This window comes from Carya illinoinensis, chromosome 13, assembly GCF_018687715.1.
Source record: "Carya illinoinensis cultivar Pawnee chromosome 13, C.illinoinensisPawnee_v1, whole genome shotgun sequence".
Taxonomy (NCBI): domain Eukaryota; kingdom Viridiplantae; phylum Streptophyta; class Magnoliopsida; order Fagales; family Juglandaceae; genus Carya; species Carya illinoinensis.
In genome coordinates, this window is record NC_056764.1 from 10042762 (window position 1) to 10114850 (window position 72089).

At 35.9% G+C, this 72089-nt stretch overlaps 6 protein-coding genes and 1 long non-coding RNA gene across 12 annotated transcripts in view; 2 read left to right on the forward strand and 5 right to left on the reverse strand.

The window, feature by feature from the left end:
* Positions 1–4710: 4710 nt before the first annotated feature.
* Positions 4711–7695, reverse strand: LOC122291559 (scarecrow-like protein 34). Its single transcript, XM_043099342.1, has one exon. It carries the CDS (start codon positions 7204–7206, stop codon positions 4975–4977), a length of 2232 nt encoding a protein of 743 aa, XP_042955276.1. The 5' UTR covers positions 7207–7695; the 3' UTR covers positions 4711–4974.
* A 3675-nt stretch (positions 7696–11370) lies between these two features.
* On the reverse strand, positions 11371–14409 carry LOC122292089 (scarecrow-like protein 33). The gene is made up of 2 exons (XM_043100302.1): positions 14112–14409; positions 11371–13964 (listed from the first exon to the last, which is right to left on the reverse strand). Exon 2 carries the CDS (start codon positions 13902–13904, stop codon positions 11628–11630), a length of 2277 nt encoding a protein of 758 aa, XP_042956236.1. The 5' UTR covers positions 13905–13964; positions 14112–14409; the 3' UTR covers positions 11371–11627.
* Positions 14410–27458: 13049 nt separating this feature from the next.
* On the reverse strand, positions 27459–30478 carry LOC122292902 (scarecrow-like protein 33). Its single transcript, XM_043101452.1, has one exon. The coding sequence runs from the start codon at positions 29907–29909 to the stop codon at positions 27585–27587; it is 2325 nt and encodes a 774-aa protein (XP_042957386.1). The 5' UTR covers positions 29910–30478; the 3' UTR covers positions 27459–27584.
* Positions 30479–38065: 7587 nt separating this feature from the next.
* On the forward strand, positions 38066–38915 carry LOC122291947. Its single transcript, XR_006236811.1, has 2 exons — positions 38066–38206; positions 38309–38915. It is a non-coding gene; the product is annotated as an uncharacterized LOC122291947 (long non-coding RNA).
* A 190-nt stretch (positions 38916–39105) lies between these two features.
* On the reverse strand, positions 39106–45454 carry LOC122291946 (telomere repeat-binding protein 5-like). Of its 3 annotated transcripts, XM_043100011.1 has the most exons (10): positions 45184–45454; positions 43529–43729; positions 42571–43414; positions 42264–42473; positions 42094–42156; positions 41913–41992; positions 41418–41659; positions 40560–40877; positions 40245–40308; positions 39106–39561 (listed from the first exon to the last, which is right to left on the reverse strand). In XM_043100011.1, exons 2-10 carry the CDS (start codon positions 43607–43609, stop codon positions 39391–39393), a joined length of 2073 nt encoding a protein of 690 aa, XP_042955945.1. In that variant the 5' UTR covers positions 43610–43729; positions 45184–45454; the 3' UTR covers positions 39106–39390. The 3 variants fall into 3 exon arrangements, with proteins under 3 accessions (XP_042955945.1, XP_042955947.1, XP_042955946.1); XM_043100013.1 differs by lacking the exon at positions 43529–43729; XM_043100012.1 differs by lacking the exon at positions 45184–45454 and having other exon boundaries at positions 43546–43723.
* A 14015-nt stretch (positions 45455–59469) lies between these two features.
* LOC122292589 (oxysterol-binding protein-related protein 3C-like) lies at positions 59470–66525 on the reverse strand. Of its 4 annotated transcripts, none has more exons than XM_043101014.1 (10): positions 66285–66525; positions 65469–65562; positions 64466–64582; positions 64300–64372; positions 64097–64215; positions 63709–63830; positions 62224–62400; positions 61229–61373; positions 60282–60460; positions 59470–59911 (listed from the first exon to the last, which is right to left on the reverse strand). In XM_043101014.1, exons 1-10 carry the CDS (start codon positions 66380–66382, stop codon positions 59665–59667), a joined length of 1371 nt encoding a protein of 456 aa, XP_042956948.1. In that variant the 5' UTR covers positions 66383–66525; the 3' UTR covers positions 59470–59664. The 4 variants fall into 4 exon arrangements, with proteins under 4 accessions (XP_042956948.1, XP_042956950.1, XP_042956949.1 ...); XM_043101016.1 differs by having other exon boundaries at positions 64466–64577; positions 65426–65562; positions 66285–66512; XM_043101015.1 differs by having other exon boundaries at positions 65426–65562; positions 66285–66512.
* Positions 66526–67828: 1303 nt separating this feature from the next.
* LOC122292064 (respirasome Complex Assembly Factor 1-like) overlaps positions 67829–72089 on the forward strand; it is a 7767-nt gene continuing 3506 nt past the window's right edge. The window contains exons 1-2 of the mRNA XM_043100260.1: positions 67829–68255; positions 68679–68782. Coding sequence (XP_042956194.1) covers positions 68145–68255; positions 68679–68782 — 215 coding nt within the window. The 5' untranslated portion in view covers positions 67829–68144. The remainder of the gene's footprint in view (positions 68256–68678; positions 68783–72089) is intronic.

Genomic DNA, 72089 nt, shown 5'->3' on the forward strand with positions numbered 1-72089 from the left:
TCCTCACCACCAAAAACCACCAACTGTTTCTTTCAAAAATGATTCCTTTTGTTATGTATTGTCACTTTTGTCCAAATTGATGTCATTCTCTTTCAGATGCTCTTAACTCGGTTGTTCAACAGTGACACCCACCTCTTTACTATTTCCAGCCTCTCCATCCACTTTTTTATCCTTCCTACTCCAGCCCGTTCACATTTTACCATCCCCTCCTTCAGTTTTCTTTTTGTCCCTAGTAGACGTTTTTAAATTGTACCCTTGCATGCAACAGTGCGTACAAAATGTAGGAAGCATTTCAAACACCATAGTCTATAACTAGCTTGATGGTTGGTTAGGAATACCATTCCAAAACTCTTCCATAGGCGGTTTAGAAATATCCATTTCAATGCAAACCCGTACACCATTCATCTTCATAGCACAACATGTACAATTATCCCTTCGAATAAACTGCCCCAGTGGAAACATAATATTCCTCAAGAAAGATTCATGATAATAATTTGGAGGAAGTCCAGGTAAAAAAATCTATACCGGAACCACAGACGGTTCCTGATCTTCAACATAGTCAAGAGACCAATGGAACACCATTAATTTCAGAAGCCTCACATGAGAAACCTTTGATAAAGTCATCTTCATTCGAACCTTACAAAAACTGATCTAGAACTAGCCATTGCCAAAATCACCGGTTGAACTGTCATCCCCCAACGCTGCCTACAAAAGGCTCTAAAAGTGTCCAGTGATCGCCTTCTGCGCAGGAACTTCAAGACTAACGAAAACTTGAAAGATTGAGTACAACGCTCAATCTCCTCCTTCGTAAAGGAGACATAAGGCACTCCTTCAAATACCTTCAAGGGACGTAGAGACACCTCCACCTTAGAGATGGGTTGAGGTGTTTGCTCCACCAAGTCAGTGTATGATCAAGGATGAGCTGGGGCACCCACAATAGCCCCTACTGCATCCATGCAGCGGAACCTCAAAGAGGAAAAAACCCTAGCAGGGCTTAGGGGACACGTCAACACCAAAATAAGTATATTTCTATCCTATAAAAGACCTTCCAGATAAGTCTGTAACATTTAGGATCATAACATTTTCACAAATTGAAGAGAATGAGACACGCATTAGGTGTTTAGTGAGAAGTCATTGAAAGGATTGTTAGGAAAAATTTTAGAATTTTTCATTTTTCTTTTTATAAGTGAAAGAAAAAGGGGCAAGTCAAATGTTGGTAAAGTAAATAGGCAAGAAGGGGAGGAGGAGAAGCCCCCCAAGTCACTGTTTGCGAAGTTGCAAACTTGACTCAGTCTATTTTGCAAACAATGGCAGAACCACTTGAAGCTCCTTTAAGATTTTTTTTTTTTTTCTAAATTCAAAATACCTCCCAAATTTTTTTCATAATTCTATATATATAGAAAATGGCCCCCATACCACAAGCCCCAAAAATTCATGATTCTCATATGCTCTTCAAAATTTTCTAAAACTCAAATATACATATAAATGTCTCTACCTCTCCAATTTTATTTTATTTTTCTATAGCCCCCAAAACTTTTTATAATTTTCTATATATTATGTATTATCTGTTATGTGGCCCCTCTTGAATTATATTAAAGTTAAGTTTACAAGAAATAACAAACTTATTAATTTGTATCCCAAAGTCTTTTATTATACAATATTAGGCTCATTTATTCCTATTGATACCTTTTCAGTCCTCAACCTTCCCAAAAAAATCATTGATTCCAATCACAAATCTTTTGTTAATTTCTTCTCAGGTGATATTAATGGTAACAATAAAAAACATTGGATTTCTTGGAATCACATCTAATGTCCTTAATCGGAAGGTGGTCTTGGTATTAGAAACTTACATGACATTGTCGATACTCTTTACTGTAAATTAGCTTGGACATTCGTTAACTCGAACTCTCATTGGGCTAACTTTCTTTACCAAGAATATATGAATGATAGCCCCACCTTGGATCTTATTTCTGCCAAAGCCTATGTCTCTCATTCCTGGAAAACCATTTGCAAATTTCTTCCCATCATTCACAACGAGAGTCAATGGAATATTCGTGATGGCTCTATTAATTTCTGGCATGACAATTGGGCAGACAATGGTTCCCTTTATCCAAAAAGGTTTCATTATTTCTAACCCATGTTTACAAATCAAAGATGTTTGTCCTCAAATGGTTGGAATCTTAATTTGATCCACAACCTCGGTGGCCAACCCCTCGTCATTGAGGTCAATCTCTTCCCTTTAAAAAAAAAAAAAGGCCCTGATATCCATATTTGGAAGCACAAAAAAGATGGTATCTTCTTCTCCAAATTTGCCTAAAGTTTTCTTAGGGAGTACTATTCTACCTTTTCTTTAGCGCCATTCATTTGAAATAAAACCATCTCTATTAAGATTTTTGTTTTTCTTTGGAAGTTATGGTTTAATGGCATTCCTTTTCATGACAAGATCCAACATTGTGGGATCCTTATGGCTTCCAAATGCAATAACTGCAAGGATAGGAATGGTGATACCTCTGATCATGTCTTCTCCAATTGTAAGCTTTCCAAAGAGCTATGGCAACATTTCTCAACTATCTTTAGCTACACAAACACAATCTATCACAATTGAAAACTTAATGCCACTTATTGGTGATCCTCCTTTAGAGATACAGATCAACTCCATTTACTCGCTCACTTTCTTCCTCTCCTTATCTTTTGGGAACTTAGGCTTGTTAGAGATAAATCTCGTTTTGAGAACTCTTATACCCTTTCTGCCACTATCATTCATAAAATCAATAAGTGGTTAAGAGACCTTAATTCTCTCATTAAGCATTGTTCTCTTGTATCCTCTACTAATATTTCTGCCATCCTCTACTAATATCTCTGTCCTTCATCATCTACACACTCCCCCAACCTCCATCCAGATAAAAGAAACCCCATCCTTATTCATTGGTTAGCCCATCCTCAAGGATCTCTCAAGCTTAATATCGATGGTGCCTCTAAAGACAATCCACGATCTGGTGGTTGTGAAGGGGGTTCTTCAGTCGCATGATTGCTCTTTTGTTTCTGGTTTTTCTTGCTATCTTGATATAGGTACTAACATTTTTGCAGAGTTGCCTGCTTTAAAAGTTGGGCTTGCTTTGTGCTATGAATTGAGTGTTCATGACCTTCTTGTGGAAATTGATTCTCTACTTGTGGTGAATTGGTTTAATAAGAATTCTCACCCCCTTGGAAATATGCTAATCTTTGAAATAGTATCTTACATTTCAATCATTTCTTTTCTTTTAGCGTTACTCATGTTTTACAAAGAAGGGAACTAGCATATAGTCTTGCTAATCATGGAGCTTTGGGCAGCACTATAAGCTTCTCTTCTATTTTTGAACTTCCCAAACATATGGTTGGACTTTTTGCTTTGGACCACGTAGGTATTACCAACTTTCAGCATTAATTCTGGAATTCTTAGCTTCTTCTTGTATCTTCATTCTTGTTTCGTTCCTAAGAATGGTTTTCTTTTTTCTTAAGAGCCTGATTTTGGGATTTCAGATGTTGTAACCATCTTTCTCTTTTTGTATAAAGTATTCCTCCACCATAAGTGAAAGTTTATCAATAAAATTAGGGTCTCATCCTCTTCCTTAAAAAAAAAGGCTTCTTAATATGAAATTCAAAGTGAAATAAACTCAAGAAATTATTTAATTTTGATGATCTATATGAAAAATAATTGACAATTTTTGTCCCCTATACTTCATTGACCAAGAAAAAAATTATTTAAGATCTCAATTATAGCATTATATACTTAATGTAACACCAAAATATCTAAATTTTATATTAAACTTAATAAATTAACTTACATACTAGAATAAAATATAAGCTTCTAAAAGACCACTTAATAGTGTTTATGAAGAAAACGAATTCTAGATATTTTGTTGCAAAAATTATTATGGACAAATATATATCCACGAAACATTGTCGTCATAAATTTGAAACAGAAGTTATATTTTTAGAATGTTATCTCTTCATATATCTAGCAAATTATCGAGAGATCTATCTTTATATATATAGTTATATTTTTATGATTTTTCATGAAATTAAAGATTAAGATTTGTCTCTTGTTATTTTACATAAACGTGTCATACTTTTCTAAAGTTGGCACCCTTTTAGAAAAATTTATAGTTCTGCCACTGTCTACAAAGATTGGGTTGACTAGCTGTAGGGTCAACTATATCAGATTTTATACCGTGTAGACACTTGGTGAATTAACCAAAGAGACTTGGCGAGCAAATGTTGCGACACAAGGGGCGTAGACACTTCAACTCAGATTTGAAATGAGACCATGACTGAAAGGCTAAATCACAAAGGAGAAGGAAAGTTGGGAAATGGTGATTATATTTCTAATTGGTGGTGGCAGAGTTGGAGGTAGTTATGTGGCAATATATAATACAGGTGACTGGTGAGCAGGCTGCATGATGCAGCACTTCAAAATCTCTTCATTCTATAAAGAATTCCAGCGTGCTCGATCTCCTTTGCCAATGCACCAAGTTACTAACTTATGAATCTAAATAGTTTCTACAAAAATCAGAGAGGCAATCCCCAACGCAGATGCATCCCATAACCAAAAAATAGGCATTAGGCAAGCATTCGTTTGTATCATCACTGCCAACATATGCATTTTCCAGAGATATTAAGCAAACATATATAGAACTACTTTATAGTCGAGTACTGAAATAATTTTGGAAATATAAAATTTTTCTAAGATCATTCATAACCAAGTTGAGGTTCTCTGTAGTCTGTATAACATCTATGCAATAACTTCAAATAATAATTTTTAAATTATAAAAGTATACATATTTTTTAAAACTGCGCGCAATTGTTGATATGGTTGCATGGTAGACTTGCAAGAGAGGAAGACATTGAAAATTGTACGAGAATTATCATTTGTTACTTAAAAGTATGATCACCAGCTCAGCACTTGATTTTTCACAAACACCCATTGCAAGATCCCTAAGCTGGCACCCAGCAAGAGGAAGCATAGACAATCCGACCCTTCCATCCCTGAAGCATCCAGTGGTTGTCTTCATTAAGTACAAAATCCTCGTGGTGCCATTCCTTCAACTTAGACCTTAATATGTTCACAATGTCCTTGTCCAACGGAAGTTGCCTGAAGCCAGCCCTCTTCGTCCGGACTTGCCACTGCCTGTATGTCTCTGGCCGCTCAACCCTCTCCAAGCCCTCAGATGCTATGACATTCATTGCCTCCCTCCCATAGAACTCTCTCTCAAACAACAACCTCTCTTTGTTTTCCCGGGGTAGTGTAACATCAAATATGTCATACAGCGCAGAGAAGTGGAAGAGTGCCTCTCGGAACCTTGTGACAAAGAAGGGAGCATTGTAGGCTCCATTACAGATTGAATATACAAAAATATTGGGATTCATCCTCCTGATTAAGTTCAAAACTGCATCCCGAGGACTGGTCTCTATTTCAAATGTCTCATCAAGCAAGTTTTTAAACCGGTACAAACAGTTCACAGCAAGCATCTCATTCCTGTCAATCTTGAGGTCCTCAATCTGGATAGTCTCCCAGTTCTGTGATGCAATGACATGGTACTCGAAAGGAACATTAAACCGCTCACAATACTTTCCCAAGCGACTACCAGTCTCCTCGAGTGCCTCTGTTGGACGGAATCCAGGTTGGGGAAGCTCTATGCCTGTAATACGTAGTTTGGGAGGTCCACCAGATCTTTTAGAGAGTTTCTGTATCAGAATTGGCCACTGGAAACCATATTGGATACCAAAGTCTATTATATGAAGACTTGTTGCTTTCTCTGCTACTTTATAAATCATCTGGTCGGCAAAGAATACTGACATCCTCTTGAAAGGGCAGACAGAAAGATGAACTTTATAAGAGTTCACTATTTCATAAGTTGAGATCTTCTTAGAGACTAAAGCTGTGTAAAAAATTTGAGTTCCAGTGCCAGTACCAGCCAAGCGTGCCTCAAGGCCATTAGCAAAGAAATGGGCCAACCTCTGAGACCCATCACCGAAAGGGGATGAGTGCTTCCTAATCTGCTTTAGTAACTCATTAGCAGTTCTATTGTCACCTGCTGAAACAGCTTGTGCACATAGATTCAAAAGAGTCCTCAAATCAACTGTATCCTTCTTCTTTCTCTGTTTCTTTGCGCGATTCTTACCACCATTAGCTTGTTGTGGCTGTTGATATGTATGTGAGGCACTGTTTGCTTCATTCTGCTCGACCTTATTGTCACTCCCCAATGTAGAAAGTGCATCAGTAGAAAGCAGAACCTTATCGAACAAGTCGGATAATTCATTCTCTTCTGCAGAAACCGCGGGCTGCTTATTAATCCTCCCTTCTTCTAAATCTACATCTTCCCTCTCATGATTCTTCTTTCTAGACCCAATCAGCAAATTTTCCCTCTCACTCTTCTCCACCTTTTGATCCTCTCCCTCCCACTGTTGTGACACCTTGCTGAAACTTCCAGGGTTGTATCTATGTCTTATATTGCTTCTCTCCAAATCAATAACCATCTGATTACTCCTAGGAAGGAACTTACTAGCTTCTTCTAACCCTCTCCTAAATTGCAACATAGATTCAGTATCAAGTAAAAAGTTCCTAGTCAAAAGCTCTAGCCCATCAGCAATGGTAGACACACCATTCGACGGATTGGCGAAAGGCTGTGACTCCCTATTGGACTGCAAATCGGGCTGAGAAACATAGTGACCAGGGAGAGTAGCTTGTGAAAAAGAGGAGTTGTACTCCCCAAGATGACCAAGCAACTGAGGATCAGTGTTTGTAAAATTACTTTTGGGACCATTGTGACTCCTGTTTTTAGTATCAGGATTGTGATTGATATAAGAGGGCGGCTTGTATTGATTGGGAGAAGGAGGATATTTCTTACCGAGAGCATCATAGAACGATTTCTCGGTGATTTGCAGACCCAAAGGATCGAAAAACATGCAGGGCTTGTCCTCTATGTTATCTTCCAGAAGTATCTGGGTCATGAACTTGAGAACCGTTTCCGAGTACTCGCTTTCGTCCGAGGACGAGTCCGAGGGAGGACTCGCACCCATAGACGTCGGTCTCAAGCTACCAGCAGCAGCGGACGGAGCATATGGCTCTGCCGCCGGGGGAAGAGCAGGTGGAGGAAATGCATTTCCGAGGAAACAAATGTCCCGGGAGTAATTGGAATTGGGTAAGGCTGTATGGTCAGGGACCATGATAACTTTACGAAGTCGGGTAATCCAGAAAAGCTTGGATCCACAACCATATGCAGAGAAGAAATTAAACGGTAAAGTTGGTAAACTACCTAAACCAGATAATGTACTAGGATGTGTTTATCTAAAGCATGAATAAAAGGATCAGTAGGTGAAGCTAGAGAAGAACGAAAGGAAATAAAAAATAAAGAAGGGGGTGAAAATCAAGAACCTTTATAGATATCCATCTCTGCAGTGTGACTGACTAAGAGTAGCAGAGAAGGGTCAGATATGGAAGAGAAAGGGAAGAACTGAAACTGAAGAGAATAGCTCAAACTCAGAGGGACACTCAGCTGTTTGTCATAATATTGAGAGGAAAAGCTTAAAAGGTGGCTGTTGTAACGCTCACGAGTTTCTAAGAAAACTCAGGTTGGAGTCCAAACTCCTGTGGTCCGACTAGTCTTCTGAAACAGATTATGCGAATCCGGAGGGTTTGACTTCATTCTGGGAAGCCTATTCCTTCACTCAATAATAACGTTTCAGAAATTATAGTCTGCCGCCAAATGTTACCGTTCCAAACTTCCAAATAAAAATGCTATTTCACCCGAACAGTGCTTCCGATGATTTCTCCCGAATCCAAAAAATAATTTTTTTTATTAAGTATTTTTTAATGATATTACCAAAAACACAACCGTTGAAAAATTAGTGAGACTTTTTTGGACTCTGCTATAACATGGTCAGACTTGTATCACTACCGATTCATCGAGATATGCTTGGCAGCCAAGCCACTCCTTTCGGTCTGAAAATAAACAGTTTATAATTATGTTGAACAAGTGTGTATAATATTTGAATGAGGGTTTTTTCTACGTGTTAGCTAGGGAGTGCAAGGCAGCATTATACGAGGCTCAAGATCCTTTCTTTTGTTTTTTTGTGTTATGCTATGAATCACAAAGCTCAGAAGCACTCACCACTGAGCACTATCCTTGAAGCTATGGGAAGATGACTCGAGTAAAAATGTTACTGGCTTAGGATGAACTCGTTCCACACTATCTGGGATTTCCAATTTTGCCCACAAAAATTAGTAAAGTTGCAAGCTTGATTTGGAAGAAACCAAAAGAGGGAAACTAAAGTTAAATGTAGATACAAGTAGCTTAGAAAACCTGGAGCAATGTGGTGGAGGCACAGGACAATTTTGATTGACAATTTAACACCCAGCTTCCTAGGTTTAAGAACAATCTAATTTAAATAGTTTTGTATTAAAATATTAAAATCATTTATGAGAGAGTACATGGAAGCACATATTAAAATTTCTCAAAATTCGTGCTATAAAAATCATAATTTAAAATCTTTATATATGATTTAAGTCATTGTCACACCTCTCTGAATTAAATTTAATCCCGCAATTCTACCTTCATAAATATTCTAACTTGTGGTGGTATAAAAACATAAAAATAAACTAAAATAAGTCGATAACTCAATAAAAAATCTATCATAACATAAACATACTTAACATAAGGTTTTACATAAAATATTTCATTCTGAGAACTTAAAATCATGATTGTTCATACGTATGTTATGACATTGATGACTTATCTTGACTTATCTGAGTTATCTTACTTATCATACCGGCCCACACACTTAATCTTATGTGCAAGGTCGTACACTGGCCCCATATCCCACGACTGCAAGAGGAGCCGCTAATAGTATACTAGCATATTAAGGTGAACCACGCTTAGGTTCGTGGCTTGTACGTCCACCCATAAATTTGTATTGGTACCATACATCTGAATGATTATCTAATTAACTGTTCTGAACTTATCCTATACTTGATCTTCTAAAAACTTATATATCTTATGCAACGTGAGATACATGAAATGCATACATATATAAATATAATATGCAGAATGAAACATGATGAATGGCGTGCTTGTAAATATTATGACATGCGTAGTATGTAAACACTGGCTTCTAAAGAAATGACTTTAATAATAATATATATAACTAGATAACATAGGTTAATCCTAATTTATAATCAAGTTACTTACTTTTTAGTGTTACTTCTTAAAATTTCTGACACAAAATCAATCATAGCGTTGACTCAATGGACTATGAAATTTATTATTTTTTTCAAATAACACGCAGGATGGAGATATTTATAGAAAGATTTGGGAGAGGACGATGAACAGTTTAAGTTGGATTTGGTTAATACATATCCTGACACTAATCTGCTAACTCAATCATGATTATCTAAGAAGAGAGTTTAAATTTAAAAATATGATCTAGTAGTTCATTCAATATAAGATTGGCAGTGAATGAGATTCAATATAGGATTGGTAGTGATTGAGACTACATAGGAGACTTTAATCAGTGATGATTTTAAATTGAAATAAATTTCTAAATGCTAATTTTTAAATTCTAAAAAAAGTCTAACTCATTTAATAAATAATAAATGAGATTTAACCTAATTATTAAGCTTAATTAAATATCAACTTTAATAATTTATCACTCGTGTACTTATTCAATATGGCCTATTAAATATATGATATGATAATAGATAGGATTTGGCTTGTGTCCAGTGTAAAAATAACAGGACATCTCCTGTTACAAAGATCAATGGCAAATATTACATGTTGATCTGACTTTCTCCAAACACATTTCATCAACTATGACGTTTTCAATAAAAAAGAAAGTAAATTTGTTTATTTATCCATTAAACACGCCAGTAATTAAAAAAATGGTCTATTTATTCATTATTAAAGATATTTAAATTTATTTTTTTAATATTTATAATAAATAATATATTACATACCATCACATAGATAATATAACAAATGCAAGGACATTCTTGTTGATCTCTTTAAATTTATTTTTAATAAAATTTTGACAAAAAATTATATAAGTATTGCTAAATATAATTTTAGAATACTCAAATCTCGCTTATTCTTAAAAAATAAAAATAAAAAGTAGATTTTACTATTGTAAAAATAATATTTGATAATGAATCCTAAATTTACCTATTTTTTGAAAAGAAAATTACTTAAAATTTATGCACTTTATAACTAAGATTGTAAATATCATTTTTGAAGTTATATAGAGTGGATGAAATATTTTAGGCACGTGAGAAAGTAAGATCGTTTGGATTCAGAAAATGTTTCATTTATCTCATTTTATCATTATAATTTTTTAAAATTTTTACATAAAATATAATAAATAATTTAATTTTTTTAATTTTAAAATAATAATAATATTTTATTCAACTTTCATCTAAAATCATCTCATTCTATCTTTCAATTCAAACCAACCATAATTATCGTGAGTGGCAGCGTGAAAGAATTTGATTGAAATGAGTGCAATGTTACACCACTGTTGAGAAAAATTGAAAAGATAAAAAATGGAAAAAATTAGATCCTGATCTACGGTTATTGCTCGTCAATAAGCAATACTGACTATTAAATTTTATAATAAGAGATGTACAGTTACTTTTGTACAGGAGGCAAGCCAGAATCTGATGATATGTTTCATCTCTCTCTCATGAAATGTTTCATCTGATCTTATTTGAAATTCCAATAAGATAAGAAACATAAATGTAAACAGGTAGGCCAACTCTAGACGGGACCAACTAACTGCACAAGGACAAGTCTTTGAAGTACCCGCACGGGCATGTCGTCAATTGCCGCCGTAGATAAGTACACATCATGGAATGAGGTTTCGTATCATTTAGAGATACGAAAGCATTTCGATTTTCATTTCAAGTTATTCATGTAAGGGTAATCATTTCCCAGGAAGCGTCAATTCCTGCTGTAGTGCAACTTTTCATGGATCTTATTTTTCCAATATCTGCACATAGATTAGGGGCGTTAGGAATGTGGACCGAAGACCGATCCTATTTCATTTGGTTAACGGCGACCGGGAAAGATAGGCATCTATAACACGTAACCATGTTCTGCAGATCTGATTTCTGCATCTTTATCATCTATATGCATTTATGACACCCTTTAGATAACCTCTTTGCGAAAAGCTGGTCCACGTGAGATTTTTGCAATAGGTAGGAGCTGTGTATTATGGTTTATTGTTTGAAATTTCTCAGTTTTTTTTCATTACGTCTGAACTGTGTTTCATGGTCCACATTATCCTTTTTTTTGGAAGAAAATGAGTCGAGTTCATGTTATCTGTTCAATGCATATGAAATTTTGAACTGTCAAACTGAGAAAAGTTCTATTATTTTACCGCTGCTATTAGTAAGTATCCAACATATTATACAAACAACTGTAAATGGTAGAAGAATTTAAGCATACATGGATACTTTGGTACATAAGTGAAGTTACAACACAAGGAGAGGATAACACTAAAACTAGAACGAAGATGATCCCTTTCACACTACCTAATGTTTCATAGCCGGCTGAGCCCACGAGTATGAGCTTTCAAAAACATCCAGCGCAAGATTCCTAAGCCGGCACCCAACAAGAACAAGCATAGACAATCCGGCCCTTCCATCCCAGAAGCAACCAGCGGTTGTCTTCATCAAGTACAAAATCCTTGTGGTACCATTCCATAGTTATAGACTTGAACATGTTCACGAGCTCTTGGTTCAACGGGAGCGGCTTGAAACCAGCCCTCGTAGTACGGCCGTGCCACTGCTTGTATGTCTCCGGCCTCTCAACCCTCTGTGAGCCCTCACATGCTATAGCATTCATAGCCTCTCTCCCATAGAACTCTCTCTCAAACATCAACCTCTCCTCGCTTGCATGTTTCATATTAACCTCCAATACATCATACAATGCAGAGAAGTGGAAGAGTGCCTCTCGGAACCTTGTGACAAAGAAGGGGGCATTGTATGCCCCATTAACAATTGAATGGACAAAAACATCAGGATTCATCCTCCTGATTAAGTTCAAAACCGCATTCCGCGGACTGATCTCTTCATCCGTCTCATCAAGCAAGTTCTTAAACCGGTAGAGACAGTTCACAGCAAGCATCTCATTCCTATCAATCCTGAGGTCCTCAATTTGGATAGTCTCCCAGTTCTGTGAGGCTATGGCATGGTACTCAAAAGGAACATTGAACCGCTCACAATACTTTGCCAAGCGACGACCGGTCTCCTCAATTCTCTCTGTTGGCCGGAATCCAGGTAGGGGGCAATCAATCCCGGTAATACGTAGCTTGGGAGGTCCACCAGGTCTTTTAGAGAGTTTGTGGATGAGAATTGGCCACTGGAAACCATATCCAACACCAAAGTCTATAATATGAATGCTTGTTGCTTTCTCTGATAACCTATAAATCATTTTGTTAGAAAAGTATAGACAGACCCTCTTGAAAGGGCAGGCTGAAAGGAGCACGTTGTAAGCTTTCAACATTTCATAAGCTGAGATCTTGGAGGTTAAAGAACTATAAAACATCTGAGTTCCAGTGCCAGTACCAGCCAGGCGTGCCTCAAGGCCATTAGCCATGAAATGGGCCAACCTCTGACCCCCATCACCATAAGGGGAAGAGTTCTGCCTAATCTGCTTCAGTAATTCGTTAGCAGTTCTATTGTCACCTGTCGAAACAGCTTGTGCACATAAAATCAAGAGACTCCTCAAATCAACTGTATCCTTCGTCTTTCCCTGTTTCTTTGCACGACTCTTACCACCACCATTCCCTCCTTGTGGCAGCTCTTTTCTCAGTGAGGGCTTCATTGCTTCATTTTTCAGGGATTCACCATTACAACATAGCAAAGAAAGTCCATCAGTAGAAAGCAACACCCTATCGAATATCTCCGAAAGTTCATCATCATCCACATAAATCGCAGATTGCTTATTACTCCTCCCTTCTTCCATATCTATAGCTTCCCTATCAGGATTCTTCCTTCCCCTAGACCCATCCGGGGAATTCTTCATCTGACCCTTCTCCACCTTATGATCATCTCCCTTCCACTGTGGTTGCACCATGCTACTATTCATGTCCATACCCAACTGATTACCGCTAGGAAGGAACTTACTAGCTTCCTCTAACCCTCTCCTAAATTGCAACATAGTTTCAGTGTCGGTAAAAATGTTCTCAGCCAAAAGCTCCACCCCATCACCAGTATTAGACAGAATGTTCGAAGAATTGACCAAAAACTGTGATCCGTCATTGGACTGCGAATTGGGTTGGAAAACATACTCACCAGGAAGAGTAGCTTGGGGAAAAGATGACTTGTACTCCACAATATCACCAAGCCAGTGAGGATCTGTGCCGATACTGCTATTAGTACCGTAATCACTACTACCACCAGAAAAAACATCATCAGGACTCTCGACGAGTTGGTGCTGATTGGGAGGAGGATATTCCTGACCGAGAGCATCATAGAACGATTTCTCGGTACTTTGGAGACCCAAGGGGTCGTAAAACATGGAGGGTTTTTCCTCTATGTTCTCCTCCATAAGTATCTGGCTCATGAACTTCAGAACCGTTTCCGAGAACTCACTGTCATCGGAGGAGGATGGACTCGTAATCGCAGACGCTGGGCTCAAACTTCCAGCAGCAGCGGACGGAGCATATGCCTCCGCCGCAGAGCCTGATGACATCGGTGGAGCGAAACCAGTGGAGTCCGCGTCAGGTATAATAAAAGGACTTTCGAGGAAGGTAAGGTCCGGAGAGGGTACATTGAAAGCGTGGTCGTTTAGAAGATTTGGGTGCTGATTGAAATCAGTAAGGTCATCGACATGTATGAAATTGGGCGAGCCATGAAAGCTTTGATCCATAGCGACTTAGCGGGTCACGACTAATAAGGCGAATCCCGGACTAATTAAGCATTAGACTACCTAAATCAGATAGAAAAAACAAGAATTTATCAGAACCGTAAACATCCAACAAAATAAAAATAAAATTTACCCAAAAAAAAAAAAAGACAAAGCTCAAAGGAAGAAAAAGGGGATGACAAAAGAGAAAATGAAGCAAAATTCAAGAACCTTAGATAAACATCAAGTTTTTTGTTTTTCCCGCCGGAATCCATAGACGAGCAGATAACGATCAGATGGGACCGAGACTGAAAAGATAATAGCTTTACTCAGAGCAGAGACGCAATCCCTGTGTTGGAGTCTAATCGATTTCGCGAGATCTGGTTCCTCTTATATATACACGCACAAAGCAAGCAGTAAGCCTTTCGGAAATTTCGAAGAACGCTCGGGAGGTGGCACAGGAATCAGATGATGGGGAGTTTGCTGAGACCCCATTGGGTAATGTCACCGGCAACAAGCAGTCTGCCAGGTTAGATTCCCTTATTGATCTGGGAGCCACTCACTTTCAACATCGAGTGTTCGCATTTGACTCGTCAACGGGCTCAGCTAATCTTCCGTGACTCCGAACCTTTTTTTTTTTTTTTTTTAAATTGCTGTAGTGATGAAATTTGCAGCCAAGCTTTAAGTCGGTCTATATTTGAATATGTAAAAGATAAATATATTTTGAGAAAATAAACGTTCTTAATCAACAATTGTTAGCTCCTTTTTTTCATATATTTAAACTCTTCTCTACGTTAATTTAACGGTGTTGATCATAAACATCTAAGAGTAATATTAATTCAATTTTAAAATATATAAATCTCGCATTATCTTTTTTTTTAAATAGAGTTTACTAAAAAATATATGAATTCTAAATTTATACATTTTTATGAAAAAAATATATGAAATTTGTACAACCTATAACTGTAAATATCATTTTTTTAAATTTAAATGACACCTCACACCTCAACTTAGAAAGTAGAATTCCTCCCTAATTAATTTGATAAAAGATTTATTTTTTGTATAACCAAATCATCTGAATTTATTAAAATAGTCTCAATGGTAATTTGAGATGAGAATTATACATTTCCTCTAAAAAGAAACAGTTAATATCACATGCATTAGTGGATATGTTATAAAACGAGATCAAAAAACATATTTTATGATTATGACAGACCAGAATTAGAGATAAGAAACCACCGTTCTAAATTTATAGGCATGATTATTCAAAAGTCAATACTCGTGTCCGTAGAAAATGGTTCGTGTCATCTGAGACCGACTCGTGACAATCGGCCTAGGTAAGGAGAATCACAACGTGGTAGGCCCACAAAAACATCGTGGGCCCGGATGCTCTAGTAGACATGACACAAAGCGTGCGGTGCGTCTCGAAACGTGGAGAGGAACACAACGACACCTGTACTTTTTCGATTTGTGGCTTTCAGATGGTCAAACCATATGACGCACGCCGTCGGTGACCTTTGAAGGTTGCCTATTCATGGAGATGCTTGGGAGCCAAGCCACTCCTTTGGGTCCCTGTAATGCCCGTACATCTTGGGGAACAAGTCTCCATAGATTAGCTTATATTTTAATCGGTCTTACTATCATTTATATTATCTTATCATAATTAAGGCTACACTTATATCACATGACTGTCCTGAGTTGGATTGGTCTTATTGTACTTCCTTTTCGTTTTTGTTTCTTTTTCCCATTTCTGTTTCTGTTTTTTCCGGTGTAATGGGTCAACATCTTGGCGTTATCAAGATATATTTTCTCTGGGAAAATATTATTTATATTTATAATTTTTATTCACATAATAAGTTAGCTATTGATATGCAAAGAATATAAAATTTAAAATTTGAATTAAAAAAAATTGATCAAGTAAGTCTAGTTTATAAGTAAAATTATAAATAAAATTATAAATACATATAACACTATTCTTTCCTCAACGCGGTTAGATGTGAAGGAAAAATTTGAGAGACGAATAAGTACTTGGCAAATAAATGCAGTGTTACCGTATATTCTAATTCCAATAGCCAAAGTCATTTTTCGTATAATAAAAGGAAAATACTTTAGCCACAAAGATGTTACACACAAGAAATTCACAAATTGATGTGGCTTAATTCGATACGTCAGATTGTAAAGTTACTTTTATTACAAAATAAATCTAATGAATTCCATGAAACATTAGTTTGTGGTTTTATTTTATATAATCTTTTTGTGTCTGTAGTAGTTCTTTAATAAAAACAGCAATTGATCAGTCATGTTTGGATACAAAAAGTGTTGTATTTCTTCATATCTCATCATAATAAATTTTTTAAATTCACACACAAAATATAATAAACAATTCAACATTTTCAAATCTCATCATTAAAATATAATATTCAAATAATATTTTATTCAACTCTCGACTTTTATCTCAACTCATCTCATTTCATCTCAACCCACATTCTAAACTGCACCTAAATGTTTTGTTGTTGTAAACAAAAAAAAGTTGGAAGTGAAAATGTTTTTCTTGGTGTCTATGATAATGTCGGATCAAGATTTCAAAGAGTATTTGTATGAACTTAAAGAGTATAAAGTTTACAATAAGTTTTAATAGATTATTTAATTTTTCTTAGTTTGAATATCCAAACTTTCTTTCTTTCTTTCTTTCTTTTTTAATAGAAAAAACTTTCTTTTACATAAGGTAAAAAGTATGAAGTTTATTTTTTTTTTAATTTTATCTCAATTCAAACATTTATTTTAATTAAATAAAAAGTTGAGCACATGATAAGTAATGAGAAAATGACCATATAAACATCTCCTGATAGGAAGATGATCATACACTGTTAATTAATTTATGATATGTGTTAACTTCGTGTTTCGCACATCTTTAAATCATACTCTCAGCAATTCGAGTCTTTGATTTTGAGCTTGCAAGCATTGAAAAAATGCAAAGAGATGGGAGGCCCTGGTGGAGGCTGGGGAGTCTCTAATGCTAAAATCAGTATATTCCTTGTTTGGATTCAGAAACCTTCTCAACTCGTCTCATCATTACAACATTCACAAATTTTTACATAAAATATAATAAATAATTCAATATTTTCAAATCTCAAAACAATAATAACAATATTTTATTCAACTCATCTAAAACCATCGCTTCTCACCTCATATCATTCCTGAATCCAAACCGATTTGTGTGAATGAATAGAGAGTTCTTCATACCTGAAGATTCCCTTTTTATATTAGGTTTCTGGGGGTCAACTACTTATACTTTGCGTCAGGAGAAGTGTCCCCTCACTAGTTCTTTCGGTTAGATTCCATTAATGCAGTGTGGCTTTTGGGATAACGCAATTAATGCGGCGTGGTTCCCTGTCCTTTCTACCTAGCAAGTGCACACCTTCAGGCTCCTCCTTCTTGGTCTATCAGTAGATCAAGGGCTCCTCACGTTTTCCGTCCGCCTACATGTATAGTGCTATCTAAAGCTAAATAACGTAAGAGGATGCCGAGGTGAGATGTCCCCTCATTTCTTGTGTTTTGGGAGGGCCTCCCATGTTTGGGCTTACGTTCTGGGCTATTGACCAATTTGGCCTGAAGAAAAAATCCCCTTACAGTTATCCTAATTCTCATCGGACTGGTCCGATGAGAATTTATTCTTGCCTTTGCCTTTGTTTCTTCATGCAGCCACCATTATTTGATATCTTCTCTTTTTATGAGAATGAGTGTTCTTTTTGTTTCTCAATTCTTCCATGTGTCAGACCCCCAAGGCACCCTTATTGGGTCTTTCCGTCATTTGATGCAACGTGCAATTTTTCCCTTCTCGACTTTATTGGCACGTTTCTGATGATTGGGTTCTATCACTTGATTGCGCCTATTTTCTCCCTTCCTAATTAATGGTTGTTAGGCGACTCTCTCCACATCGCTTTGTGCCGCATATTCTACATTATTCGAATTGTTCCATATCGCATGCCCAATTCGTTGGGCAGAGGAAGGCCAACCATTGCTTCCCTATATAAGTTTCGTCTTGCCCTTCCCGTTCCTCCTTTACCACATTTGCCTTCTCCTTGCAACCTAGTTTCCTTATTCTTCTTTCCTCAACTTCTCATTCTCTTTATCACATTTCTTGCTCTCAATTCCAATGGCTTCTAAGAAGACCTTTGAACCCAAGATCCCTGGTGAGCTAGATGGGTCTGAGGTCTGTACTATGAAGAAAATCTACCACTAGCGCTTGGAGACTACCAACGAGTTCTTGTTACCGCTGATTTCCACCTACCACGTCCCGAAGACTGTGGTTTTAATAGATTCCTAGGCCGCAGGAAGGAGCTATCGATGCCAAGGGTTTTGCTTGGCGCATTGATCTTTTCCCCAGTATGTTCTATTGCGAGTTAAGGTTGCCCTTTCCTCACATGTTTAGTCTTACTCTTTTTATAGGCTTGTTTAGTTTATTTACTTACTTTAAGGTTATTGGTTTGTACTTGGGAGGGTTTTATTTGCTCATTTATAATCTTTCAGATACTTCACTTGTAACCACGATATTCCTTCACCATAAATGAGGGCATATTAATAAACTTGGGCTGGCTGCAAGCGGGAGGATACCTCTATGTTGGCCGATCTGCCTGGTCCCTTCCTCCTCTCAAGGAGTGGCAATCTTTTGTATTGTAGGAGGTGGACTGGTGGTAGGTACAATAATGATAGGCTACCTAGCCGTCATTTTGGGTGGGCTGGCGATCGTCTTTTTAGATGGCCAACATTGACTGGTCATGCCAAAATCTCAAGTCCTTTGAGGGGGCTTCTTCCCTCATTCAGTCCCACGGTCTTTTTTTCGCCTTTTCGCGAGCTTGGTCGTTGGCTGGGACCTTCCCTTTCTTGTCTGCTCGCTCCAAATCTTTCCTCCTCAGCTCAGTTAGGGTGCAGAGCATGTCTTTGGCTTTGATGAATTATCAGTTTGATCTATGAACTCTCGTAGTGTAGCGGGAGTCCTTATTTCTAGTTCTGCTATGAACTTGGACAAGGGCCATACTCCTTCTCAACTCATCTCATCATTACAACATTCTCAAATTTTCACACAAAATATAATAAATAATTCAACTTTTTCAAATCTCAAAACAATAATAACAATATTTTATTCAACTCATCTAAAAACATCTCATCTAACTCCTAAATCCAAACCGATTTGTGCGAATGAATAGAGAGTTCTTCGTACCTGAGAATTGCCTTTTTATATTAGGTTTCCGGGGGTCAACTGCTCATACTTTACATCAGGAGATGTGTCCCCTTACCAGTTCTTTCGGTCAGATTCCATTAATGCGATGTGGCTTTTGGGGTAATGCAATTAATGTGGCGTGGTTCCCTGTCCTTTCTACCCAACAAGTGCACACCTTCAGGCTCCTCCTTCTTGGTTTGTCAGTAGATCAAGAGCTCCCCACATTTTCCATCCACCTGCATGTATAGTGCTATCTAGAGCTAAGCATCGTAGGAGGATGCCGAAGTGAGATGTCCCCTCATTCCTTGTATTTTTTTTTGGGGGGGGGGGGGGGGGGGGGGCTCCCATGTTTGGGCTTACCTTCTGGGCTATTGGCCTGAAGAAAAAATCCCCTTATAGTTATCCCAATTCCCATTGAACTAGTCTGATGAGAATTTCTTCTTGCCTTTGCCTTCGTTTCTTCATGCAGCCACCATCGTTTGATATCTTCTCTTTTTATGAGAATGGGTGATCTTTTTGCTTCTCAATTCTTCCACGTGTCAAGGCCCCAAGGCACCCTTATTGGGTCTTTCCGTCAGTTGATGCAACGTGCAATTGTTCCCTTCTTGACTTTATTGGCACGTTTTTTATTATTTAGTTCTATCACTTGATTGAGCCCATTTTGTCCCTTCCTAACTGATGGTTCTTAGGCAGCTCTCTACACGTCGTGTTGTGCCGCATATTCTGCATAATTTGAATCGTTCCATATCCCATGTCCTATTCATGGGGCAGAGGAAGGCCAACCATTGCTTCACTACATAAGCTTTGTCTTGTCCTTCCCGTTCCTCCTTTACCACATTTGCCTTCTCCTTGCAACCTAGTTTCCTTATTCTTATTTGCTTGACTTCTCCTTCTCTTTGTCACCTTTCTTGCTCTCAATTCCAATGGCTTTTGAGAAGACCTTCGAACCATAGATCCCTAGTGAGCTAGATAGGTCTGAGGTCTGAGGTCCGTACTACGAAGAAAATCTACCACTGGCGCTTGGAGACTACCAACAAGTTCTTGTTACCACTGATTACCACCTACCACGTCCTGGAGACTGTGGTTTTCAAGATTCCTAGGCTACAAGAAAGAGCTATCGACGCCAAGGGTTTTGCCTCACACGTTGCTCTTTTTCCCAGTATGTTCTATTGTGGGTTAAGGTTGCCCTTTCCTCATCTCATTCACAACGTGTTGGAACATCTCGGTTGGCTCCCTCCCAGCTTCATTCGAACGCTTAGAGGATTCTAATATGTTGATGCATTATATGGAAACGTGCCTTGCTGGAGTCTGACCCGGAGCATGCTGACCTAACTAGCCGTGAATTCCTTCTGACTCACAACCTTATAAGGCACAACGGGAACCTTTGCAATTTCAAGGCAATACATGCCTTTGTCATACTGGAGCCACGCTTCCGCAAGCTCAAGGACTGGACCAATAAGTTTTTCTTCGTACTGGGTTGAGGATGGGAATTTCCCATCAAGCAGATAAACTGCATGGAATTCCCAGCCAAGGCCCTATGGGGTGTCGTCCTTGATGACAAGGCGATGCGGCCAACAGCTTTTCCCAACAAGTTGCGTCGTATTGCCATTGTCAAGGAGTGGGTGAAGAATCACCCAAATGCTATTCTTTCAGAAACCCTACTCCTCAAGGAGGAAAACATAACAGTGCATCTGCCTCCCCTCGGCCACACTATCTTTGGTAATCGCTACATTCCTATGTGGTTGTCAGCTGTCTCGGCGAAGAAGTATTCCCCCAACCCTCCTGTTGAAGGCAAAGGGAAGAACCCCTTAGGGAGAAGGCCAGGGCCAACAGTAGCCCCAAGCCCCCTCCTCAGCTCCCTCCGGGTCAATTGTCAAATGTGGTCGAAGTGTGACAACCACCGCCCACAATGCCTACTCCATGCCTAGCTCCCCAAGTCCATCTTAGGCTAAAGGGATAGAACCTCGCCAATCTGGGCACGCTAGCTACTCCTCTTGTCGTTGCCTTAGTCGTGGAGCCCATGTCAGTTTTTGATCTAGAGGCACTTTAGGTCGATTGTTGCTCCTTCTCCTTCTCCTACCTTTGCCAGAGGCTTCAGCTGCATTTCTACAGGGCCCTCTTGTAACAGGCCCCCTGACAATTGGCCTTGGTGGAGCCCTCTCTTGAGGTGAACGTGGAGATGATCCCATATTCTCCTTCTACTGTTCAATCTACAATCGGGGGCCAATTCTTTAGGGACGTTTCTATGGACCTTTTGGAAGGGCCCTGCCCAAACTAGGAGAAAGCGCCTTTAGCTGAGCCTCTTTGCATCCAAACTCTTGGAGAGGGTGCCATGCTTACTACTTCTGCCATCGAGCTTATGACGGCCCCTATCAAGGAGCTGATCTAGAGAGCTCCTGAGGAGGGAGTCCAGTTGCTAGCTGCCGACTCGTCAGCTACTGAGGAAGAGGTGGCTGTGGAAACGAAGACTGAGGAAGGAGATCCACGTGCTTCTAGGAAGGGAAATGAGTGCTCTACTCTCATAAAGGAGCAACCATCTACCACTAGAGGCCCTTCCCATTCTTCAACTGCTAGCTCAGATGAAGAGGCGGCTGTCGAGGCTGAGAGTGAGGAGGCGGCCGTGCAGTCATCTCTTGCAAATTGCCAGTGGAGGCCATCCCTCAGTCCACCCATTTTGATGCTGGGGAAGCTCGAGCGGAGTCTCTGGAGTGGGTGACTAAGTCCTTGATAGGCTTCTTCTATAAGGTTCCTCTTTTCTCCTTGGCCTATCTTTTTCTTTCTTTTCTTCTTTTTCCTTTCTGACCCTTCTGGTATTTGTTGTTACGGGCAATAGGGAGCACACCAATTGGCCACCTTCATAGTGAGTGACCAAGAGGCAGCTGAAGAGGAGAACCGGGCCATCCGTTCCTTAGCTTAGCTAGCCCTTTACTACAAGCGCAGAGAGAGAGAGAAGAAAGGGCGCTTGGAGGTTGAGCTGGCAGTGGCAAAGGAGCAAGCTGAGTTGGCAGCTTCAGCAGCAACCACCTTAGCCCAGGAGTCTGTTGACAAGTTGACCGCTATGATGATAGCCCTCGGAGAGTCGTTGGGCCAATTCCAGATTGAGAATGCTAAGTTAAGGGGCTCCAAGACTCTACGGCATAGCAGCTCAAGCTGTTGGAGGAAGAATGTTGGTCCCTCTCGAATGCTCTGAAGGGGCAAGAGGACTCACTATCAGCAACTCAAGCCGTGGCCAACTAGGAGAAGAGGAGGGCCGAAGAGGCTTTGAAGGAATTGAAAGAACCCAACATAGGGTGGCTGCCAAGGACGCATTCATTACTGATTTGCACAGCAATCTGTCCCAAGCTTAGGAGCTCGCTTCCCACCTAAATGGGCAGCTGAGATCGGCCCACTTTTGTCCATGACCAAGCTTGGGTGTATGAGAATTTGGCTATTCAAGAGGCTATCTTATTTTAATGTAATTATTGAGAGTGACTCTAAAATTGTTATAGATTGGTTTCAAGCAGATAAATGCACTTTATGATATTTATGGGATTTTTGGGATGAATGTATTAAAGAGATGCAAGGGATGAATGTTCATGAATGTATCAATTTATTAGCTAAGTTAGACAAAAGTGGCAGTAATGTTATTTATGAAGAATTCCAAGAGTTGCTGAGATTATTAAAAGGTATTGTTCGTATTGATAAGTTGGGTTTGCGGCTATTAGACATTAATTTTTATCGATTTTATCTTGGTTTGATGTCCTTTTTTATTATATTCTTTGATTGTGGTTTTTTAGGCTTGTTTAGAGGTTATTGGTTTTTTAATATATAGACCTGTTTAGTCTTGCTCTTTTTATAGGCTTGTTTAGTTTGTTTACTTACTTTAAGGTTGTTGGTTTATATTTGGAAGGGTTTTATTTGCTTATTTGTAATCTCCCAAATACTTTGCTTGTAACCACGGTATTCCTCCGCCATAAGTGAGGGCATATTAATAAACTTGGGCTAGCTGCAAGCGGGAGGATACCTCTATGTTTGCCGATCTGCCTAGTCTCTTCCTCCTCTCAAGGAGTGTCAATGTTTTGTATTGTAGAAGGCAGATTGATGGTAGTTGCAACAATGGCGGGCTGGCTGGCCGTCATTTTGGGTGGGTTGGCGGTCGTCTTTTTAGATGGCCAACATTGACCGGTCATGCCAAAATCCCAAGTCCTTTGAGGGGGCTTCTTCCCTCATTCCGTCACACGGTCTTTTTTTTTTTTTTTGCTTTCTCGTGAGCTTGGCCGTTGGCTGGGGCCTTCCCTTTTTTGTCTGCTCACTCCAAACCTTTACTACTCAGTTCGGTTAGGGTGCGGTGCATGTCTTCGGCTTTGATGAAGTTGTCAGCTTGATCCATGAACTCTAGTAGTGTAGCGGGAGTCATTGTTTCCAACTCTGTTATGAACTTGGACATGGGTCATACTCTTTCTAGGAGCTGCCAGGGTTATCTTCTCATCTTAGGAGCTGCCATGGGTCATATGCTCCTTGTTGAACCTAGACAAGTATGCCTTCAGTCTCTCATCCTCCTCTTGCTTGATGTTGAGGACGCATGCTACAGGGCACGTTCTTCTCCTACTCACCATAAACTACGTAAGGAACAGTCAGGTCAGTTCCCCAAAAATGTCTATGGACCTGGGCATCAAGGATCCAAACCAAACCCTCGTCGGTCCCTTCAAAGTCAATGGGAAGGCTCTACAAACCAACTCCCTTGGAAAACCATGCAAGGTCATATGTGCTCTGAAGGTTTCTAGGTGTTCGAGCGGGTCCCTAGTCCCGTCATACATTTACATGAGAGGGATCCAGAACTTTGGTAGTAAAGGCACTGCCATCAAATCCTTGTTGTAGGGCAGACCCTTGCTCGGGAGTAGTCGATCCACCGATGATGAGGTGCCCATCTTTCTTGCCATCTCCTCATACTTTTCTTTAAGGTTATGCAGCTCGTTCTGCATGTTCCTCCTCTTCTCATCTACATCACCTTCCCCTCCAGCATTTCTAGACCGAACATGCTCGCTATTGTTGGGTTCTGCGTCATTCCTTGGCTCATTGATGGTTCCTTTGAGCTACTCATTCTCTTTTCAGAGGGTCTCAATCTCAATAGTTAGCTTTCCTAATAGTTGTTCCATTGCTGCTAATCTAGCTTCCATGTTTATTGACATTGCTTCCTCTTGTCCCCGAGTTGTCTGAGATCGGGTTCTCGCAAGCATACAAAGGACATATGAAGTCTATGTCGATCCCACAGACAGTGTCACTGTTAACGTCGTGTTTCGCTCACTTTTGGGCCAGGCTCTCAGTAACTTGGGTCTTTGGTTTTGAGCCTGTAAACATTGAGAAAATGCAAAGAGACAGGGAGCATTGATGGAGGCCGGGCAGTCTCCGATGCCAAAGTCAATATATTCTTAGTGATTTGTGCAAGTGAATAGAGAGTTCAGAGAAAGTTTTTTGTACATAAGGATTGCCGTTTATACTAGGTTTCTGGGATTAACTATACATACTTTGCATCAGGGGATGTGTCCCCTCACTAGTTCTTTTGGTCAGATTCCATTAATGCGGCATGGCTTCCTGTCCCTTCTATCTAGCGAGTGCATGTCGTTAGGCTCCTCCTCTTTAGCCTGTCAGAAGATCAAGGACTTCCCACATTCTTCGTCCACTTAGCTGTACAGTGCTATTTGGGATTGGGCGTCATAGGAGGATGTCGGAGTGAGATATCCCCTCCTTTCTTGTGTTTTGTAAGGGCCTTCCCGTATAATTATAGCCATAGGCCGAGCTCTGATAGATTGAAGGGCCGCCCATTTGGGTCGAGCTCAGCTTACCTTATGGACTTTTGGCCTTGGAAAAAAATCCCCCACAATATGTATAGTAATTTCTCCATTTTAATTCTATTTTTGCATATATGGTAGTTATTTTGTTAAAGCGAGAACATAATATATTCTTTGTTGGTACATATGTACACGTATGTATATATAATATTACAAGAAAATGATTATTAATAATGACTTATCAGTAAAGAGAATAACCTTATTAAGGTAAGAAATAGTCATTTCCATAATAAATAACTAATCACAAAAAATGTTTTTCTTTTAATGTAAAACTTTTGAGAGCAAATTCTTCTAAGGTTGTGTTTGGTTGTTAAATTAAATTCAATTCATCTTAAATTAATTATTGATTATACTCATTACTTTTTCAACTTCTTATAAAAATATTAAACACATATCAACCTATTTCATACATTTCAATCTAAAAAATTAAACAAGTCTTAATTTAAAAAAGTTAAAGGATTTAAATCCTTCTCAATAAAACTCACAAAATATTACTATTTATAACTAAACTCAGCTCATATCAACATCTAAACGTAAATATCACTGTTTAAATCCCATAAAGCTCACTCCTAAATATCTTCTGATTATAATTCGTTCCAACATAATGCTACAGTACTATTTCTACGTTCACGAACCATTGAAGCATCTTCATTTGTTGTTTTAATATTAAACCTTCATATCTCTCTCTCATTCACTCGTCATGACTGTTGAAAAGAAGGTAACAAAAATAATAAGAAAACAGATTTTTTTTAAGTCTACAATGAAAACAAGGTAGATAACATAAAATAGAGAATATTATTTTAGATCATGCTTTATCAAGTGGATCCCATTGACGTATGCATGCGATTCTAATCATAAAGATTTTTTTTTTTTTCTTTTTTAAAACTCTAATCATCAAGATTTGAATATTATTAAAATGCACTAAAGATTACCCATTCACAATAAAAGAGTTGATGGCTTATGTAGTGCTCTTGAAGAAATCATTTCTTACTATATTGTCTTTACAGTCACCAACAACATCATCATCATATATATACTATATATGATGAAAACAACATTAAAGAAGGGTGAATGACTTTTGAACCAAAACATGTGCTTCTCAGTAGACCAAAAAAAAAAAAAACATGTGCTTCTCTTTTTATAATTTTTTCTTGTTGCCTATGATGGAAAAAAAAAAAAAAAAAAAAATCTACTCTTTATTCCTACATTACATATCATATATATAGTTTTTTTTTTTTTTCTTTTAATGAATGTATGTTGTATGAATCATGAATAGAAGAACGCAATTAATTTTAAAAAAATAAAATTAAAAAAATAAAAATAAATATAATATGTAGCACGTGAAATGAGGAGTAACAAATCTCAAAAAATAAAAATGAACATTCCAAAAATTGATATTTTATTTTAGGCTGTTGCTACACTCATAGAGTCTCCACCAATAAAGCTAATTTTTTTTTTCAAATATCTTTTTAAACTTTTTAAATTTAAAAATAATATATATTAAAAAATAATACCTTAACTACTAAATAAAAAATAAAAAATCAATCGGTAACTTTTAGGTGTGGCTTTTGTAGGGATATCATATTTCGTAGCTTATGAACATAACAATAAATCTTTGTTGTTTTTTCTATTTTAAAAAATATAAAAATAAATTTATAAATTAATGTAATTTGATATAATATTTTGTATTATAAAATTATTTTTATTATAAATAAGATATTTCTTATAGGAAAAATCTATTTGTCATCCTCACACTTCACACACTACACTTATTTTAATTTTTTTTTTCATTTTTTCTATAATAAATATGTAGTGTGTGGATGATAAATAAAATAATTTAATTAGTTTAATAAGAATAAAATAAAATAAAAAATAAAAAAATAAAAAATAATATTTTAATATATAAAATGTGTGGTATAGGATAATGTGTAGCATTTCTCATTTCTTATAATCATTTCTTCTTTTTTTACCATCATTTTATTTAGTATTTTCTTAATATTTAACACTCATGCCATACATTCCGATCCGATCCCGAAATCCTTTTTTTTTTTTTTTTATCACTAATGTCTGATTATGTCTTTTCATTTATTTTGCGCAACTACTGACGATCATTTGTACTCATTGAGGGAGCATTCGTACATTAAGCACAATGGATGTTGATTTTTCCTTCTTTACTTTCTCTTTCGTACAAACTTATAATTAGTTAATTAGTAAGACATCTTTATATATGACTGTCGTTTTAAAATAAATAATTTTTGTTACGTATAAATAAAATTACATATTAATTTATATATTAATATTAATTTTTTTATTTAAAATTTAAATTACTATTATTTTTAATAAAATTTATTTTTTAATCAATCACATTAAATTAATATAGATATTAGTGGTAGTTTTACTTGTAATTAAATTTTTTCAAAATATACACTCGTCTGGTACTGTACGATCTTTTGTTTGGAGAGAAGATTTCGATAACTAGAGAGCACTAGTAATTTCGTTTCATGTTACAATGATCACAAGATTTCCAAATTAATAAAAACTATTTTACTTGGATTATCGAAAAATCTACTTCTGATATTACATAATATGTTGGAAACTAATTCATATAAAAGATGGATCTTCCCTATAGTTTTCAGATATTCCGGTGCAAGATTCCTAAGCCGGCACCCAACAAGAACAGGCAGAGACAATCCGGCCCTTCCATCCCTGAAGCAACCAGTGGTTGTCTTCATCAAGTACAAAATCCTTGTGGTACCATTCCTTCATCCTCGATCTGAATCCATTCACGAGCTCTTGATCCAACGGAAGTAGCCTGAAACCGGCCCTCGTGGTACGGACTTGCCACTGCTTGTACGTCTCCGGCCTCTCAACCCTCTGTAGCTCCTCACATGCTATGACGTTCATGGCCTCCCTCCCATAGAACTCTCTCTCGAACATCAACCTCTCCAATTGGGTTCCACGGGGCAGTGTAACATCAAATATGTCGTACAATGCAGAGAAGTGGAAGAGTGCCTCTCGAAACCGTGTGACAAAGAAGGGAGAATTGTAGGCTCCATTGACAATAGAATGGACAAAAATGTCTGGATTTATCCTCCTGATCAAGTTCAATACTGCATTCCTTGGACTGGTCTCTACTTCCACTGTTTCGTCAAGAAGATTCTTAAACCGGTTCAAACAGTTCACAGCAACCATCTCATTCCTGTCAATCTTGAGGTCCTCGATTCGGATAGTTTCCCAGTTTTGTGATGCTATGCCATGGTACTCGAAAGGAACATTGTACTGCTTGCAGTACTTTGCCAACCGACGACCGGTCTCCTCGACTCTCTCTGCTGGGCGCAATCCGGGCTGGGGAAGCTCTATCCCTGTAATTCGTAGCTTGGGAGGTCCACCGGGTCTTTGTGAGAGTTTCTGGATCAGAAGTGCAATTTGTAAACCATACCCAATACCGAAGTCTATCACATGAAGAGTTGTTGCTTTCTCTGCCACTTTGAAAATCATCAAGTTAGTAAAGATCAGCGAGATCCTCTTGAAAGGACAGACTGAAAGATGAAGTTTGTAAGCGCTCAATATTTCAGGAGCTGAGATCTTCCTGGAAACTAGGGAAGAATAGAAGAGTTGAATGCCGGAACCAGTGCCAGCCAAGCGGGCCTCAAGGCCATTAGCAAAGAAATGGGCCAATCTCTGAGACCCATCACCAAAAGGGGAAGAGTTCTGCCTAACCTGTTTGAGTAACTGATTTGCTGTTTCATTGTCACCCGCTGAGACAGCTTGTGCGCATAGAATCAAAAGAGTGTTCAGATCAACCGTCTCCGTCTTCTTGCTCTGTTTCTTAGCGCGACTACTCTTCCCACCATTAGCTGCTCCATGTGTTGGCTGCAAGGCCTTCCTAGCTATATTTTCCTGGGGTTCATTTTTATTGCATATAGCAGAAAGTGTTTGCTCGAACATATCTAATAATTCACTCTCCGGAGTGTCCTCCACATAAATCGCAGACTGCTTATTACTCCTCCCTTCTTCTTCTCCTAATTCCGTATCTACCCTCCCACGATTCTTCTTACCTCTTGACACATCCGGTGAACTCTCCCCCTCACCTTTCTCCACCTTGTGGCTCTGTCCCTTCCACACTGGTGACACCATGCTGCTTTTGAAATCAAGAACCAATGGATTACCCCCAGGAAGGAACTTACTACCTTCCTCTAAACCTCTCCGAAATTGCAACTGATATTGCTCATCAGTTAAAAGGTTTGAACCCAAAAGCTCCATCCCATCACCACTCTTATTAGTCACACCATTCGATGGATTTTCCAAACATATTGATCCACTATTGGATTGCAAATTGGGCTGTGAAATAGAGGAATTGTACTCCTCAATATCACCGAGCAATTGAGGATCGGTGCTAGTGCTTGTAGAACCATTGGTATCACCACTACTGCTGCTATAAAAAGCATCGTGATCAGGACTCTCGACGTTGCCTTTGATACAAGTTGGTGGAAGGTATTTACTAGGAGATGGAGGGTATTTCTTACCGAGAGCATCATAGAACGATTTCTCGGTAACTTGGAGACCCAAAGGGTCGAAAAACATGCAGGGCTTGTCCTCTATGTTCTCTTCCATAAGTATGTGGCTCATGAACTTGAGAACCGTTTCCGAGTACTCGCTTTCGTCCGAGGACGAGACTCCCCCAAGACTCGTACCCATAGACGGCGGGCTCAAGCTACTAGCAGCAGCAACAGCTGACGGAACATCAGGCTCTCCCCCAGGTCCCATGTGAATCGGCCGAAACAAAGCAGTGGTGCCCAGATCAGGTTGAGGAAATGGACTATCGAGGAAGTGAAGGTCCGGGGAGGGTGTAGTGAATGTGTACTCGTTAAGAAGATCTGGGTATTGATAGGAGTTCGGTGAGATGGTATGCCCATACTCATCCACCATCACACCATTTACGAAATCAGGGAATCCAGCAAAGCTTTGATCCATAACCATTTACAAGAGACAAACCAATTAAGAAGCCTCACGGTCTGATCTTTTATGTCTCAAGAAGAATCTTATAGCAACTAAACATTAATCTACATAAATCAGACCAAATACTAGGTGGGATGCATCAAAACTAAAGCATAGCAGTTCAAAACAAAACAAAACGAGAAAGCTCAAATGATGAAGAACATAGAAACACAAGGAAAAGAAAAGAGGAGGGGATGGGGGGAGGAAGAAGAGTTAGATTTCAAGAACCTCGGACATCAATTTTTTTGGGAAGTGTCGCAGAGAACAGTCAGACGTGGAAAAGAAAGAAGATAGAGCCAAGACGGAAGATATTAGCTAGAGGGACACAACTCTTCGAGGGCAGAAGAAGTAAAGAAGATAATTGTTTGGTTCACGAAAGCTCGAGAACGATAGAATGAATACAGGATGGCTATATAGTAGTCAAACTCCTGAGAGCCATTTGTGGCGTACGCATGTCAAAATTTCACCGGCGAAAATAGTCTGCCAGATTGATTGGTCTGTCGACAAAAAAACTCAACAGAGGACACTGAATAATCTTCGCACTACTGAATCCGGATGGCTTTAAAATAATCGAGTCACAGATAAAAGTTATAGACAGTGGAGACCGAATAGTAGGTTATTTATATATTTATTTTTGTTTTCTTTCATATTTTTTTATATCTTTAAATTTTTTTTTAAAAAATTCATAATATCATTTAAGAAATACTTTTATCACTAAATAATAATAATAAAAAAAATATGTGGCCACCATTAATAGCTTTTATCTATGGGAGTAACCTTATCCTAAACGAAAATGCTAGCATGACACTTAAAATGTGATCAATCATATTTTTTAATTTTTTTATTATGTTTTAATAATTAAAAAAATTACTGTTAGTGAATTTATATTTTTTTACTAGCTAAGAATGTTAAAAAAAAAATCTTAAAAGAAAAAGAAAAACCATTTGCACTAGTGTACATATTTGATATGCACATTTGGTATACATCCTAATATTATTCTTTTATAAAAATGAAAGTGATCCAATAGTAATAAAAAAATTTCATAAAAAAATAAGAGAAACTTTATAGAGAAACTTTACATCACATATCTAACATGTAATTTGTCATTTTGTCTTCCCATTTAAACACGCATATAATTAACTATTAAAATAAAAGGAAAAAAATGACAAATTACATGTTTATTAGGTGGAGTGTGATATAAGGCTTTCATGTAGATTTTCTCTAAAATTAAACCTACAAACTGCATAGCTTCGATGTGGGTTTGGATAGTAAGAAATGTTAATAAGAGTTATGAATAGTAATAAAAAGTATGTAAAAAGTAATAATAAGGTAATGAATAGTTGTATAGTATTTTGAGAATACTTCAGGTACTCTCAGTATCCAAATATAATAAAACTAATTTTACAATCTAAACATACCATATTATATACCATGTAAATTTATGAACTTATTTTTATAAAATTTATTTATGACTAAAATATTTTCTTTTATAAAGATATTATATTTAAAGTAGACTTTTTAAAGAGATTGTGTATCTCTTATTACTCTTAAATAATTACTGAAAAAAAAATGTTGAATGTTCCAATTATCCACCTTACTCCTTAGAGCAAAAAGTACTCTATGATTCTCACCTTGTTCACCAAGAAACTCTGCGGGATTGGCACGGACCGTTAGATTATTAAATCATTTCAAACTCCATTAGCCTTTTTGTGTTATTTTTCTCAATCTCTTGATCTTCGACTTTTGTTTAATTACTTATTACTCACTTCACTTGCATGTCAAGTTTATAAGTTTAACTTTTTTTCAATTTAATGGTAAGGGTCAAGTCTGCCAATTGAGGACATGATATAATGTCTCAATTGGTCCGAAAGTGAGAATGATTTTTTATTTTTATTTTTTCTATAAAAAGCCTCTGCTCGATATTTGACTTTTATCGACAAGTCAGTCTTACCAGATGATTTGGTCTAATTTGAATGCGTATTTTTTGTTTTTTTGTTTTTTATTTTAATAATGCTAGGCTTTCTCGTAGGGTTCAGGATTTTTTTATTTTTTTATTTCGTGATTAAAGATATATTTTTTTAATAATATTATGAATTTTTTTAATATATATTTTTAAATATTAAAAAATGCATTTAAAAAAAATATAAAATTGTACTACCGAAAGCTCTCAGCAAAAGCTCTAGCGATAGGCTGTAGTGACACCACCTTTTTTATTTTTTTAATCTCCTGAAAAACTTAGTCCAATGTATATAAAAGGACGGTGCTAAAGCCACCATTGGTGGCTTCGCTGGGAGTCACTATTAAGTAAATTGAAAAAAAAAATTATTTTTAATATTTTTAAATATTTAAAAAAATATAAAAAATTTATAATAATATTTAAAAAAAATTAAATCATTAAGGGAAAAAAAAAACAAAAAGGACCAGCGGCCAAAGCTTTTTCCTATATAAAATGTCAAAATGCATCTCTGTTTTTTTAAGGAGTATTGTCAGTATCCTCTAATTATTAAAGTTGAATACATGATCTTCTAACCATGAAAAACATATTCCTTAATTCATTATTTTGTTTTGTTTTTTTAATGTTCACACCTGCTCGCTTAAAGTACAAGATGAGGGCAATTAAAGTGGAGCCCTCACTTTTATTTAAATTTTGAGAATCGAGACTCAATACCTACTCCATTATTAATAATAATAATACCTAATCCATCTTCCAAATCGTTATAAGTTATTTATTTGTCAACTTCCCCCTCCTTTTCTTTATTTAAATCTTGAAGTTTAAACACAACTTTTATTTTTTTATTTTTGTAATTCTTTATTCAGAATTTTATCATCTTTAATTAATCATAATTAATGTTGTTATATCTTTTTGCCAATTGTATAATTGAGTGATTGATTAATGGTGAGTTTGACGGAGAGGTTTGCGGTTTGAGATGGAAATCAAGTTTGCGAAGTCAAAAATAAGAAAAATACTAATTTAAGCGCTTCGACTCCATTGTTTATGTGAACGAGTACTTTGACGAGTGAAATTGACTATATTTGATATTTATAATATTATTAGAAATGATAGTTACAGTTATAATTATATAAATACAATATAATTATTTTAAAAAATGTAAAAAAATATAAAGTCTACATAATAAAAAATAATATTTTAATAATAAATTCTATTCTTTTTTAAAATAAATTTACAATATTTATATATTCTATAACTATAAATAATATTACTATGATATTATATAAGCACTCGTAACTAATCTTGCTTTCTTTAAAATGAGATGAGAATGTTTTTAACGTGATAAAAATGACAAGATAAGGAAGTATGAAAGATGAAAAATGATATTTATAGTTGTGATTGTACAAGCGACGTGCAGTCATTTTGAAAAAAATAAATTAATATAAAATTCACATAAAAAAAATTAATTTTTTAATCGTAAATCTCACTTTTTTTCAAAATAATTGTATAATATTTATAATTCTATAATTATATGTAATATTACTCGTGTAAAGATAAGTACAATTGGCTGGTGAAGCCCCTTTTTCTATCTTGTCTCTACTTTGTCCAGCTGTCTTGCCCTGTTTTAAGTGACATACCCCTTTGACCTAAAAAAAAAAAAAAAACCCGAATGTAGCACTCTTTTTTCTTTTTTTTTTTTTTGGTTTTTTTTTATTCATTTTTTTATATTCTTAAATTATTTTTTTTAAAAATTCACAATATCACTTAAAAAAATTTATTTAATCACTAAAATAAAAAAAATTTAAAAAAAAAATCGGTAAAAAAAGCTCCCTAATTCAGAGCTTTAGAATTTCTCAAAAACAAAAAAAAAAACAAAAATTACATTCCAGTGCTATTATTCTCCTTCTGGGTCTTGTTTGAACTGTTTAAATAGTCTATTGAAATGAAATGATCAGTAAATAATAATGAAATGATTTATTAATAATATTAAAATAGTTTAAGTTACTATATTTTTTATAGAATTTTAAAAAATGAGAGATAAAATTAAAAAAATATATTATAAAGTTAAAATAATGTTATAATATAACTTTTTAATATTATTTTTTTATTCAAAACAAGTTGAATTGTATTTTATATTTTGTTTAGAAGTTTAAAAAATTATAATGATTACATAATGATTAGTAGGGATGTATAGGAACTGAGGAAACCGCTGTGACCAACTCGAACCGACCGTTGGAGTACGGAATTGGAGGAAACCAATAGAGAACCGATTGGCCAACAATAGAAATATGTAAAAGCTAACGTCGATCGATTAGGTCCCGATTTGAACTTAATTCAAACTGCTGAACCAGCTGATTTTATATATATATTATACGTAGAAAAAATGATGTCGTTTCATTGTTAGAAACTTATTTTCTAACAGTTATAAATATATATATATATATATAAGACGGAATTGCTTGACTTAAGCCAAATAGCACCGTTTTGAGCTAAGGTTTTAATAACTGCCCTCCCCTCCCCTCCCTTCCACTTCTTCGTCTCAATTAATTTTCTATTTCTTGAAAGTTGAAACATCCGAACCCCACTCCCAACCCCATAGCCCCCCGCACCACCGCACGTCTTTAGGGTATTATAAGCTCTCCCTTCCCTCTTCTTCATTTCAAGGGTGTCTCTCTTTCTCTCTCCTTTATTTCACACATCTTGGAAACGCCATAGTCTCTCTCTCTCTCTCTCGACAATGACACTGTGAAATTGTAAATGTCTCATCGCGCCCCTACAATCAATCGAAATCTGGCCATAACCGATCTTACCAATTTTCTCCCTTTTTACTGACAGATTCATCCAATTCTAGGCAAATAAAAAAAGTGTCGATTTTCACCCCTAATAATTAAATAAAAAAGTTAAAATTTTAAAATTAAAAAATATTTATAATGTTTAAATATTAAAATAAAATAAGATAAAATAGAAATAAAATGAGATTAGAGATATTGCAATCCAAAGTGGGCCTTACTCATTTTTCAACATTATGTCATATTATGCCGTTTATAGTTTGCCTCTCCCAAAGTATTCCCACTTTGTCCCTACTTTTGAAAGTGGATTTTCTTTTAATATTTTAAAAAGGAAACCTACAAAGTGGGGATGAGCTTTTACTTGTAATATACGATATGCTTTTTAATATTTTAAGTTTTATTTATACCCAATAACTAAAGAATGATAAAAATGATAGCAAAATAACATTGTTATTCCTTAATTGTTTGTTTATTTATTGACCTTTCGCTTGGGGTTCACACCATCAGAGACAGAGACTGGTAAATAGTTAGATGCAAATTTCCTGTGGGACGAAATCATGGGGCTTTAAATTAAGTTAAAAAGCTTTGACGGCAATGCATGCATCTCTAACAACAGGTCCTACCACTACCAGATCCATTTTCGGTTCAAGAGAAAACAGAGGAACTTAACCACCACTAACAACATAAACCCCCCCAATAATGGTGCTTTTTTTACTATTTTTCTGACCCTCTGTCTCTGTCCAAATTAGCACGAGGCGGCCTGCATGCCATTTTGTCCATGCTTCAACGTGAAAAAGTTTCTCAGATGTACTTCCTTTATTTTTTTCAAAGAATTGGGCCCATTGTAACTATCTACGCGCAGAAGCTTGAAATCAGTCAAAAGGGGTAATTTCAATTCGTAGGCGGCTTTGTCTGGTTTCAACGAGTAGTGGAAGAAAAATACGCGTTCAAAGGGTACTGTTTCGGGCAAAAACAGATTAAAAAATCTGCAAGACTTTCTTGATATTTTTTGCAACTCCGAAATCATGAATGAGTACTGTTTTGGTCTTAATTCCTAGCCCCGGACCTGATTAAAGCTTTACACGGGTCGTAAAAGTGAGGCTTTTTTTCCTTGGCATGCGAGATTATTCAACAGGTCGTATCATCTAAAGATACAGAAGAAACAAGAGATAAGTGACCCCACTAATCACGAAAAATAGTCCGAACACAATTACCAAATAATTTAATAAAGCTGTAATGGAAGCCACCGCTCCAGTAGCTCCCGCTGGGCCACCGTTAGGGTTAATAATTTTTTTTAATACTTTTAAATATTTAAAAAATAAATAATTTATAATAATATTAAATAATTTTTTTAATCATTAAAAAAAAATCAACAGTGGGTCCCAACGAGAGCCACCAGGAGTGGCCTAAGTATTTCCCAAGGTGTAATATACATTTGGTTAAAAGTAACTTTCCTCAAGCCCTAAATACGATATAAATATTTATTAAGCATATGATATGTATTTTTTTAAATTTTACTTAAAAAATTTAGCATACCTATATTTATTAAAAAATTTATAAATTTAATGTATTATCACTTTTAAATATTTTTTTATATATTAAAATAATTACATATATGAATAATATAAAAATGATTGTACGTAATAGAATTAAATTTAAAAGAAATTAGCTTATGATAGATAGAGCGACTGTAAGGACCCTAAGGACATATGATAGATAGATGCCTATGAGGATATCATGAAATATGAATATTATAATGTTTTCAGTGAAAGTAGCCAATAACGGGAAGAGAAAAAGAATGGGATAAGTATGAGGTTGAATTACATTATTCGATGCTCCTAAGGGTCCAGATTCAGATTGTAGAGGGTGCATAAGAATGGATAGCGAGCCCACCTAGCCACCTGTCCATGATGAAAGTGGGGTCCGCAATCTCAAGGACTCTAGTCCCTTCGGCCTTCCCCACGTGTTTGGAGGAGTGTCTCGGTGAGAACTAGGCCTATAAAGTCAATCGGACTGGTTACGCGGCTAGGCTACCTTTAGCAAATCTTAATATGGGCTACCTGGAAAGGGCCCATTTTAACATAAAGACAAACATGACAACACCTTTAGGTGCTAATTAAGGCTCAAAGCCCAAACCAATCAGCCCATCGACAAGTAGGAAAGTCCATACACTACGGCCCGTTTAGAGGTTGAGGTAAGTTGAAATGAGATAAAATTTTTATAAACAGTAATGAATTGAAATGATGGAGTGAGTTTTGTGAGATTTATTTATTATGTGTTTAAATGTTAAGATGAGTTTAGATATATTTATGAAAAATTAAAAAAAATTATACGTTCTACGTGAACAGATTTTGAGTTGAGATGAATTTAATAATTTAAAAATTAAATATTTAAATATTATATTTAATTTAAAATCGTTTAGAAAATAAAATAAATAATATTCTTTTTATTTAACAGCATCTTTCCTTCCCACCACATCCCCCCAAAAGGTCTACAGTATATAAAATGAGATTTCAACCACAAATATTAAGTAATTCAATGAAATTTCAACCACAAATAAACACACCTTTTTTTTTTAATTTTTTAATACCACATTTATTTATATTATTTATCCCTCAAAATTAAGGTATTAAAATGTGGAAAGGGACATCCCATCTAATTATAGCCACATAGGCATTACTCCACATTTATTTTTCAATAATATATGTATACATGAATAGAAAATAGAAATACCTTTTCCATGATGAAGACGTAACAGTAGCATTTTATCCCCATTTGGAAAATGACACGTGGACAGTGAGCTTTCGGCTCAATTATTCAAATGCCAATAAAAAGAATATTCTTTCCTTTCCCATTTACACCTAAGAATATATACCGAAGAATCTGTATGTGACCATTACTATATACAATTGTTATCTGAAGTTAAATTTCAGATCTTTGTGTATGTAAGATATTTTCATGTGAAATGAGTTTGACTCAAACTATATCTCCCTTATTTAATTATATAGTTTAGATGAGATATTTTATTAAATTTAAATATAATATTATTATAATATAATTTTTTAATATTTATTTTGTTTTGAGATTTTAAAAAAATAAATTGTTTATTATATTTTATGAAAATTTGATAAAGTTATAATGATTATATGAAATGAAATAATTTAATTTTGTATAACCAAACAAGCCTTATTCTATGTTAAAAAATTTTCAATTACTTTGTAGGAGGTTTGGATAGTGAGTTAAATTGAGTTGACATAAATATTAAAAATTAAATAACATATTGTTAAAATAGGAGTTTTTAATATTATTTTTATTTTAAAATTTTAAAAAATTTGATTTATTTATTATATTTTATTTGAAAGTTTGGAAAGATTAAATGAGTGGAAAAGGTTTTTAAATCCAAACTTATAGACTTCCCTTTTTCTCTCATTCTCTCTCCAGAAAACTTCCCATTGCCCCAACTCAAGAATTGTCTTTGTTTGTCTGGGGGAGGGGGTTGGTGCTTCGGCTCCACCCACCTCCCCTCCTCACCGGCCAAGGTCTTATCTTTTTCTGTTTATTATTGTCTATTTTCGGTTGATTTTTTTTTTTTTTTTCGTTAATACTATCACTTACCAATCTATTGTTTCGCGATGATATAGGGCCAACACGCGCCCTCCAACAACTTCTTCAGGTGCCGATCATCCAGTTGGAGGAAGAAATCCACTCATTTGTGCGGCTTGTACGCCTCACGAGCGGCGCACTCGTGGCCGCAACTTGGAGAGTTTTCTGCCGCCACGTGCGACAGTTTCGATACCAACAACTTCAGATCTTTAAGACTTGACTATTCTCTTCTCTCTTGTTGTGGCGCATGGCTTGCACGCACCGCCACCCCCAGTGTCGACCCCTTTGCCAGTGATTCACCACAGTGTTCAGTTGCTACACTATATTCCTGCTTTCTCTAACCAAGGATCAAGTGAAAGTAGTAGATGTGATAGTTCCTTTCAGCCAATCCAGACCAACACGTTGCAACACACCCCTTTGTACTATAACTTCCAACTGAAATTTTATAATTTTTTTATCAGACTTTTTTAAAACCGTCACCAAACAGTCTATGCATTTGGGAATTGAGTAGGAGCCAAGTTTTTGATTCCGTTCACTCACTTTGTTTTTTCTTTTTTGTGTTATAATGTATATTAACTTTGGAAAGATTGTAAGAGACTCTCACTCCATTAAACTTATACTTATATTTGTTAGTTTATCTATAAATATCTTACTTGCTTAGGAACAAAAAAAAAAAAAAAAACTAGGTAATGGGAATGGCTGTAGTTAAAGCTTGTTTCATTTCCTTTTATCTGATACACAGATTTTTTTTTTCCCCCCTTCTTCGACCAGCCAATACAATAATGAACAGATAAAATGGCAGAAGTATATGAAAAGATCAGAAAATACCAACATATTGGCGTGGAAAGAGATGGGTTAGCAAGCTCTTATTCTTTCAACCATTTACAAAGCGGCAAGACTCTCTCCATGCAGGGAAATAACAGTGGCCGGAGAGCGACAAATATCATCACATACATTTCTTAAGACTTTCTATTTTTTCTTCCTTGTCATTGATTTTTACATAATCATAACAAAAAAAAACAAAAAGAACAATTAGACACCTACACATATCCTTCTAAACCCATCATTTCTATGTTTCTTCTAAATGTGTGCTTCCCAACTGTTCTGTTTCTAAGACTTTTCAGATGAGAAGGCAAGTCTCTGCATGTTGTTTGAGCTGCTGTCTGGCTTGCTGTTTGGACCAAAAAGCATGAGCAGTTAGGACCCTGTCCAAGAGCTCCTGGGGAACGGGCTCTCCTCTCCTTTGTTGAGGGGATATTCTTGCCGTGTGCACCAGTGTTTTCCACTTATCCTGCAAACCCCAAAACAATATCACAACCAAACCCACATCACATGGATCCCATTCCAACACGTAAAGCTATCTACCCAAAAGGCAAAAGGATACCAAATACAACAATTACGGCTCTTTTTCTTCGAATATAACATGACAAAAGAAAAGAACAAAGTAGGAATTATGTCATCTGATAAAGGGCGTTTTAGGATTTTAATAAAAAAAAAAATCGGAATGCATGCTAGAAAAGTACACGAGTAGTCGTGTAATTATAGAATTAAAGAGATTCCTTAAAGAGAGTAGTTTCTTAATACGAAAAGCTACATAAACCAATAAAGCTAAAGTCTATCTCATCATTAGCCTGTTATGCAAGCAACCATTTGCCTTAACAGATTAAACTACGTGCTCTGTAGGGGCCCAGGTCATAACGTGAACTTTTTTAAATTTTAAACCATGTAAAGTGCCATGTAAACACCCCACCCCCCTCCCAGAGCTACGGTCATGGAGCAAGCAAACATCCTCATCAAAACGAGTCATAAGTTCAACAAAAATGCATTTCGAAAAACTTCCATAAATTTGAGCTTGAGCCAGCAGGATGAGAAAAACTACTGGTGAAGTAAAACATTGAAAAAAATATACAAATAGAACTGTGCCTAGTATTTCCCCCGGCCCCCCCAAAAAATGTAGCAAAACGGATTCGTTACCTTCAAATCCACATAAGTTCGATGTTTTGCATTATCAAAAGCTAGCAGCTTAACATCACGCCACCTGCAAATTAAGAGAACCATTTTTAAAACTTCATAATGCAGTAGAAGGCCATTTATGATATAAGCACAGAATCAAACCAGCTGCTAAAAAAAAATATCCAAGTTCCACGCATCCAAAAGCAAGGTGGGGAAAATAAAATTCTACTCAGCATCATGCACAAGCCAATTTAATAGTTAACAAATAACAAATCCAGGCTGACTGAAGCTCCAACATCAGCTTATAGCTTTTTGGTTGTGTTATCCTCGACATACCTTCCTGTTCCAAGTTTCTCAACTGCTTGAACCAGTGCTTCCACTTCAGTAACAGAAAAGGGTCGACGGATTCGGCGCTGTGCAATCTCAGATCGCTTTGATTTCCTGTGAACTGGAACAACAGCCAATGCCTCAACATTCATTTCTGGTACAGCAACCAGAGCTTTAGAATCTGTTGTACTTTTGTCAACTGATGTGTCAGTGGGAGAAGGTGCTGAATCATGATCACTTTCAATGAAGTTTCCAAGATTGGCCAAGTGAGGCTCAGGAGAGGAATGGCAAATGGCCTGATGAGCAACAGTTGAATCTGGTGGATAGCTGCAAAAAGGAAATTGCAACATAAGCTGAGTGCAACCAATTATCTAGGTTGGTTCTGGAAGAAACCCTAAGATTAATCTAACCACCAGATTATCCAATATGTAGAACTTAATTCTCACTAACAAAATTTGTTGGATAGTGGAAGAAAAAAACAAGCTTTAAAGTAATTTTCAAAAGAAATAATAACAGCACGATCACATCCAAATTGCTGCAAACCACCAAAAATGTACACAAATCTCAAAGCATTGCACTAATTAATTGGACTCAGTTGCAGCACATACTGATTCTAAATGAAAATTAATAAACAAAATAAAGTTTTCCATTCAATTTGATCTCTCACTTTCTGGAAAAGAACTCCAGTAAGGCAGATATTATTTCATCTAACAATTTAGAATGAATAACTTTAAAAATCAGCAAGCGACTCAAGATTCTGTTGAACAAAACAAATTAAATGAACAACTAGCAAGCTAGAAAGTTGAGTGGAAGGAGACTGACTATACGAGGACTAGCTCTAAACAGGCCAGAGTGGATTCAAATTACCTTGTTAGAGGCTGAGGAGTGTCACAAGGAAGCATACAGGAAGAATTTCTGGGGCATATAGATGGGGGATTTTGTGAAGGGTTAGGCTCCAGGGCAAAACCCAAAGCATCTAGAGGGTAATCATGAGAAATTCCTGTCTGCAGTAGAGTTTTATTGTCATCTCTAACCTTCTTTCCGCGAAGAAGTACACCAACATGTAATCCACCTCCAAGTATGGCAGTCAGTGCCTCCATAACAGTCCTCTAAAAAACATTTACACCACATTAGAATACACACTAAAAACCACCTGCTTGATGCGTGAGACCTATTACTCATGATAATTTGTGCAAACATACATATATTTGCGACTCTTCAGTTGCACCATATCATAAATTGCAATGAAGATGCAGAACATGTGTTTCTGCATGTGATATTGGCCTCCTAAAATACAATGTCCAAACTTCACAGTAGCTACACAGTATTCTTAACAACATTATCAGAATCAAAGTCATATACCTTCAAAGAACCGACGGAGGCAGTTTCGGGCATTTCAATAAAAAGCTCTGGCACCCTGAAAGACTTGATCCTAAGCTTCACTGAGTAAAAGAAAACGCATAATAGCATAAGTAATTCTTCAATGTCAGAAATCAATAAGCACAAAAGAAGATATTCAAGTTACTTTGTCAAATTCTCATACCGTAAGAATCCCTAGATTGAATTGAAGTGTGTTGACAAACAACAGAAGATGATGTTCCTGTGGCTGCATAATGATTTCAGTATTAGGGAAAGAATCCAAGAAAGCAACAAAATCCAACATACTAATAGGAAGTTTAATTCAAAAAGAAAAGAAAGAGGTTCAGAAAGGACCTCCATGCATCTTTACACATGAACCAGAAGCATCTCCATTGATGCCCTTCTCGGGTGAATCCGATTTTCCCTCACAAGTAAACAATCGGTTAGGATTTGACACTGAGCCACGCTCAAAAATCTTCCTCTTCTTGAAAGGAATATTCATTTGAGATCTTTGCCGTTTGTAATAGCCCTTTCTATTACGGCAAATGGGCTTCAAATCCCCATCTAGAAACATTAAAACAATGAATCACAGTAGTCAACAATCTCGACAAGGAATCAAAAATACTGAAAAATCCACCTACTGAATAAAGTACAAACTTACCATTGTTCAACAGTGTATCATCCTTCAATTTTGGAGATACCTTCCAATGCTTTGAAGCTAAAATCTTCCTTATTCTTCGATTTCCAATGCGTGATACTGGTCTTATGGACTTTGTTATTGTGCTAGGGTGAGTGCACCCAGAGGACTTTTCGTCATCATCTCTACTAACTATTTTTACATCATCCCGACTAGCGGGAAAAGAGCTACAGGGAATGTGGTCACCACACAAAGGCACCTTGACACTACTATCTGAACTGACTAGTGCAGGAGGTTTCCCATCCCAAACCTCTGGATCCTCCAAACTGCACTTATCAGTCCCAGTGACAATAGGCACCTTCCCATTATTGTGCAGCTCATCTTTTATCATTATTTTAGTTTCACAATCTAATTTACAAACACCAGACTCCCTGTAACCAGAGACACCCAGATCTAATTTGCTAGCAAAACTTCCCGTGTCATTCTTGTTTTTTCCATTTACCAACCTCTGATCAACGAAGCCCTCTGAGGAATCAATGGTTACTATAGAAGCAAATCCTGAATGGCCATCATTCTGAGGAAATAGGGATTCCTCAGAGCCATACTTTTGATCATCAGCTTGTTGGACAAGCTCAGAGGCTAAGACTCTCCTATCACTAAATCCTTGATAACTCTGTTCAATTTTAACTAGTTTATCTTCATTCTCCCACATGTTTTGAACACATGCAATGGGACCATTTCCCTTTGATGCATTACTAGATGAGGGTGAACTCTCTCTCTCAAGCAACATCTCACCAGCTACGGTGGCCAATAAGTCAAAAGCACGCATTTGATTGTCTTCCGCTCTCTTTTTAAATGTAACCCTCCTCTGAAATAAAAAAGAAAAAAAAAACAATATCGATCATATGGGTCAGCGTTGCAGACAAAAAGAATAGATAAACCGCATCAATTGGCAACAACTAGTATATTGGAATATATTTACCCTAGCTGATCTGGTACCTCGAGGCGTAGGAGGCACCTGATAACCATTGAACCCATAGTCTAACCTCTTATGCAACACCATATCTCAGAAATCATAACAAAGAAGAATGCATCAGACACAGCGAAGTAGCAATCTTGGATCCATTTTAGACAATTGTGCAACTTCACCAGTAGTTCAGGCTCAAAGAATTAAAGATAAAGCCTGATGATGGACGATAGCAAGTGATCAGTTAATTGATTTGTTTTCTAGATTGAATGTAAAACCAATAACATAAGAATGATCAGTACAAACTTCACAGTTAGGGTAAAGATGCAGGAAGGGGCAAAGAGTCATATACGATCTAAGACATCAATCCTTCAATATGTAAATAACTTAAAACTATCTCAATCCAATAAAAAACAGGAAAATATAGAAAGACCGTTCCCTGTAAAACACCAATGCATGCATTTGGTTGGGGAAAATTGTATAAAAAACCCAGTTCCATAACAACTACTAAGGTTCCTTGGTTTCAATGTGTAAATGATTCTGCTATTTGCAATCTAATGAGTTTCCATTCCATTGCGGGCTCCAGTTCATTTTCGAGGCCCTGATTCCAGGCAACGAAAACCAATAAAATTCCCAGAACTGGACCGGGGAAAATTACTTTACGATTGCCATGAAAAGAAGCAAAAAAGGAAGAACTAGGTGCAAAGATGCAATTCTATAACTTCCAACAGATCCACATGATCTTGCAAAATACAACATGCACATAAAAATCCAAGTCCACAATTCCTCTAGTAAACCAACAACACAAATATTCGGCAAAAAATAAAAATAAAAATAAATCAAGTACTAAAAAACGATGATGTTAACTTTCAAGACGTGAATAACATATAAGAGGCGTTAGTTTAAAAAAAATAAATAAGAATTATGCCCCCACAAATCCCTCTCAGTTTCTGTAAATTCCACAGAAACATTTCGAGAATTTTACCTTTCATTTCAAGACCCAAGGACAAAAAAAAAAAAAGGGATAAACCACAACAAAACCCTGATGTAAAGGGCCTAAGCAGAATCATCCAAACAAGTAATTTGAGAGATATAAGGACCCAGTAAAAATAAAAATAAAAAAGACGCAAGTAATAGAATGGATACAATTCAAACTAAATAAAATTCAAATAGATCTAAACCCCTCGTAAAGCTCGATCTTGTAGAAACAACAACAAAAAAAAAAAAAAAAAAAAACAATGAAAAAGAAAAACTAGATGATTTAAGATAGAATTTTTAAATTTTCCAAAAAAAATCCGAGATGATAAAAGAAATCCAAAATCAGATCGAAACCATCAAAGTCTGAACTGGGGACAAAAATGACTTAAACATAAAATAGCGAAGTTTAAGCAGATTTAGGACAAAAGTCTTATAAAATTCAAAACGAGGAATCCATTTGACTGATAAAATATTGTCTTAGAAAAAAATGACATTTTAGATTATCAAAGCTCTGCGGTAGAAGTGCGCTTAAAATTAGAAGTTTCTCGTTCATTTCGCATGATTTCTTATATTCCAAACACACTGTTCGAGACAAAAGACTCGTCTTTCCGATAAAACCCACAAGGAAAAAAGAAAAATCCTAACTTTCAAGAATCCGTAAGACAAAATCCACGAGAATTCGATATGCTCACCTCTAGACCAAAATTTCCTTTGAAGTTGGAAACTTTTTTCAGTAAAAACCGAAATTCCGGCGAAACGCAAGAATTTTCAGGCGAATGTAAGATCGGCGAATTATAGGCGAAATGAACGAATGAATCAGAATTTTCTTTCCATCACACAATAGCATTCCCTCAATTCCTACCCCATGTTTTCACGGAACAGAGTTTTTAAACGATACCCATTCTCTCTCTCTCTCTCTCTCCCTCCCTCCCCCTGATCGCCAAAACCCTCTGGAAACCACCCAACCTTTTGCTTAAACCCCAGTTCTTATACCATTGACCCCCCATGACCGGACGCATCGGTGATGGCCTGTGGAGTTACCGGCTATAGCAGGTGATGGAAACCACCTAAAGACCGGTTCTCCGCGATTGGGTGACCCACCAGTGATTTTAAGTGCGTCAAGATCTTCACACGCGGGGACTCTTTTAATCCTATGGTCGCGTGTCTTCCACACGATCGAGAAAAACGTTGGGTCACATAGATTTTTTTTTTTTTTTTTTGATACAGGGTCACATAGATAATTAATTTCTAAATCATTATTATTATTTTTAAATTAAAAATTAACAATTATTAACTCTACTGCATCAAGAAAAATAGGGGCATTTTTGCAAAAAAACGAAAATGCATTGCCCCCTTGAGTCAGAATAATTATCGAGCTCGTTCAAAACAAACTTGAGTATCAAATTATTAAATAAAAATAAATAAAATGTTAAAATAAATATATTTAAAGGAAAATAAATATAAGATTATTGTATTCTTTTTTTTTTTTTTTTGTCATCGATATTTGTGTTAATTTAGGAACGGCTGAGGAAGTTACCCGCACACAACCGACGGAGTAATAAGCAGTTACCGTCACGTGGCAAACAGATCTAGGACCCTTAGAGGACACCTATATTTTATAGAAAATATGATGCTTCCTACTAAATAATACTAAAATATATTTTGATATTCTTAATTTATAATATTATAATCTGTATCAAAATCTCCAGAATGTCCCTCGTCAATCTATTAGTTTCTCACGCTAATATGCTCAAATTGGGATTAATTTTGTAAATTTTAAAAAAATATATAAATTTTCTTTCTCAAATAAGAATATGTAAAAAAAATATTAATGAAAAATACGTTATCCAGACGGAGAGGGATATATTCGTCATTTAGCCAAATGTTGATGTATAATGTATTTTATTGAAGCAGTTATCCCGATAAGCATGTTGAGGTCCTTTATTTTTCAGAGGTTGGTACGAAGTATAATATAAATATATATAAATTATATGGCGCTCTGTTTCTAGAGAACTTCGGCCACGTAGGATCGAATTCAATCTAAGTCCACGTGGAAGAAGGAAAGGTTACTATTGGCCGCTTTTTCCTCGGTATTATCTCAGGGAATTTTGAAATCTTTTTGAACCGAGAGCGAGGGAATCTCCGTTAGAGATAACGTTGACGGCGATGAGAAACGTGCAGGTGGAGAGCCAGGATGGTAAAGTAAACGACGTTGGGATCTGCGTGGGGCAGGGGCGGGGGGGATAAGGGACGTGGGGTTTGTGGTGGGACCGCAAAGAGTGGTGGACCCCATGGTGGAATAATTTATATCAGTGAAAAATAAATGAAAAAATAATTAGCGAGAGAAAGGATGTGACTTTGACACGTGTCGGACTACAACAGGGGTGAGAGGAACACGGTGAGACTGTGTAATGTGTGTGTGTTCAAGGTTGTTTGGTTTTTTTTCCTTGTACTTCAAGATGTCAGTGACCGAACTCGGGCTTCTCTTACCAGAGACGTGGTTGGTGGGGAGCTGCAACTATAACACGTGGCGGATCCGGAATGGGTCTGTACTCTCCACAACGCAAGCTTCTATTTATCTCACCGTTTGTCTAGCAAGTCTGCAAGTGGTAGTTACGTACACTAGGCGTAGAGAATAGGTTGGAGTTGGGCTATGTTGTGGTCGAAAGAGCAATGTAATTAACACAATTATTTCATAATTTTAATATAAGTTTAATATTATTTAAAAAAAATTAAAATCTCCAATAAGAATAATATCCTCCACATATTATATAATATGATAAAGAGACATCATTAGTTTTCATGATTCCTAAATAACATATTAAAACCAGTCTATTTAATTTTAGAGTCAAGAAAAAAATTACTTGTAATCTATTTATTGACACATCAAATATGTTAAGTTACAAAGAGTAAAAAAAAATTATATTCTCGAGTCGGTGTGTAGATCACATTTAATATAATACTTATATGATATAATTTGATTTAGAAGATAAATTTTAAAATTTAAATATTATAAATCAAAATCTTATAATTTCAATAACATGAATGGTACGTTTTATATACCGATTTAAGAATAAAATAACTCATAAAAAATATATATATTTAATTCTTTAATAAATTTAGCAAATTTATAATAAATGATTTATTTAGACACAAATGAACTTATAAATAACATAATTTATTTTTCTAAACTTCAATTAATTTGGTTATGAATAGGTTGGGTATAGAAATAAGAATAGATGAATAAGTATAATCATAAAATAGAAATAAGATATTGTAATTATTTTAATAATTAATTAATGTAAAAAGGTTTTCAAAGTTCGTCTTGGAAAATAAGATATTTTGAAAAGATAAGTACAAACGGGAAAGTCGTAGTCGGCCGCCAATTGGGAATCCACGGATCGAGTTGCAAATGGCCTTATGTCTCATTGGTTTGCCACTTTGATTAAAGTATTCATAATTCACGAAACCGCCTGATGACCAAGTACGTCGAATATGTAGTTGGATGCATCAACGCCCAATGAACTAACCTTAGCAACTCTACGTTTCGTTAGTTCAACTAATTAAATGCAGTTGGGTACGTACACATGAAATTTCCCAGAAAGAGAAAACCGCATGGAATTAATTGACCTCAACCCAAATGCAGATATTCTTATACGTACCCATTTTTACTACTTTTAGAATGGTTTCCATATACGTGGATAATTATAATACGAATAATGTTAAATATAATTTTAAAAAATATAAATATTGCATATTTATTTTTAAAAAAATAAGGTTTATAATTAAAAAATAATTTTTTCATTGAAACTTTTATATTTACTCACTTTTTAATAAGAGTGTGTGACATATACATCTTAAAATTCTAAATATCATTTTTGTAAGGTTTAAGAGAAAAATAAAATTAAAACATTTGTTAGTAACGAAGAACAATTTTTTATTTTTTTTATTTTTTATGGTTTTTTACTAATGCATGGCAGGGGTATTAATTCAAACCCCTTTAAACAACTAATATTAGTTTCAGGATACGTATTAGTTAAACTTAGGAATTATAAATGAAACCAATTAAGGATAACGGCTGGTAATCAGTAGGTTTAATAGAAAAGAAAAAGGAAAAAAATAAAAAGAAAAAAGAGGTAGCGTAGCTAAATCACGTGTGGGATTGAGTGAAGAGTGGTCACGTTGTTAGCAACGTGAAAGCCGGACTAGCTTTAGCTGGAATGAATGGTTTGCCTTTGAAAGCTAGCTGGGCCACGAGAGAGAGAGAGAGAGAGAGGATCATGCAACCCCAAGAAGGTTGGAAAAAGGTAGCGGGTTTTGTAGGTTATATATGGACAAAAGTGGCCTCAGACAAGCAAAAATGTGTGATCCGATTTGATTACAAGAACATGCATATAGAATACGAGAGTAGCGTAGATCGATAGCCCCAGCTCACAGACGGCCATGGGATGCCCCTGCCCTGCCCCACCCCCTTGTCCTCAACATTCTTGTATACCGATCCAGCTTAAGCTGACTGGAAAGGGACCATCTCTCTCTCTCTCTCTCTCTCTCTCTCTCTCTCATAAGAGTGTCTAGAAATCTGTGCATATATAAATTTAAATAATAAGATAAGAAAAATAATATTTACAGTCGTAGTTGTGTAAGTGGCGTACAGTCATGTTGAAAAAAATAATTAATATGGGACCTACATGAAAAAAAATTAACTTTTTAATCATGGACCCCACTCTTTTTTAAAACGATTGCGTGGCGTTTGTAATTTCACGACTGTATATAGTATTGCTCATAAGGTAAATCAATCTAAAATTTTAAGTTTCAGATTTTTTAGATATCTCATAATTCAATAACCACTGAATATGTATAGATTATATGTCAATATTTTATGCGTATGATCTTATATATTTTGTCACAAACAATCTAGATTGTTTGATCTTATTATCTGATAATGACTTTTTTTTCATAATTAAGGATCTATAAGAAAGTAAAATAAAAATTTCCATCAAATTCTTTAAAATAGGGGACTATACTGCCCCTTTTAAGATTGCAACTCAAACCACATATTTCATACGGTCACTTGTTGGATTACATGCAAAACATCGATTCGAATGATTTTTTCGTTAACTCAACCAGAAACATGAGTATATACGAACCAATTAGTTTGTCCCTTAAAAGTATTTTTGGGACCCTCTATCCTAATTTAGATTAATGCATCGATGATTGAAAAAGTTGTATTCGTATCAAGAGAGATGATATTTACAATCTATATATAGTGTGCAAATCTCGTGTATTTTTTTTAAAAAAAAAATAGATAAATATTAGACATACATAAAAAAAAATTAATTGTAAATTTCTCTCTTTTTTAAGAAGAGTGCACAAAACTTACTCACTTTAAGACTGTATCTAACATTATACCATTAAAAAAATTATGCTTATTTTCCTCTGTACACTAATTCTTAAGGCAATTTTTTTTTAATTTTATTTAAGTAATTATATATCAAATTTCAACGGTTCCCTCCACCCCCAATAAATTAGACACCCACGCAAGCTGAAATCAAACCATTGTTATATTCTTAGGTAGAGAATTTTATGATCTTTTTGTTATTCTAAAGCCCAAACCCTATGGAACCCTAAAATCCTCGATCCACTTTGGAGTCATAACCCTAATTATATATGGTTTGTCAAATCATCAAGCTCCAACTAGAGAAGTTTGGAAGCATTTGAAATTAAAAGAAAAAATAAAATAAAAAAGGCCTGAAAAAGAAAAAAGAAAAGTTAGGAGAGAGTTTGAAGTTCACGTAACCGGTAACTTAAAGGAGATTTCTTGACGTAAAAGTGACAATATTCAGATCCGGGCCAGTCTTCGATGCCAAGTGAGATCGATATATTGCTATGAGAATGGATGATGAGTTGGTTGAGAGTGAACTCTTTTAACACAGACGTATTAGCAGCAGGAAGAACTTTAAATAAATATATAAAACAAAACAAAAAAACTCTAAAACAATCATTATCGATGTAGATTTAATTTCTCATCCTAGCTAATGCAATGATTAGAAAAGGTAAAAGGTGGAGGCAGATTCTTCATCCTACCTGTAAATTAGGTGCCTGCGTAAAGCGCAGTTATGCCCTGCTTGTAATCTTATGCATGCATGCCTATTAATCTGACTGAAATGATCATTTGTATATCGACCCACGAGGTATTTGATTTCCAGATTTGAATCAATTCCATAATCAATATATAGTGTTGATATTCCTTTGTCAAATGAAAAACTGATCATCTACTGATTATCATCGATCCCATACATTACGTATCGATATCTTATTTGTTATTTTTATCAGTCTATTTAAACACACACATCTATATATATATTTATATATATTAATATGTAAACATGTGTATTTAAATAGACAAATAAAAATGATAAATTACACGTTAGTGTGTGATATAAAGATGATAAGTAATATTTTTCTTAACAAATTATAGATCATGAGTAGTTGATCTAAAATGGGTGATCATCATGAGCTGCATGGACTAGACACTGGGGCATTTTACCTTTAAGGATACAAAGCTGATCAATCCATTAACAATAGAAGTTCATGATCATTCGCAAATGGGGAACTTATTATTTATAGATATCGATGTTTAGCGTATTAAATCATCATTGTCTTAAAGGTTTAAATAGATTAAAAGAGATCAATTTAATTATTTGATTTATATTTTAAGATACCATGTCGAAGATTTGAGATACGAAGTTAGCAGAGGGAGAAGTGAAATTAATCTAAGGCCTCATTTAGGTAATGAGATGAGATGAGAAATATGTGAATAGTTGTGAAACGATTTGAATTAAAATGTTTTATTGAATTTTGAGAATAAGAGAGAAAAAATTAAATAAAATATTATAAAGTTAAAATATTGTTATAATATAATTTTATTTTAAAATTTAAATAATTTGAATTATTTTCTTGTGTTTTATTTGAAAGTTTGAAAAAATTGTAATGATTAGATAATTATTAGATGAAAAAGTTAAAAATTTAAAATTAAAATAAGACGATATGAGATTCATTTGTTATCTGAACCAGTCCCAAGTATTTTTAACATGCCATTAAGAAAAAATTAAAAATATATAGAATTTTACTAATAGTCATTTTCTTAACCATTAAGTAAAATAAAAAATTAAAAAAAATTAAATACAAAATAAGCAGTAAATAGATAGTAAAATAGTAATAATTCCATCATTTTTCTTTTAAGATTGGTAATTTGGTATGGGATCAAAGAGATGGTTGGTAGTTGAGGAGGAATAAGTACAGAAATAAAAAATGCATTTTTATTTTTAATTTTTTGGGTTGATAATGACAGATGAGACTAGATTAGTTGGAAAGTCAATGTTCCTACAGCTTGTTATATATCCCTTTTAAACGAGGGATGTTCGAACATGGATTGATTCTTGAAACTCAACTCCAATCTTTAGACATTAAAAATAAAAATGGAAGAGGGAAAACCGAAAGCAGAAAGAGGCGATCACGTTTAAACTCAGAAGAGTGGAGGTGGGTGACGCAGAATAATACAAGAGATTGAAAAGACAGTGAAAAAAGAACAAACTCTTTGGATCGATCTTAAATATGTCTTCAAATAAATTATTCACCTTCTTTAAATGTAGCTTTGCATGTCGATCAAGCACTCTTTTGGATGTTAGCCTGAGTTGAGAAGAGTTGAATTTTTTATAATATTGAGTTGAAATAGTAGAATGAGTTTTGTGAGACCCACCTGAAGTAGTTTAGATGTATTTAGATATTAAAATGAGTTTAAATGTATTTATGAGAAGTTTAAAAAAGATTATGAGTCTCGCGTGTAAACATATGTTGAGTTAAAAAAATTTATTAGTCTCATAAAAAGATTTTAAGTTGAGATGATTTTAATAATTTGATAATTGAATATCTGGATTTAAACTCCTCTTAAAATTAGACTAATCTAAATTCCAAACAGAAATTGTCATTTCTTCGTGCAATCCTTTGAAATTACACCAAACCTAAAAAGAAAAAAGAAAACAATTATTATTTTGAAAATAATTTTTAGGTCCCAAATGTGGGTACCTGGCTAGTTGTTTTAGCAAGAACCTGACTTATGGTATATTCGGCATTCAGTTCCCAAGTACTATTAATTCAAAGCCATCAATAATAAAGTTATCAACTTGCCCCATTTGACCATCAGTCTCTCTCTCTCTAGCTTCGTTATGGATCAGTACTATAAATGAAAATAACAGAAAATAAGTAAAAAAAAAAAAAAAAGAATGCACGTTGCACATGTTAGGAGGTTGTGGTACGGAGCATATAATTACAACTGAAATAGAAATGAGAAAGAATAAAAGAAATAATAAGGAACTCTAATTGTAGAAAAATTTCACTTATAGCAAAAGGATTACAAGAATTTCTCTCTTGAATAAGGAGAGCACAATTGACAATACCCTCTCTTATAAAAGGAGAAAACTCACTCTTTCTTATAAAAGGAGAGACAATATATAGGAGAAATCTCACTATTTTTCTCTCTAAAACTCTCTCTCTTTCTCTAAATTTTTTTTTTCAAAATGGGATAGGTTTCTAAAAGCAAAAACATGTATTTATAGGAATTAAAGGAGGTGGAAGATGGCAGAAGCAAATGTGAATGCAAGCTTGATGTAGGTTGTCAACTAGCCACCATTTTTAACCCATAAAGAAGATAGCAGAAGCAAGTGGAAGATGGCGGAAGCAAGTGGAAGATGGTGGAAGCAAATGTGAATGCAAGCTCAACTAGCCACCATTTTTTATCCATAAAAGTCCATAAAAGTGGCTTTACCGCTACATATCTCTCACTTAAAGTCACTTTTGTAATCCTTCTATCTTTTCTATACTTTCCATCTCTATGCCGCTTACATATCTGCTAGGCCTAAGGAGGATCGACACCAGATAAACTTGTCATTATTAATTGGCTTTGTTAATATATCTGCTAGGTTGTCTTTTGTATGGATTTTTTGTATATCCACACTTCCTTCTTCCACCTTCTCACGAACGAAGTGATACTGAACTCGTATGTACTTTGTCCTTGAATGAAATGCTGGATTCTTTGCCAAAAGCAAAGCGCTCTGACTATCACAAAATAAATCAACCTTCTCTTGTACGTGTCCGAGCTCTTCCAGTAGCATTTGCAACCATATTGCCTCTTTGCTAGCTTGTGTAGCTGCGACATATTCTGCCTCCGTTGTAGAAGCAGCCATGATAGACTGCAATTTTAAAACCCAGCTTACAGCTCCTCCAGCAAGAGTAAACACATAACCTGAGGTGGACTTGCTCTTGTCAAGATCACCTGCATAATCTGAATCAACATAGCCTCTGACAGTAAAGTCTGATCCTTCATAACATAATGCGATATTTGAGGTACCCTTGATATATCTCAGGATCCTCTTTACAGCACTCCAATGCTCTTTACCAGGATTCGCCATATATCGACTAACCACTCCCACTGATTGTGCAATGTCTAGTCTTGTACAAACCATAGCAAACATTAAGTTACCCACTGCTGATGCATACGGTACTCAAGACATTTCCATCCTCTCTGCTTCATTGCTAGGACTCATACTTGAGGATAACTTGAAATTAATAGGAAGAGGGGTAGAAATTGGCTCACAATCTTGTATGTTGAAGCGTCGCAAGATTTTCTTCAAATAATTTTTCTAGAGAAAGCCATATCTTCCTATTATTTCTGTCTCGGTAAATTTGCATCCCTAGAATCTTGTTTGCTGGTCCCAAGTCCTTCATTTCAAACTCCCTAGCCAACTCTGCCTTTAAGTCTGTAATACGATCTTTGTTGGGGCCTGCTACCAACATGTCGTCAACATACAACAACAGAATAATGAAATTACCATCACCAAATCTCTTGTAGTAAACACAAGGATCTGAACTATGTCTGTTGTATCCAAGGCTCATGATAAAAGAATCAAATCTCTTATACCAACATCTCGGCGCCTGTTTGAGATCGTATAGAGATTTGTTCAACCTGCAAACCAAGTTCTCTTTTTCTTTTTCTTCAAAACCTTCTGGTTGGAGCATGTAAATTTCTTCTTCAATTTCTCCATGAAGAAATGCAGTTTTCACGTCCAGTTGTTCTAAGTACAAGTCAAATGTAGCACACATCGCAAGGACTGCTCGAACCGTTGAGAGTCGAACAACAGGAGAGAATATTTCGTTGAAGTCTATGCCTTCTTTCTGAGCGAATCCTTTCACCACCAATCTAGCACGATACCGCTCCACTTGATCATTGCCATTTCGTTTGATCTTGTAAACCCATTTGTTTCCGATGGCCTTTCTTCCTTGTGGTAGTGGTACAAGATCCCATGTTTTGTTTTTATGGAGAGCTTCAATTTCTTCTTGCATTGCAACCATCCACAGAGAAGCTTCTTGGCTATTTGTAGCCTCATGGAAATTTGACGGTTCTCCATCTTCTGTTAGTAGACAATATGCGACATTTCCCTCCATGATGTATTCTGAGTGCCAAGTTGGTTTTCTTCTCTCCCGAGTTGACCGTCGAATTTGTGGAATTGCACACTCAGCTTATTCTTGTATTTCGTGCTCTGATATTGCTTCAGAAGAATCTGGAACTTCTAATTCTTGTCTTTTTTCAACTTGAACTGTAGTAGTCTCTTGTTTCTCTTTTGAAGCGCTATCATTTTCTTTTTTTTGTACCTTATCTTCTACAAATACAACATCCCTGCTGATTAGCACCTTGCGGGCAGTGGGATCCCACAAGCGATACCCCTTGACTCCATCAGCATACCCTAAGAAAATACATTTTCTAGATTTTGGATCTAGCTTTGATGTTTCTTGGGCGTTGTATATAACATAAACTGGACTTCCAAATGTATGTAAGTGAGAATAATCAGCTGGCTTATCAGTCCACATCTCCATCGGCGTTTTCAGATCAATTGCAGTTGATGGTGACCGATTGATCACATAACAAGCAGTCTTGACTGCTTCTGCCCAAAATGACTTGGCCATTCCCGCAGTTCTCAACATCGCTCTTGTTCGTTCTAACAAGGTTCTGTTCATCCGCTCTGCTACTCTATTTTGTTGTGGAGTGTATGCCACCGTGAGCTGCCTTTTGATACCTTCTTGTTGACAGAAGCTATCAAATTCAATACCAGTATATTCTCCTCCATTGTCTGTCCTTAAACACTTGATCTTCTTTTCAGATTCAAGCTCAACCCGCGCTTTGAATATTTTGAAAACTGGAAATACATCTGCTTTATTTTTTATTGGATACACCCAACATCTCCTGGAGTAATCGTCAATAAATGACACAAAGTATTTTGCTCCTCCTAGGGACAAAACTGGTGCTTGCCAAACATCAAAATGGATTAGTTCTAAGATAGCTTTACTTCTAGCAGAGGAACTACTAAATTTCAATCTGTGCTGCTTACTAGTAACACAATGCTCACAAAAGGGTAATGAAACCTTTTTGAGCCCTGGAAGAAACTTTTGTTCAGCAAGAATCTTCAAACCTCGTTCTGACATGTGGCCAAGCTTACAGTGCCACATCATTGTTAATTCTTCTGCCGAACTTGCCAACGCAGTGGATGCTTCTCCTTCTTGTTGTGTTTCTCCTTTAAGCATGTACAAATTTGCAGCTATCTTTTCCGCTTTCATCATTACAAGCGCGCCTTTAACTATTTTCATGATGCCATCTTGAATATGGGTTTTACACCCACTATTATCTAATTGTCCTAAAGACAATAGATTTTTCTTCAGGCCTTTCACATGTCGTACCTCCTGAATGGTGCGAACTGTATCGTCACACATCTTCAATTTGATGGTACCAATACCAGCAATCTCCAAGGCATGATCGTCTCCCATGAACACAGATCCTCCTGAGATAGGTTCATATTGATAGAACCATTCTCTCCGGGGAGTCATATGCCATGTTGCTTTTGAGTCAATAAGCCAAACATCAGCAAATCTTCTTCTATCTTCAGTAACTGTTGTTGCCTCACTGTATAAAATTTCACCATCATCTGAGGTGCTTGCTACACAACTCTGAACTTTTGACAACTCAGGGCATTTTCCTTTGGCTTCTTCGTTCTTCTTGAGATGCCAACACTCCCTTTTGTAGTGCCCTTTCTTGCCACAGTGATAACACTTGACATTCTTCTTACTTCTAGATTTTGATCTACTCTGATTTTGACTCCCACTGGGGCCATGTTCCGTTGATCTCCCTCTCTTCATTACCAAAGCTTCGGTTTGTTGTGAACCTCCTGGTCTATCTTCTTTGCTTTTGCGCCGACTTTCTTCTTCAAGAACTGCAGCTGCAATATCATCGAAGACTAGAACTTCAATGTTGTTGGTTAAGTTGATGATGAGTTGATCATACGAATCAGGTAGACTTTGAAGTAGAATTTCAGGACGTTCACCCGTCTTTATGTTATGCCCCATTGCTGTGAGCTGTGAAAATAAAGTGTTAAGGGTGTTGATGTGGTTTGTCACCATAGTTGACTCCATCATCCGAAGGGTGTAGAGTTTTCTTCTCAAGAAAATTTTGTTGTGTAGTGATTTGGCCTCTTACAATTTTGTTAGAGTATCCCATATCTCTTTTGCTGTCTTTTTCTCCGCCACACTTGACAATACTCCATCAGCTAGTGCTAGGTGCAGATTAGCAATAGCATTGCCATCCATCTCGTTCCACTTGCCGTCGTTAGTGATCTCATCGGGCTTATCTCCAATTGCCGTCAAACAATTATCTTTCCTCAAAATTACTTCTATTCTCATTTTCCACAATGAGAAATTACTCCAATTGAACTTCTCTATTTCATACTTCGTCGCCATTATTGAATATGTCTCCTTTCCACTAACTGGATCTAACTGTAGCACGAAAACCGGCTATAAACCTGATGCTCTGATACCACTGTTAGGAGGTTGTGGTACGAGGCATATAATTATAACTGAAGTAGAAATGAGAAAGAATAAAAGAAATAATAAGGAACTCTAATCGTAGAAGAATTTCACTTATAGCAAAATGATTACAAGAATTTCTCTCTTGAATAAGGAGAGCACAATTGACAATACCCTCTCTTATAAAAGGAGAAAACTCACTCTTTCTTATAAAATGAGAGACAATATATAGGAGAAACCTCACTATTTTTCTCTCTAAAACTCTCTCTCTTTCTCTAAATTTTTCTTTCAAAATGGGATAGGTTTCTAAAAGCGAAAACATGTATTTATAGGAGTTAAAAGAGGTGGAAGATGGCGGAAGCAAGTGGAAGATGGCGGAAGCAAATGTGAACGCAAGCTTGATGTAGGTTGTCAACTAGCCACCATTTTTGACCCATAAAGAAGATAGCGGAAGCAAGTGGAAGATGGCGGAAGCAAGTGGAAGATGGCGGAAGCAAATGTGAATGTAAGCTCAACTAGCCATCATTTTTGATCCATAAAAGTCCATAAAAGTGACTTTACCGCTACAGTACATGCTATCTAGGAGACCGTGTAGTTTAAAGTAAGTCTGTCTCGATGTATGATAAGGGCATTGAATAACGAAAATAAATCCTCTTAAAAAAATGATAAAGGGAACAACGTTAGGACTCTTGAATTTGATCATTTTCAAATGGTGTCATCAATTCTATACTATCTGTCGAGATTCTTACTCATCCAATCTACGTATATATACAAATAATGGAAATTAATAAATAATGAAAAACATTAATGCAAAAAAGAGCACATGCACAGCTGCCAAGCCCCCAATCTGCATGCCCATGCAGTCACCAGTCAGTCACGCATGCAATGATAAACAAACGGAAAAAAAAAAAAAAAAAACATTTACTCTGTGAGATGTTGGAGGGGGCAAAACCATGACGTTGTCTTGCATTCTCAACTGTTAGTGAGACAGGTCAATGAATTTATCTTCATTGCGCCAGCAAGAACCTGCCCCCGACATTATTTCTAATGGTATTTTTTCCCAAACCGTTAAATATAGACGGTAGGAGGCCACACCCCTGCCATATCAGGCCATCCATGTTTGATTTCAACATATCCTAAGCTAAATGCTTACTCCAGAAAATGAATTGTGAAAATTTGTTTTATACTTGATCTTACCTAATATGTTAGTCTATTTTTATTGTAAAGTAGATTTAAGGTATTACATCAAATTAAGCAAGTTTTTTTAAATTTTTTTTTATAATAATTCTCTTTATAAGCTTAGTAATTCTCTAATAAGAAACTTACATTATTGTATTTTGAATTGTATCTCGATTTGTTACTTATATAATTCATAGGCATATATAGTCGCTTCAATTTCTATATATGAGAGAATTTTTTGCTCATGCCGAACTTGGTGGCATCTTAAAAGTATATTTAGATGAAAAATACTTTAACCACGAAGAGATTATACACAAATAAACCCAATAAATGACTGACTTCATATGATACGTTAGATTGTAAAGTTACTTTTATTATAAAGTAAATCTAATGAATTACATGAAATTATGTTACTTTGTACATTTACTCTTGTATAATCCCTTTGTGTCTAACACTTCTATGTTTGGATGGGTAGATTATTGTCAAACTCCTATAGACTCAATTAAACTTAAATCATTGAATTTTGTACGCTAAGATTTTAATGTTTGGATAGGTAAATCATGATATGTTAGATTGTAAAACACTATAAGACCTAACTTGTCACATTTCATTATCCATCTCAAACGTCTTAAGATCTACATTGTATATCTGTGATGCTTTGATTTGGTTAACTTTTTTGGTTTCGGATGGTTTTTGCTATGTTTCTGTTTGATATTTGGGAGTTGCTATTTATATTTGGGGCGATTGCAAGGACAAAAATGGGGGGAAACCCCAGTCCGCTATGGGAAGGTAGGGGCAGTTTCGATTATTGCTCAATAGAACTAAGCATCCTTCATAAATGAAAAATTCTACTTATCATCCCTACACCCTTGAAATCCCAACTAGATGAACAATGACAGCTAACAAATCATTTACTAGGAAAAGGAGGGTTTCTTAAAATGGTCGAATAATTACATATTCCTGTAACAGAAACTGAACTTTACCAGGATCAATGAGTAAGAAATAATGGATTACAATCTCACACCAGAAATTGTTCCATCAACTAACTGCAGAATTCCTCAACCAAATATAGAACAAGAGGTCACTCATTATGCAGTACTCAAATTACCATATTGCCATGGGTTGAACTCTACTGATCTACCATCAACCTCATCCACGCTTTCTGAGCTATCTACAGCACTCCGGTTTTCCGTGTATTTACCATTGTATTGGTAGACTTCCAAATCACCCCATGGCGTGGATGTAACTTCATCAGTTAGATCAAACCATCTTGGTGCAAACTGATGTCCCTTGGCCTCTCGGCTTCTCTTTTCAGCTCGCTGCCTCTCCTCCAAACTGAAAGAAGGGTCAAACCCACAAATTCACAATGTAAGTTTTTGAAGGAATAATCAACCTCGTGAAATATAATTTTCTGGTGGGGAGTCGGGACTAAGTGATAAGTAACAAAAACTCTATTGAAACAATTTGCAACTTGCTGCTATATACATGTTCTTAGTCCAAAAAAATATCGATTTTGAAACTGGTTAATCTTATCCGTTTCAAAATACTAGAATAACAATGACAACCTTGAAAACCATCATTATTATAAAAAATAAAGGCATTTGTTGCTAGAAAAAAAAATAAAGGCACTTGTTGAAAAGAAGAGGAGGAGGAGGAGGAGGGGGGGGGGGGGGGGGGGGGGGTGGGTGGGGAAGGAGAGAGAGACCTGCTCTTTTCTGCTCCAGCTTTGGATAGATCACCCCTCTCAAGTGCATATCTATCAGGCCGCAACCGAGAATCTGATGCCAACAACTTCCTAGGAGCAGTGTCAAAGCTGTTTATCTTATGTGCAAAATACGTGTATTGAAATTTGTCATCCTCTGGAACATCAGCAAGATGCCAAACCTGTGGGGAACAGAAAAAAAAGGAAAAGGGCAGCCGCCAATAACTAGTCTGTGAACTAACAGTGTTTTACAATATAAAAGGTGCCAGCTAGTTCAACTGGGAAAATCACTTTGGTGTTTAAAAGGAGACCATAATTCTAATTTTCTTGTATTCTTATCTTAAAACTTGTGACTTCGAATCAACCAGACTAGGAGTTTTTAGGCTATAAAAATGTGCCAGAATAAATAATTAAGGCCTTATGATCCTCTTGTAGCATAATTAATTATTGAAGGCCTGATCATCTTCCCTCTTGTTGCACATCTCTATGGCAAAGCAGAAGGCAAGTCTAAGAGACCAAGATTTCCTACAGAAGTTTACCAAGATAAAAAACTAGTGAGCAGTTGCTCACTAAAGTTAAAGTTTACCCCATTGTTAAGTAATAAATCTTGCATTCCAGTCTTTCTAAACTATGTAACAAATCGGGGTTCCCTAGCAGTCTAAGCATGAAAAGCTCACATCTGACACAGTGAACTGAGCCAATTGATCTCAAGAGAATGCTATATTTATTTTTAACAAAAGTGCATAAACCAAATATATGTGCATCTGTGTATATGCACATCGGATCATAATATCCTCCAAAATGGCAGCTCCAACTTCCACTCATGCTTCCATTTGTGCTCAATAATCTAACATTCTATCGTTAAGCCCATTTGGTGCCTTCTATAATATCCAAAATATTTCACAAACTGAAAATTAGATATAAGTAAAGCTAGGTCCAGGGAAAATAACCTCTTTTAGTTCTGTGCCTGTAAGAGGCTCCCCTTCCATGTCACACGGTTGATAACTCATTGATTCATTCCATTTCCCAGTCATCAATACTTTTGGCTCCTCAGCAGCATTATACACGTACCCATCCACTTCATATCGACCAGCTCTGCAACGAACAAAAATTGTAATAGAGATAATACAATTCCTGTGCCAGATATTTTCGATAAGCACGATGTACCCCCCCCCCAACAAAAAAAAAAAAGAAAAGAAAAGAAAAGAGAGAACTCCAGTTGACTATACCATTTATCACAAGCAGCAGAGTACTAGAGACAACTCAACTACAGGTCTAACAGCAATTACAAAACCAAAAGCTTAGGACACATCCCGGCAGTATAACCAGAACCATACACTCTAAATCACTTTAGGACATAGGGAATGGAACAAATAAAAAACATTTGCTGTGATAGTTGCAGAATTACTTTGAGGATTTTTTTAATATTTTACGTGGGGGGACCTTTAAATTGATTGAGAAGTACAGGTGTAATTGAATTTATCGTTCCAATTGTACCTTGCACAGTAACAAGAATGTAGCAAATAACAGAATTAATAGAAAACATGTGGTAGGAGAAATCAAACACATCTTCCATGAGACCATCTTCATCTCAATCTCAGGTTAAAAATTCCACAGGTAAGAATGCCACCAACTTGAATGACTTAGGCCTTGTTTGCATTCCAAAACACTCTCCATCTCATCTCATTTAATCATTACAACTTTCCTAAACTTTCAAACAAAATACAATAAACAATTCAACTTTTTCAAATCCCAAAACAAAAATAATATTAAAAATTTATATTCTAACAATATTTTATTCAACTTTCATCTAATCTCATCTCAACTCAGCTCATTATCCAAACCTCCCCTTATATATCCATTACGACACTCAAGAATTAAAGATATGAATACAAGGAACAGTGCAATTCACAGAAACAAAAATACAAAGGGATATGTGGAATACCCAAACCAGCCACATGGCTGAAAGTATAGAACAGCTTTGTCTCCCGTAGTCAAATTTGTCATAATCATCTCCCCTGGGGAATCAACCCACGTACGGCCAAAAATCAGATTATTAACCTTTGTAGGAGGTGGCACCAAATCTAAGACCACACCATCCCTTTTAAGAGTGACACGTGTTCTGCAAACAATATGGTATGTTAATATTAAAGGATTTTCATCCTGAAGGAAAAAAAAAATAACATAATGATGAACATTATATCTTTTTTTTTGGAGGGGATTCTAGAAATAACTTGAATAGATTTTTGGGAGAAAGTCAACCAGATGTTTCCATTGAGATATGAGTGGCCAAATCAGTGTTGTTAAAAGTGCTAGGCACACTTAAGCGAAAACACTGTCTAGAGCCTAGGTGCAAAGCGCAAGTGCATGCCTGATTGAAGTAAAGTGCATATTTTAAAAATTAATGCATAACAACAAAAAACCACACAAAATACAATAAAAAAAGGTTTAGAAAGCTAGATGGTAAAATATGTAGCATATTAACTCAATTTATTAGGGTAATGCAACACTAAAATCAAGTAATCAACTAAAAACATAGATTTAGGAAATTTTAGTCAAACACCCTTGTGCTATGTGGTACTTGGGTTTAAGATACTATAATTGTTTTTCTGAAAATTAACAGCATGTGGTATGACTTATGATTTAATTAGAAAGAGGATCCTTCGTAATGTTTTCGTCCATCAATGTTAATAAAAAACATGTGGCAGCTTCACAGATTGCCACGTCTCAACTTTAATTGTAGGTATTAACTTCTATACTAACATAAGCAATCAAATACCATTCCATCTAGGAAGCCAATTTGGACTATTATTTTGAGTTCAAAGCATGTACAGAACATATGACATATATGTGGAGCTATGGTATGTAAATGATCTTCAATATCATCTACATACTGAAGAATACTTGTTTACATCATTTTCTAGGTCTTGAAACGATATTTTATATATATATATATATATATATTAATTATGAAAGCAAGCTTTTTTGCACTTTAAGCTTACACTACAAGCACGCTTTTGTAAATGCGCTTTGCTTCTGATAGGAGGAGTGTTTTGGCATTGGTGCTTTGAGCTTAAGTGCACTTTTGACAACACTGGACCAAATATAAAAATGAAGCGTGATAGACGGCTATTATCTATTTAAAATTGCTACAGAAACCTACAGTTTTCACAACTTACTAGATTATGTCAGACAAGAACATGTTATACAACAGTTGCGACCATGAAGCCTCACTTTACAGTTATCTACAGGGGGCTAGCATGAGAAATAAACAAACACAAAATCCTTTGACTTCCACTAAGTTTAACTAAATGCAGAAACCTGCTACACGAGCTCCAAGGGGCTCATTCATCTGACCATATACTAGAGCCACTTTTGATTTTGATAACCAAATGTAACAATTAATGGAGAATAACCAACCAAGTATTACCTTCCAACAGGGTAAACATCAAGAGAATTTCCTAAAAATTTAGTCTTTAGCTTTGATGTCACATCATAAGTAAAATGCTCGTTTTCAGCGTGACCAGCACTCATTGGAGGATGGTGACTCACCTGAAAAGGGAATACAAGGTCAAAAATTCAAAATACAGACAACAAAATATTGAAAACTTGACAGTATTAAAAAGGGATAGAGGGGGTTGAATAAGGTACATATGCCATTGGCCTTTTTTTTGGAGGGGCCGCGGGGCCCGGGGGGGGGGGGGGGTTTGTGGTCCTGTGGATGCATTTGAGATTAGCATTTTTTAAAATTAAGCAGGGATCAGAAAGAAAGAAACTAGATAGAAGTCTGAAGAATAATTAAGTCCCTTACAACTCACCTGCTCTGCGACAAATGTAATCCCTCCGTGATTACTCAATTCATAAGTTTCTCCAAGAATAGGATTAAAAGGCTTCCAGGTTCGTTGGTAGGCATAGTAGACAGAGATAGCCCATGATGCTGCAATCAGTGGCAAAAACACCATCCGTCATCAGGCACTGCTTCCACATGCAAAGTGAAATCTCAAGGAAAAAGGATACTCACAGGCATACACCAACCGCATAAAAGGATCCTCGCATTCGTCTGCCCGATCCAACAAGTAGGAGTACTCCATTAACTGTCACGGGCTTTGCACAGTTTGTAAAATGACACAACATAAGAAGTACACATACTAATACAGTAATTCTGCAAAAAGAAAAAAATCACAAACCTCTGCCATTTTCTGAAGCATAGTCATAGGCTCAAAAATAAGGACAGGAAGTGTGACCATTGATGTGATGTCTGAGCCTATATATGTTTGCATCATTTTCCAGTAGCTGACTCTATCCTTTGATGCAAAACAACGGTCGCAAACTATCAGCATTAATGGAGACGAAAAATAATAATCTCACATATCAGTGAAAATAACTAACACAAATAAGAAAAAACTCATGAAAGCTTTTCATATATCTATATAAATATATAAAAGTGGAGTTCAAAAGTCTGATTTGGCAGCAAAACCACAAGAGACGGTGATAGAATGCAATAAAATATCGAGTTTATAACAAGAGTCGGACAAAATTATTCACCGTTTCAAATAAACATTCATTGCCACAAATTGTAACTTCTAAACAAACCCTGCGACGTGTGATTTAATCCAAAGACCTCATCACTTCCTTCCCTGAAAAATCGAAAACCCGTTCGTATCTCTCTCTCTCATACCCCTCAGTTTCCCAATCGCTCACTGAAGTTTAAATAGCAAAGAGGAACAGGAATAGTCTCATTTTCTAATATAGAAGCCATGAAGCTATGTTATTTGAGTATGACGACAAGCTAAACATTGAAAAATGTAACTGAGGGAGGGATGCATTCCTATCATGAGTAGGAATAGCTTCCTAAGGTCACGCAAACATGTCATCCACATTGACTGTGGGGTACCAAACAAGAAACAAAGTTACAACACCATCTCAATATCTATGATAAACTTATTCTCCAATATATTCAAAGCTTCTTGACCAAGAGAGGGCACCTGGTCATTAGAGAAAACAAATAAAACCACGAAACAGAATCAAATCATTCTTAACAGCACTCTGAATGTAGATGTAACTGAAAATCAAGACAATTCAGCCGTAAAAAATATAAAAAGAAAAGCGAGACCAAAAAAACCATCCACCAAAGGAACCCACTTAACATGAGAGAACAGAGTGTTGGAGTAGACAAGAAAGGAAGAACACCTCTGGTTTCCATCTTCCTCTCTGAGCTTCCTCCTCTGCATCTTCTTTGCCACCCTCTGGATTTATCACTTCTACCCCTTCATAACCAAGAAACCTAGAACCAATACCATATTAACACAAATGAGCCAGTATCTCAACATGATCAATCCTAACCAAGCATAGAATGAAGATCAGGCACGTATTTCTCATTCTTAATAGCACCTTTCGAAGCAGATAAAGTCTAAGCATACTAGAGGTATTGATACACAATCAATGGGCCACGAGGCTCTCTGGTAACCAAGAAGATAACCAAAGTGTTAATATCACCCTTGAAAGTAACAAATGCCCAGACGCCAGACCCTTTCGGTTTAACTTTACAGCATAACTAATCCCGAATATTATACCCAGATTCAGCTCAATGGAACGTGTATCAAAATCCACATGTCTATTTCACCACACATTTAACAAACACGGAACACTTTTAAGTGATCAGAAGAAGTAATTCTAATCTCATACACAAATTCAGCTTACTTTGACAGTATCAAATCAAAATCATAGAAGTCATTTGCATCACGAGCATACAAGCCACAACAATCTTAGTGTAAGACCAACAGATCACGATCACCCTCGTACACCAAAAAGAAAAAAAAGAGCTCATATTGATTACACACAAGTTACGAGGAGCATGCGAAGGAAAAACAATTAAGGTTCCGAAATACCAAATTAAACATCTGAGAGAAAGAAAAACGAGCCATAAAAAAATAATCACAGCGTACAAACGTCTACTAGTATAGTTGAATTAGAGAGAAGGATTGGATTACAAAGAAACGCAAATACCCGTTGACGGATCGATGCATGGCGTTGCCGAAGATGGACAAGCCCGAGCTCATGGAAGCGAAGAATCCCTTACTCTGGTCCTTCTTAGGGCTACCCATCTCTCTCCACCCTAATTCGAAGATCGGAAAAGGCCAACGGAGGATCTGACAGAGAGAGTGAGTGCGTGCGTGTGAAATTTCCGAATATGAGAAACTCGAAGACGAAAGTCACGAAACGACGATGAGAGAAAAGGTGACGAAGAATATAAAATTATAAATGTAAACATGCCATTAAAAATCTAAATTTATTATCAATAAATAAATATATAAATCTAAATTTTATAAGATTATTCGTTATTTAATATATTTTAAAATAAAATATAATTAAAAAATATTAAATATTTTTTTAATTATTTTATTATTATATAATAAATAAATAGATAATTCAATGTAAAAATTTGATGTAAATAGTCAAAGTAAAATTTATCTTATATTATTTTATTATTGTATAATAAACAAATAGCTATTTCAATATAGAGACTTGTGTGAATGAAATAGTCAAAAGTTAGAATTCATCTCATATTCATCAAAAGTATCTTTTAGTTTTGACTAATCTATCAAAGATGCTCATATAAATCTTGTACAATTTTTTTTAAATAGATTACAATATTAAAAGTGTAATTTTTCTTTTTAAGTGATACTTACAAAAGAAAAATGATAGTACATTAGCATGTCTCCTTATTTTAACCGTTCATATATTTAATTTATTTTTAATTTAATAATTAAGGAAATAAATATTAATGTATTGATATATTTTTTTTATTTTTTTAAAAATACTTAAAGATATTAAAAAAAATATGAAAATAAAAAATAAAAAAATGTTATTTAACCTAGCAAACACGTCCGATGGTCACTGTTGGAACCTAGACCAGTGACCACTAGATGATACTGTAGCAATACCCTTTACATAAAAGCTTATATAAAATTTGTAAAGATTTATATCTAACATTATTATTTTGACTTAGACTTTTAGTTATATAAAAGTATCACGTTAATTGTTTTATTAAAAAATTTGGTAGTACAATGATATTAGTTGGACCAATTTAATGTAGTGGTTAGGTTGTTAGTCTAGAAAAACGGGCCTTAGGGCTTAGTTCTAGCTCGGTTGGTCAATAATTTTTGAGCAATCCAATTAGAACGCGAATCTCCATATAAAATTTAAATACTTTTTAAAAAAAATTATTTATGATTTTATCCACTCTTTTCAGTACAGGAGTAGGTAATGAATATTTGTAAACTGTAATTAAATCAAACTGAGATAAATATTAATTAAACGGATTTTATTATTTAATTTTTATTCAAACACGAATTTACTCATAGAATTTCATTTAATCTTTTTTTTTTTTAAAATTTTCCAACGTATTCACAAATAATTTAATTAGTTTATTATAATAAGAAAACATAAAACAGAAATTTTCGCTTAGTAAAAGTAAAAAATTCTGAACAGCTCCATATTGGGCCGCCAATTACAGGGAAGAGTGGAACACGTGCGGTCCAATTTTTACGAACGCTCTCATCGAGTCCCTAGAGATCCAAACAGCCTTTTCTTCTCTTTTATTTTATTTTTTTTCAGCTTCAACCATTCCTTTCCTTTCCTTTCCATTGCATTCCACGGTTCAGTGCTCCTTTTTCTCGCTCTGTTTCTATGCCAATTGCAAAACCCTAACGTGCTCCAAATTCTCAACCTTGCGGCGCTGAGCCGCAAAGCTTAAAGCCAAGAACCATCAATTTACTGATACTCCGCATCAAAGCCCTTTTGAAACTTTGGAATTTGACCTCCTTTTTGTGTGTGTGTGTGTGTTTTTAATAAATTTATATCGGAATGAAAGAAGGGAAATCGGTCAAATTCAATGTTCAACCGCAACACCAGAACGGTCACTTGTCACCGTTCAAATTCACCAAGTTGTTGGATCCGGAAGCCTCCTGGGACAAGGTATTTTACTTTGAATCTCTTACTCGCTAATATTGCTGACCATGCGGAATGAAGGAAAACTTGAAATCCTACTATTGTTTTTCTTATACATACAAATTAAAACCTCTATTTGATGTAAAATTCCGAGTGTGTGACTATTTTCTACGACGTTTTTCGGCTTGCAAAGGCATCATCAGCATTTACGTTCTTCGTTTTTGAATTTGGCTTAATATAAAAAGCACACGTACAAGTGTTTGAGCATAGGCAAACGGGAACTCACTGAGCGGAAACTGCTAGAACAACTTTATAGCTTCGGCTTGCTCCATGGGCAACTTATCCCACTATTCCACCTTCAGATAGAGATAAAGATCACTATTTGCTACCGTGGTAACTTTGAGTTTAGAATTCGATGATTTAGCTTTTTTGCACTCCATTTGCTCTCAGGATCAATTGGGAGACGTATTACATTGGATTCGACAAGTGGTGGCCCTTGTTTGTGGGCTACTATGGGGTGCTGTACCTTTAGTTGGGGGTATATGGCTGGTCATGTAAGTTGATGCTTTTGCACTTTCTTAAGCTGTTTTATTTATTAGAAAAGTGGGAGCTACCTCTTACTTCGTTTATATTACAGTTCTTCCTTTCCTTTTCATTTTCCCCCTTTTCAGCTCACTAGTTCATATAGGTAAATCTTGTTTTCATTTTTTGGATGGAATCAAGTTTCAAGATTGTTATTGATATCAATTTTAAAAGAAGAAAAGATTCAATAGCAATTTCTTAACATTTTTATTGTTGTTTACTCTAATAGACAAACCTGCCATACCCTTATTTTGTTTGTTGTGAAGAATGTTTTCTTGTGAATGACATATCATTGGATATTATTTTGTAGTTCGTAGCTATGCATATCATATTTAACCTTGATGATAGATAGGAGGATTTTCTAACGGCCTTGTTCATTATGCAATAGTCCCTGAAAGGGATATCTGGATCCTGGGCAGAAATCTCTGGGTATATTTGGCCGCCATTTTTGGATTCACTTATTTTTTATTTTTTCCCCTAAATTTTTGGTGCATGTGTATCATGCAGTGGATAAGTCAGATTTTGTCATAATTCAGGACAGAGCTTAGGCATTCTGTGTTGGAGAAGCTTCACATTACAAGAGTTGAACTCTTACATAACGTGAAAAATCAGCAACATGTCATTATTTTGCCCCACTGACTCCCACTCAGGGGTTGGGTTTTTTTTTTTTATTTTTTATTTTTATTTTTTATTTTTTTTTGGGGGGGAGGACTAAAGATCTGCTGGAGACACTTGTTGTCCCCTTTTTTCTGATCAGTCACTAGTTGTTCACTTTTAAAGGTGGAGATTATGATGTTTAACACATAGTCAAATGAATTAAGTCTTTAGATACAACCATTCATTAATTTTGATCTAAGCAAAGTTTCACAGGCAAAGAGAAACGTCTATATTTGTAAGCTTTTATGAATTTCGTGTTGGTAGTGTTGGATGGACGTTTAGAGGTTAAAAAATTATCTCAAACATAATAATGTATGTATCATAAACAACATTAACTAGGGATTAGTCGGGACGCTGTTCCCGGACACTCGGTGCGGATAAAAAAAAAGGTATGTATGATATAACAGAAGGCTTACTGTAGTCAAAACTGCACTTTTCAGTAGATGGATGTATAGAATTGGGAATAATTGAAGTTTGTCAACTTGGCACATATAGGATTTACGTGAACTTTGTATGCATAAAGCTATCTTGGTGTACCCTTTCAAGCAAAGGCTTTGAGGATTCTTGAAACTGAATCAATAATGTCCTAACCAGATCGTGGGCTTGAGGTATGGATTTATGGTAAATGATTGCCTGTTTCCGTTGTGGAATGAGTGGTTTCTGTGACGTCCCCAAATTCCGTTTGGGATCGGACGGACATTTGAAGCGTCGAGACATGCAACACAAGGTTACCTGCCCCCGTTCATGACATATAAGATGCAATAATCCTAACATGCATCTAACATTATGCAATATTCGCAGCGGATAATTTTTTTTTTCTTTAGCAATACTATGCACCAAACTGAAAATATCTCAATACTTAAAACATACTTCATACATAAAGATCCATTGAATAACTAAGATCACAGCACTATTCCAAAATAGTTATGATCCAAAAGTACTGGAGATGCAACTCCATCGTACAAGTAGTAATTTAACTACTATATTAACATTAACGACGCACCGTCGTTCAGTCGACTGTGTCTAGTTGGTCAGCTCCTGATCCCCCTTCAGGTCCTGTAACAAGATCTACCATTCGGGGGGAATGGTAGTTGGGATTACCACAGTGAGATTTGATTACAAATCTCAGCAAGTTAACAAAAAACTTCCATACAGACTAATGATGCATGTATGACAGTAAAAGCATAAATGCATAATCAAATTCATAAGTAATTAAAGCATAACTTAGCGTACAACATAGCATAATTGACATAGCTTAAATTGAATCATGAACTGAACTTGACTTGACATGAATTTGATCTGAAACTTGACTTAGCATTAACTTGCTCTGAAACTTGAATTAACATGAAAAATACATACTCCACAGTTGTTGTGGCCCCATGTATTCTACACAAACTTGACTTAACATTAAAAATACATACTCCACAGTTGTTGTGGCCCCATGTATTCTACACATCACTATGCAGTTAAATACATACTCCACAGTTGTTGTGGCCCCATGTATTCTACATAAACTTGACTTAACATGAAAAATACATACTCCACAGTTGTTGTGGCCCTATGTATTCTATATGTAAATACATACTCCACAGTTGTTGTGGCCCCATGTATTCTACATAAACTGAATGTACTCAAGATGAAACGTGACTAGAATATGAAAAGACTGAAGCCCTGACATAACATAACGTGACTTGAACATAATTTGAAATACATAACCAACTTGAGATAGTAACATTTCGTAACATGGCATAACATATAACAGACAACATATTTAACATGACTTATTTGTAATGTATAGTAATACACGACAGAATATATTGTGTAACAGATAAAAATTGATGACAGAATAAATTCTGTATAATAGACAATTACATGATAAATTGGCATGGCATGACATATATGATAACATACATAAATACACTGTAATTCTTTTACTTAGCACACATACACAGTAGACTGCTAGTAAGTTAAAAGCTAACTTACCTCGATCTCCGTGTTTCTTATAAAACTTCAAGTACGATCACGAGGAACTGTAATTAGTGATTCTAAAAGTTAGAACTAAATCACTAATAATTTAAAATATGGAAAATACTAACTTAAAGAGTAAAATTTTCATTTTACTCTCTACATGTGGGAAAATGACCGTTTTACCCATAACTTAAGGATTTTGCATACTAACTTCAAAAGTTTCCAAAATTTACATTTCTCATGTAAATTTTGCCCTAAATTTAAATATCAAGTAGTAATTTAACTACTTTAAACGTTAATAACTAGAGATAGAGGGTTATACCATCACGATGCACATCACACGGTGCATCGCCATACAACACGGAGTACACTCCACGTGTACTCCCTTCCTTCTACGCCACACATCACTACATCACACGTCACACGACGCGTCGCTGCACTACACAGAATACGCTCCACGCGTACTCTCTTCACACATCATGCCATATCACAACTACGGCATCCATTTCATGTCCACACTTCATGGTAAAATTCACAATACTACAATTCAAGCCCAACACTTCACAACTACATTTCGCTTCACAACTACGCAGCGAACTCCACAATTATTAATTACGCAGTCTACGATTCAACCAATCAATTACTTTAAACGTA

What these genes read in the sequence shown, in the direction of transcription:
- LOC122291559 (XM_043099342.1), bottom strand. Translation starts at nt 7,206, where the DNA reads ATGGTCCCTGACCATACAGCCTTACCCAATTCCAATTACTCCCGGGAC.
- LOC122292089 (XM_043100302.1), bottom strand. Translation starts at nt 13,904, where the DNA reads ATGGATCAAAGCTTTCATGGCTCGCCCAATTTCATACATGTCGATGAC.
- LOC122292902 (XM_043101452.1), bottom strand. Translation starts at nt 29,909, where the DNA reads ATGGTTATGGATCAAAGCTTTGCTGGATTCCCTGATTTCGTAAATGGT.
- LOC122291946 (XM_043100011.1), bottom strand. Translation starts at nt 43,609, where the DNA reads ATGGTGTTGCATAAGAGGTTAGACTATGGGTTCAATGGTTATCAGGTG. An exon ending in GAGGTACCAGATCAGCTAGG is followed by an intron (nt 43,415 to 43,528) that starts GTAAATATATTC and finishes TTTTTATTTCAG; the next exon opens with AGGAGGGTTACATTTAAAAA. An exon ending in GAACTTATGTGGATTTGAAG is followed by an intron (nt 39,562 to 40,244) that starts GTAACGAATCCG and finishes TGGGGTTTGCAG; the next exon opens with GATAAGTGGAAAACACTGGT.
- LOC122292589 (XM_043101014.1), bottom strand. Translation starts at nt 66,382, where the DNA reads ATGGGTAGCCCTAAGAAGGACCAGAGTAAGGGATTCTTCGCTTCCATG. An exon ending in CAGGCACAGAACTAAAAGAG is followed by an intron (nt 60,461 to 61,228) that starts GTTATTTTCCCT and finishes TGTTCCCCACAG; the next exon opens with GTTTGGCATCTTGCTGATGT. An exon ending in GCTGGAGCAGAAAAGAGCAG is followed by an intron (nt 59,912 to 60,281) that starts GTCTCTCTCTCC and finishes CCCTTCTTTCAG; the next exon opens with TTTGGAGGAGAGGCAGCGAG.